We start from the raw sequence: 72,089 nt of genomic DNA, 5'->3' as shown, positions 1-72,089 counted from the left end.
GATTAATTCCCAAGAAACCCTAGCACTATAAATAGTGTAGATCCCTAGGTAAAATGGGGCATTCAATTAATTCCCACCTACCTAAAACTATCTTTGCTCTGCCTTCTTTCTACAAATTACTTCTCTCTCTAGCCTATACTTACTTAGGCATCGGAAGGAATATTCCTACGGGAATATTCTTGTTTTGCAGGTTGCCAGAAGATCGTGCCAACGCATACTTTGAAGGAAATATGTCATTTACCCTAGTTGCATTAAGTCTAATACCAAGGTTCAGATTAATTGCGAACAATTAATTCAGTGAGATCAAGTGATCGGAACAGCTAGCTGGAGCAATGCTTCCGATCACTGAGTTCTAATGAATATTAAGCTCACAACTTACTCTTGACTGAACCTACAAGGTCACACCAATGGCATGTAACAGATCACCGGATTAAATGAATCGGAAATTCATTTAATAGCTTTTCGGGAATTAGTTTTGAATAACGTATTATATGATACGACCTTGCGTCGGAATCGTATATCGTATCGCAAATATTCGTAAGCTGGGCGAAACGAATAATCGTATCGTACGACGGTGATTCGTCGTATACGATACGATAAATAATAGCCGTAAGGTATTAGTCGCGTATACGAGCCGCAACGGAATTTATGGCCCGTCGAGCTAAGCACGCAAGCGCACAAGGCCCAACGAGCCAGCAATTTTGCGCGCAAAAACAAGCCAGCCCGCGGCACCAGTGTGCGCGCAGCTGGGCAGCAGCGCAACAAGCGAACAGCAAGGCCCGCAGCCCACTGCTGTGTTGCTTGGCTGCCGTGCATGGGCATGCGTGAGTGTGGGCATGTGTGTGGCCGGGTAGGGCCTTGTGCCTTGGCCGGTTACACACAAATATAACCTTAGGGTTATATTCCACACTTGACAGTTGTTTTCCAACATCCAAAACCTATTTCTAAATATTACGTTCTTCAGTTTTCTCTCTATGAAAACTGTTCATCCCAAAAAGCAAAAACCTTGTACGTTGTCTAAGCTACAATAATCAAGGCGGATCTGAACCTGTCGGTGAACCAAGTAGAGGAACGACAAGTGGAGTTCTTTGTTCGTATTCGTTGATAGATTACTCGGGAAAACACGCTTCGAATGTAAGTTTTCTTAATCTGTGCTTTATACATGTTTCCTGGCTTTGGGGATTGTTCCGCACATGTTATGTATGTTTAACTGTATTCCCCTACATACGTGATACCTCCGAGGAACGTGTGACACGTCATCACCGTAAAAGATCCCACAACATTTGGCGCCGTCTGTGGGGAGGTATAGTATCATGGCCGAACCGCAATCTGAAGGAGAGTATAATGGTGAATTAGAGGAGCGACGACCCCGGGAAAGGAGTCAACGCCATATAGAGGAAGCAAATCGAGTCGCAAACGCAAAAAAAACGCCGCGCCGAGTTCAGGAGGCCGAGGTAATTGTGGAGGAGGAACCAGACCTGGAAGCACCTCCACCAGGCGGCCATCTAAGCCCCAGTGCCAGGGACGCCGTGCTGGATGAAAACTTGGACCTGCCTGTCTCGGTAGGATCACTGCGTCAAATCCTAGCAGGATTCCAACAACAAATGAATCAACTTTCCAACAGCAGATGAGCACCACGTTGCAGAATGAAATACGAAGGAACATGTTGATCTATAGCACTGAAAGGGCGGCTCCGCAAAGGCCTCTTAGTCTAGGTGTCAATCGGATAAACAGGATGCCACTTAGGTCCAGCGTCTGGAGAGCAGGAGAAAGCTCCCGTCCTCAAGCTAGTCGAGGAGCCAGTCCTGAACGCTCGGAGATTGACCACGGTGATCAAGCCTTTCTGCCTCGGCGAGAGCAGGCCACGCGCCAACCTTCCCGGGTAAACCCACCGGCCATTCTACGACCATCCTCGAGACGTTAGGAACATTATGAAGCTGAATCTGAATTATCAGACACTGGATCTACTCCAGTTATGGAAGATCCTCCATTTTCCCCCTATACTCGAGGACAAACTCAGATGACACCCAACAGAGTGAGCATGCTTCCTCGTATGATCTCAAGCCGCCGTGAACCAACTTATCATGTCCTACAGGGATTGAATAACTTGACGTTGAGACACATGAGCACTCCCTTATGTGAGGACATAATGAACACCCCGAAAGAGCCTGAAGTAAAAACTCCCACCATTGAAGCTTATGACGGTACCACCGACCCAGACATGCACCTAGTTGCATACCGTCACCACATGTATGTTCAAGGAACCAATGAGGCCACATGGTGCGAATATTTCCCAGCTACCCTTAAAGGAGTGGCGTCCAAATGGTTTGAACGACTGCCCCCAGGATCAATTGCTTCCTTTAACGAGCTACAAACCTTGTTCTCCACCAGGTTCATGGCATACAAGGAAGAAAGGAAAACAAGCATGCACTTGGGACACATTCAACAAGGAAAGGACGAGTCTTTGCGAAGCTATGTTAAGCGCTTCAATCTAGAAGCCGGATAGATCCCAAATCTGCCCGATGGCGTCTCCTTTGATAATGTTATCAGAGGATTGAAGAAAGGTGAAGGAAATAATGCCCTTGGTCCAAGTATGCATTCTATGTTAAGTCTAATAAATGCGGTTCAGTATTAAGTAACAAGTTAATAATTCAGTGAGATCAAGTGAGCTGAATGCCTAGCTAGAGGCCGCTTTAGTTCAAGTGGAATTAATGATATTAATCCACAGCTTACTCTTGACTGAACCCGTAGGGTCACACAAATAGTACGTAAACGGATCAAGTATTTAATAGCATTAAATACTCCATCTATGAATATTCGGAACCGACGGATCTTGGTTTCAGTGGGAGCTAAGATCGTCACAGGCAAGGAATGAATACTCCGGAAACGATGATATTGCCGGAAACGGAAATATGGATCGTATCGGAAATATAAATATTATCCAAGTCGTAGATGTTGCCGGAAACGGAAACATGGTACGTGTCGGAAAATATTATCGGAAATGGAAATATTGCCAGAATCGGAAATATTGCCGGAAACGGAAATATTGTCAGAATCGGAAATATTACCGGAATCGGAAAATAATTCCGGAAACGGAAATATTAAATATTTGTTCGAAACGGAAATTAATTCCGGAATCGGAAATATTAAATATTGTTCGTATCGGAAATGAATTCCGGAATCGGAAAATTTAATCGGAAGCGCATCGTACGAATAAGCATCGGACGAGGCCTGCCGGACGAGGCCCAGCACGAAGCCAGGCCATCGCCCAGCAAGCCAAGCGCGCCGCACAAACAGCAAGGCCAGGCCCAGCAGGCTGCGCGCAGCGCGCAGCGCGCACAGCGCGCACAGCACGCGCAGCGCACAGCGCGCACAGCACGCGCAGCGCGCAGCGCGCGCGGGCGCTGAGTGGGCTGCTGCTCGCGCGCACGCATGGGGCCCATCGTGGCTGCCGTGCGTGTGTGTGCAAGTGTTTGTGTTCGTGCACGTTTCCTAAAACATGCAGAGTTCGGTTAATGATTAAATTCCTAATTCTATTTGATAAATTAATTAAATTAGAGTCCTTGTAGGATTCTAGGTTTAATTAATTTGTATCTGAATAGGATTTCGATTCCCTTTCCATACCGCTATAAATATGAGGCTAGGGCTCACAATTTATAACACAAGTTTCAAAGTATTCAAAGTGAGTTTTTGAGAGAAAAATTCAGTCACACATTTGCCTATAAAGTGCCGAAAATAATAGTACCTTAAGGGCGATTCTAGTTGGTCAATCTTAAGGCGGATCCGGACGTGCTGTGGACTATCTACGGAGGGACGACACTTGGAGTCCTAAAGACTTGTTCTTGTTCGGTTCGGGCGCAGCTAGGGAAGGCACGCAACAAAGAGTATGCATCTAATCTATGCTAAATGATTATGTGTAAATAATATGTTTTCCTGGGTTTATGGTTTTTCCGCATGATTTATGAATTGTCATATGTATCATAACCTAACAGTGGTATCACGAGCCCCTTATTATTTTCATAATCTAAATTGCATGAACATGGTTAAATATTACAAATTTGCAAGAATTAAAAGGGGTGATTAATTTTCGTAATTGTTAATTAATTGCAAATTGCGTTTATTTAATTATACGTACGCAGTTTTTCGGCAGTTTCTTCGTTACTCATCCGAATTGAGTGATTTTTGTGTCAATTCCGCATGTAAAAGGCATTCTAAAATTTTGACAAAAATAGTATTTTTCTGCCGAACCCAGAATTCTCAAATTCGAAGCCTAACTATGACTTTTCGAAGGTTTTAGTTTTTCGAATGCAAAATTTCGTAAATTTAAGATGTTAAATTAAATATTTGCGATTCTTGTTGATAAATCTTGAATTTTTGATTGACCTACTGCATATGTTTAACAAGTTTGAATGCCTAGTCTTGTTAATTATGCAATCTAATTATTAATTATGATTAATTTGTTGAAAATTAGAATAATTTAGAATTAATTTGATTTTCATAATTAATTGTAATTTAATTAGAAACCTATGATTAAAAACCACCATAAAAATTGTAAATTTACGATAAATTTTAAATTTTTATGACCTAGACTTGAATCCATAACAATCGGAAATCAATTGGATAATAAATTTTCGATTTTTCGCCCTAAAATTATGAAATTAATATTATTTATTAATTTGTCATTAATTTTAAATATAAATTTTAAATTTTTATGCGATTCGTTCATATAACTTGCACGCACGAAGCAATGGACGCTTCGTGTTACCCTTAAGGGGTGTTGTATAATGCGGACATGCGACGACGAGCAAGGGAGCTCGTCGCCCGTGCGGCACGAATGCAATGAGCAAGGGCGTAGTGCACGAGCACAAGGCAGCAGCCCTGCCTTGTGTCGTGTGCCACGACCAATGGACGAATGGGCATGGGCGTAGGGCGAGCCAAGGCAGTCGCGTGTGGGCAGCAAGCGAGCTGCGCCACAACGCGCGCTGCCTCGCACAAGAGCGCGCAGCCTCGCGCGCAGCGAGCGCAAGCTCGCGTGCCACGAGCGCTGCGCCTAGCATTGCTCGCGCGCACAGCGAGCGATGTCGCCCGCCCAGCGAGCGATGTCGCGCGCCCAGCGAGCGATGGCTCGCGCGCCCAGCGAGCGATGTCGCGCGCCCAGCGAGCGATGGCTCGCGCGCCCAGCGAGCGATGTCGCGCGCCCAGCGAGCGATGTCGCGCGCCCAGCGAGCGATGTCGCGCGCCCAGCGAGCGATGTCGCGCGCGCACTGCAAGCGATAGCCCGCGTGCGATGAGCGCTGGCGCGCGCAGCGAGCACCAATGCGTGCGGAGGCTTGCGATAGGGATGCAGCAGCTATGCGACGAGCGCATGGGCTGCGCGCACATGGCCAGCAATGGCTGTGTGCGTGCGGCCCATGGGCGTGCAACGCGTAGGGTGTTTGCGTTACGATTAGATCGTTTTGAATGTTTAATTTGCAAATTTCAGTTCACGTAATTTTAATTAATTTTAAAATTAATAATTTAAATTATTTTCTTGGATTTTAATTTTGAATATTATAATTATAATAAATGTTATTTATTCTAATTATTTTACTAAAATTAAAATCATGAATTAATTTAAATACGACTGAAATTAAATTAAACTTTTTGGATTCAATTATAAATTTATATGAGCTTTAAATTTTAATTAAATTTGTATGTTTCCGGTTAGACTAGAAATACATTTTTATGTTTAAAATTGGTAAAGCATATGAATTTATTGGTTTAAGTGGGAGCGCTTTTTAGTCATAAACTCTTGATTAGGTCTACAAATCCTTAAGGTTAAAACAACTTGATTAGAATTAATAAGGACTGAATAATTGGTAGATTATTGGTGCCCTTGATTAATTGCTGCAAATGTTTACGTGATGCATAATGTGTTTTACTAACCAGCTATGTGGGCCATTCATGATAATGAATGGGTGAATGGTATATATTGTATATGTACTGTTTTGCAGGTTATGAAGTGACTAGTATGGCCCAAATAGGATAGAAAATATGGTCTGCGTACCATTAATTTGAATGTAATTGGTCTAAAGTACCAAAGTTATTTTTCAATTCAAATATGGTCTGCGAACCATCAAATAGTTGTAATTAGTTATAGCTTATCCTATTTGAAGAAAATGGTGCCTCCCACGGAGATTTTCAAGACGGACTTTGAAGTCAAAGCTTCAAGATGAAGTCGGGCCATACTAGATCACAAATATCTTATGCATGTTTTAAGTTATTTATTGTTTTAAATATGTCTTAAAATGCATGAGATCAAAAGCTTGATTATGTTGCATGATTAAGGATTTTAGTTCACTTAAAATCTAACCAACATAGTAAGAGCCTTAAGTTCCAAACTTAAAAATTGAGTTAAAAGGTGCCATGCCAAAATATACACTTGCTTGGATATCCTTTACATCAATCTAGTAATAGTTTTCGCTCAGCGAGGTGTTACTTATTGGTCCTAAAGGGGCAAGGTACACAAATAATTGTGAGTACATGTTAGTTTTGGTGAAACTCAACGATATAAGTAAGGAGTCCTTTTATGTCGTGGCAAATTCGATAGGTTTACCTAATAAGTTCTTAGACGTACCTATCAACCAAGAATAGTTTCTAGACTATTAGCAAAAGGCTTTTGCTTACCTAAGATATTCTAGGATTAAGTCGACAAACTGTGCTTAGTTCTTCAATGATTTTAGGATCTTGGAATCATTTTATTCACACCTGCCGGAACACATAATTTGAATAAAATGCTTAATAAACATTGAATTATGCATGTATGCTAGAATTTAAGTTTATTAAGAGAAACTGTGAATGGTTATTTATTTGTTTATTCTTTTCAATTGTAGTTTTAATATGGCAAACAACAATCAAAACATCATCATGGGTTCTGAGCTTATGGTCAAGCTGAACCTGACAAATTTTCTTGAATGGGAAGCTAAGCTAGTTGAAATAGTCAAACTCAATGGGCTTGAGTATGTACTGTCACATCCCATGCCAAGCTACTATGCCAGAGACATGACCCCTGAGAGATTTTACGCCTGGGATGCGGATCTCAAAAAGGTTATGAGTCTCATGCTGAACAATATCCCTGATGATTGGGCTAGAAGGTTTGTAGCCTATGAACCTTTTACGCTCATCAAAAATCTGAGGGATATCTGTCGTGGAAGTACGGAGGACAGGGACCTGAACGTCCATGAGTTGATTGAATCAATGTCTGGTCTAAAGGTTAGTTCTCCCAACAGGTGTTATAGGATGGAGGTCCAAGAAACACATGTTCAGCTCCTTCGCACTAAACAAAGGGTAGGCGTCCCACTGAGGTTCCATGTGGATCTTATGTGTTCATATTTTGATCGCCTAAGTCTACTAGGAACACCAATAAGCGAAAGGATGGCAGTCTCTGTCTTGCTCAATTCACTACACAGTGGGTTTGGTCGCTTCAAGCAACTATACCTAAGTGAACCAAGAGAAGAAACAGTTGCAGAATTTATTCACCTTGTCAGAAAGGCTGAAATAGTACTGGACTGTGAAGCCAAAGATTTACTCAAGGCTAGAAAGAGACCATTCAAGAAAGGTGGAAAGTCCAAGGGCAATGCTAAATCAAAGCAGGACAAGTCCACATCAAGCTGTCTTTATTGTGATGGAATAGGCCATTACAAAAGAGAATGTCCAAAGCTAAAGGAAGATCAGAAGAACGGAACAGTCGTTCCATCTTCAGGTATTTTCGTTATAGACTGTATACTTGCTAATTCAACTTCTTGGGTATTAGATACAGGTTGTGGCTCACACTTATGTTCCAATCCACAGGGACTAAGAAGAAGTAGAAAGTTAAGCAAGGGTGAAGTCGACCTACGAGTGGGAAATGGAGCACGGATTGCTGCATTAGCTGTAGGAACTTACTATTTGTCGTTGCCCTCCGGGCTAGTTTTGGAACTGGAAGAATGTTTCCATGTTCCAAGTCTTACTAAAAACATCATTTCAGTTTCTTGCTTAGATGCTAAGGGATTTTCCTTTATAATAAAAGACAATAGTTGTTCGTTTTATTTTAAAGAGATGTTTTATGGATCTGCTAGATTAGTCAATGGACTTTATTTATTAGATCACGACAAACAAGTATATAACATAAATACCAAAAAGGCCAAAAAGGATGATTCAGATCTCACCTATCTGTGGCATTGTCGATTAGGCCATATAAACTTGAAACGCTTAGAAAGACTTCAAAGAGAAGGAATTCTAGAACCATTTGACTTAGAGGATTATGGTAAATGCGAATCATGTTTACTTGGCAAAATGACAAAGCAACCTTTCTCTAAAGTTGGAGAAAGAGCAAATGAACTATTGGGTTTAATCCATACAGATGTATGTGGACCAATGAGTACAAATGCTAGAGGTGGTTTCAGCTACTTTATCACTTTCACTGATGACTTCAGTAGGTATGGTTATGTCTACCTAATGAAGCATAAGTCTGAATCCTTTGACAAATTCAAGGAATTTCAGAGTGAAGTAGAGAATCAATTAGGCAAGAAGATTAAGGCACTGCGGTCTGATAGAGGCGGTGAATATCTGAGCTATGAATTTGATGACCATCTGAAAGAATGTGGAATTCTATCAGAATTGACTCCTCCTGGAACACCACAATGGAACGGTGTGTCAGAACGGAGGAACAGAACCTTGCTAGACATGGTCAGGTCAATGATGGGTCAGGCCGAACTTCCATTAGAATTTTGGGGACATGCACTAAATACAGCTGCACTCACTATAAATAGAGCTCCGTCTAAAGCTGTCGAAAAGACTCCATACGAATTATGGTTTGGAAAGCCTCCAAATGTGTCTTTTCTTAAGATTTGGGGATGTGAAGTATACGTCAAACGATTAATTTCAGACAAACTTCATCCAAAATCTGACAAATGTATCCTTGTGGGCTATCCAAAGGAAACAAAGGGGTATTACTTCTACAATACATCTGAGAACAAAGTGTTTGTTGCTCGAGATGGTGTCTTTTTGGAGAAGGATCACATTTCCAAAATGACAAGTGGGAGAAAAGTAGACCTCGAAGAAATTCGAGTCGAACAACAAACTCTAGAGAATGCTCAAGATGACATTCAGGATGAAACTCAGAGATCTTTAGAAGAATCTGGTGAGAATCATGGTCAATCTAGAAATGTTACCCCGCGTAGATCGCAAAGATATAGATCTCAACCGGAAAGGTACTTAGGTATTTTGACGAACGAGAGCTATGACGTTCTATTACTTGAAAGTGATGAACCTGCGACTTACAAGCAAGCTATGACGAGCCCTAGCTCCAAGCAATGGCAAGAAGCCATGCAATCTGAATTAGACTCCATGTCTGAAAACCAAGTATGGGATTTGGTCGATTTGCCAGATGGCTACCAAGCCATTGGAAGCAAATGGGTTTTCAAACTGAAAAAGGACAAGGATGGGAAACTTGAAGTTTTCAAAGCTAGATTGGTTGCAAAAGGTTACAGGCAAGTCCACGGTGTGGATTACGATGAAACCTTTTCACCAGTTGCAATGCTAAAGTCTATTCGAATAATGTTAGCAATCGCTGCATATTACGATTACGAAATATGGCAGATGGATGTCAAAACTGCTTTCTTAAACGGCGTTTTAACAGAAACTGTGTTTATGACACAGCCTGAAGGTTTTGAGGATCCAAAGAATGCTAAAAAGGTATGCAAGCTAAAGAACTCAATCTACGGATTGAAGCAGGCATCCAGGAGCTGGAATATACGTTTTGATGAAGCAGTCAGTGACTTTGGTTTCATCAAGAACGCGGACGAATCTTGTGTATACAAGAAGGTCAGTGGGAGCAAAATTGCTTTCCTAGTATTATATGTCGACGACATATTGCTTATCGGAAATGACATTCCTATGTTGAACTCTGTCAAGATTTGGCTTGGGAAATGTTTTTCGATGAAGGATCTAGGAGAAGCACAGTACATATTGGGCATCAAGATTTACAGAGATAGATCTAAAAAGATGATTGGACTTAGTCAAAGCACTTATATCAATAAGGTGCTTGATAGGTTCAAGATGGCGGACTCCAAGCGAGGCTACCTACCCATGTCTCATGGAATGACTCTAAGCAAGACTCAGTGCCCAAAAACACTTGATGAGCGTAGACGAATGAATGGGATTCCATATGCATCATTGATTGGTTCAATAATGTATGCTATGATATGTACACGCCCGGATGTTGCGTACGCACTCAGTGCTACGAGCAGATACCAGTCAGACCCAGGAGAGGCGCATTGGACTGCTGCCAAGAATATTCTGAAGTACCTGAAAAGGCGCAAAGATGACTTCCTGGTCTATGGTGGAGATGATGAATTAATTGTTAAAGGCTATACGGACGCAAGTTTCCAAACCGACAAAGATGATTTCAGATCACAGTCTGGGTTTGTCTTCTGCCTCAACGGAGGAGCAGTAAGCTGGAAAAGTGCTAAGCAAAGCACCATTGCGGATTCTACAACTGAAGCGGAGTACATTGCTGCACATGAAGCAGCAAAGGAAGCTATATGGCTAAGGAAGTTCATAGGAGAACTTGGTGTAGTCCCCTCCATTAAAGGACCAATAGCCCTGTATTGTGATAATAACGGAGCTATTGCACAGGCAAAAGAGCCTAGACACCACCAGAGAGTCAAGCATGTACTTCGTAGATTTCACCTTCTACGAGAGTTCGTTGAAAGAAAAGAAGTCGAGATAAGCAAAATTGGAACTGATGACAACATATCAGATCCATTAACTAAACCTCTGCCGCAGGCGAAGCACAACTCGCACACTGCAGCTATGGGAATCAAGCATATTGGAGAATGGCTTTGATGTCTCTGTTTAATGTTTTAAAGTTTTAGAGTTTAAATCTTTTTAAAACATTATCGGTTAATCATTCACAATAAATGAAAAGAATTCATTTTTCCATTTAATTTGTGGTTTATTAAATGATGAGTCCCTTCAATTTGACGATATATTCAAGATAGACTGTCAGGACCAGTCCTGTGACTAAGAAATGTCTATCAAGTGAACTTGAATGTCAAAGGTTGAAAATGGTCCCTAATCGGAGTTTTCTATAAAATTGGACGCATAGAAAACGTTAGACGATTAGAATGCAAGATGACTAGTAGTTCTGTTTCTTGAACTATGTGGACATGGCAATGTCATAATCATTTGCATAGATACTTACTTTGGGAAGACTAGTATCGGACGAGACCTATGAAACTTTACTGTAAGAGATGAAAGTCTGTCATAAGTAAATTTCATTAAATTATTAGACACTAAATCCTCAATACCTGAGTGATTTGAAGATTACTTGTTTGAGAACTGGTTGCTTTGACGTTGACCAACCGTCGCACCGTAAAAGGAGGCTATAAAGGCAACGCTCAGGTATTCACCTATCAAACGAAGTCTAATCTCAAGATCGCAAGATTGGGATTGTCCTCCCATAAATCGGGATGAGATGCTTAAAAGTTGTACAAGGCCACTCGGAGAGCTAGAAACTGTGAAATACAAGGACAAGTGGGAGACTGAAGGAAATAATGCCCTTGGTCCAAGTATGCATTCTGTGTTAAGTCTAATAAATGCGGTTCAGTATTAAGTAACAAGTTAATAATTCAGTGAGATCAAGTGAGCTGAATGCCTAGCTAGAGGCCGCTTTAGTTCAAGTGGAATTAATGATATTAATCCACAGCTTACTCTTGACTGAACCCGTAGGGTCACACAAATAGTACGTAAACGGATCAAGTATTTAATAGCATTAAATAATCCATCTATGAATATTCGGAACCGACGGATCTTGGTTTCAGTGGGAGCTAAGATCGTCACAGGCAAGGAATGAATACTCCGGAAACGATGATATTGCCGGAAACGGAAATATGGATCGTATCGGAAATATAAATATTATCCAAGTCGTAGATGTTGCCGGAAACGGAAACATGGTACGTGTCGGAAAATATTATCGGAAATGGAAATATTGCCAGAATCGGAAATATTGCCGGAAACGGAAATATTGTCAGAATCGGAAATATTACCGGAATCGGAAAATAATTCCGGAAACGGAAATATTAAATATTTGTTCGAAACGGAAATTAATTCCGGAATCGGAAATATTAAATATTGTTCGTATCGGAAATGAATTCCGGAATCGGAAAATTTAATCGGAAGCGCATCGTACGAATAAGCATCGGACGAGGCCTGCCGGACGAGGCCCAGCACGAAGCCAGGCCATCGCCCAGCAAGCCAAGCGCGCCGCACAAACAGCAAGGCCAGGCCCAGCAGGCTGCGCGCAGCGCGCAGCGCGCACAGCGCGCACAGCACGCGCAGCGCACAGCGCGCACAGCACGCGCAGCGCGCAGCGCGCGCGGGCGCTGAGTGGGCTGCTGCTCGCGCGCACGCATGGGGCCCATCGTGGCTGCCGTGCGTGTGTGTGCAAGTGTTTGTGTTCGTGCACGTTTCCTAAAACATGCAGAGTTCGGTTAATGATTAAATTCCTAATTCTATTTGATAAATTAATTAAATTAGAGTTCTTGTAGGATTCTAGGTTTAATTAATTTGTATCTGAATAGGATTTCGATTCCCTTTCCATACCGCTATAAATATGAGGCTAGGGCTCACAATTTATAACACAAGTTTCAAAGTATTCAAAGTGAGTTTTTGAGAGAAAAATTCAGTCACACATTTGCCTATAAAGTGCCGAAAATAATAGTACCTTAAGGGCGATTCTAGTTGGTCAATCTTAAGGCGGATCCGGACGTGCTGTGGACTATCTACGGAGGGACGACACTTGGAGTCCTAAAGACTTGTTCTTGTTCGGTTCGGGCGCAGCTAGGGAAGGCACGCAACAAAGAGTATGCATCTAATCTATGCTAAATGATTATGTGTAAATAATATGTTTTCCTGGGTTTATGGTTTTTCCGCATGATTTATGAATTGTCATATGTATCATAACCTAACAAAAGGGTCATTCAAGTTTGACTTGGTTAAGAAAAGTGTTCGGACGATGGCTGAAGTCCTGGACGAGGCTGAAGCCTTTATTCATGCAACAGATATATGCAGTGCGTCCAAGGATGGAAAGGCTGGTGAAGCGACGGACTCCTTAGGGAAGAAAGAAAAGATAGACAGGAAAGTCCCACGAGTAAATGGTACTTGGGCTCATTCGAAAGAACATGATACTAATTCTCCAGAGAGGACGCCCAAAAGAGAAAGAATATTTCGAATACAATACAGACCTTCTCACAATCCTAGTGGACGTCGGGACCAGGTTCGACCTTGAACGACCCTTTCCTATGAAATCTCCTGCTAAGAGTCAAGATCCTAAGCTGTATTGCCAGTTCCATGAAGATATAGGACATGACACCAAGGATTGTAAGAGCCTAAAAAGAGCCCTGGACGGCCTAGCCTCCAAGGGGCACCTAAAAAACTACTTGCAAAGAAGCACCCACGGCACAGGAAAAAATCATTACAAGAAAAACAAGTCTCCTGTCTCAGCTACAGAAGGAAATCACAGCGAAGGAGGATTTGTAGCCGTCATATCAGGAGGACCAGCCGCTGGGGGGCCCACCATGAGGGGATAGAAAGATTATGCCCGCCATCTAGGACATGTAATGTTATCGGGGAAATCACCAGTGGACGCATTCCCTCGTATAGAAATATGTGAATCGGACAGTGGACGTGTAGCCACCCCGCATGACGACCCTCTCGTGGTCGAGATCAAAATCTCTAACATGAGCGTAAAATGCACCTTGATAGATACAAGAAGTTCATCTGATATGAGCATGGAGTGCCTAAGACGCTTAGCTCACGACCCTAAAACCATAGACAAATCCACTACCCTATCATTGGCTTTGGAGGAAGCATCATACATCCAGTAGGCGTCATCAACTTGCCAGTTCGGATTGGAGGGCGGAAAGATGGACGAAAGATGGGGGTGGACTTCCTAATCGTCAAAGATTTGACTGTGTACAATGTCATTTTGGGACGTCCCACCTTGAACAAGATTAAGGTAGTGGTCATCACCCATCTCATGCTCCTGAAGTATGTGTGTGACGATGGGGCAATAGGGACTATACATGGAGATCAACAGCAAGCAAGAGACTGCTACCTCACAACTCTTAACCCATCAGCATGGAGGAAAGACCCGACCGGGACCAAAGGCAAAAGGAAATATGAAGAAGAACCACCAACTGCCAGCGAGAGTATCCTAGTTAAAATAGAGAAAAGTGGCTGAAGAGTAGAATGTCAATAGACTAGTCGAAATAATTTATGTAATATGAGCCTACAAAACGGCCTAGCAATTGTGTAAGAGACAACAAAACGGCCTGTAATGCGCGCCTACAAAACGGCCAACCTACTTTCGCTGCTTAGCTAAATATTAACTTTGTGATAATATTCCTCCTATCAAAACTCTGATAAACTTATGGCCCAACGAAGCCACTCATCGAATGAAGAACTCGAAATCATATAACAAACGCAAGAAAATGACTCAATCAAAGAAGTCACTCCATATTGACGACCTCCAACTTGGCGGTGTCACAAGTGGCTAAATTGAACGACGGCCTTAGAAGTGGCCTAAATTAATTAGCAATATTAAAGACGTGAAAACGCAAAAAAGACTCAACAAAGCAGTCCTTCAATATGGACGCCCTCTCCTTTGATGGCGTCACAAAAGACTAATCGGTTGACGGCCTGAGGAGTGGCCTAGATTAGCGCCCCAAATTAGGCTGATCACCTAAAACACTGTGGTAACGTCCACAATTGGACAAAAAAGCATGTTCCTGAAAAAGTGAGTATGAAACTGAAATGGAATAAAAAACATAAGTGCACAAAAGGCACAAAACATTCACACATGCGCACAAGGCGCAGCAAACCCAAATAAAATAATGCCCAAAGGCATCAAATGTTATTACAAGCGCCTACGGCGCCACCGAAATCAGCAGTAAAATACATCAGCCTATGGATGAGGGGCCGTCGAGCTTCCTTCCTGGACATCTTGATCTTCAGGAGAGTTTACCTCCTCTTACTCCGCGTCCTCATCCTCCCCTTCACTAAAAAACTCAGGGGGATTGGGTCCAAGGCGTTGAGCGGCCGAGACGACCATCTGGTAAGAAATTCGACGTCTAAACTAGGAAAATTCTTTCCCGTCCATCGACCGGTCCCAAGCCCGGCGAGCACTCTCCAGAATGGCCTCCTCCCCAAGCTTGAAGGAACTGGCGACTTCCCCCCGAATAGTTTCAATCTCATCTTGGGTGGCCTTGAGCTTCTTCTCCGGGGCGTACACTTTGGAACAGAAGTTGGTAACCCGCTCTGAGACGGCCGCATACCCGGTCCTAAGAGCAGTCAACTTCTCCTCATGCTCCAACAACTTCTTCTCATAATCCTGAGAATCTTCCTTAGCCTTTTTCAGGGCAGCCGTCTCCGACCTCACCTGGACATTCGCGTCCTCATTGATCATCCTTGCCATTTTTTCAGCGTACTGCTCATGATTCTCAATCTGGTCCTTGTGGTTCAACATCTCTTGGTGCATGTCAAAGCGATACTGTCTACCCTCTGCACAACGGATGAAGAGCTGCCAAGAACCAAAACAGGTTTAATTCACTCCAAAACATTAGGAGAGGAACTAAAGAGAGTGTGAAGACAAAATTAAGAAAATGCTCACGTCAAGTACGAGGGACTACATGGCTCCAAAGTACCCCTGGTCAATTCCAGGCAGAGAGTTTACATACTCCTTGGGAATAGCATCATAGACGGTAGAAAGGATCCTGTCCTTTTCCTCCGAGCTAAACCCGCCAGATGGGGGAATATGCGCCACCTCGGCCCGCCTCATCCGCTCGAAGATATCACCTGAGCCAACATCTATACATAAAAAAACTAAACCACTGAGTTGTCAAGCCATCCTCAGTATTAAGGAACTTACCAGTTGATGAAGCAGGCGGAGGCATCGACGCGTCCCCAGCCGGAGAAGGGTCTCTGGACTCCCTGCTCTTCCTCTCTCTGGACGAGGAAGAAGCAGCACGGCCAACATCTGCAGCTATACCAGATGCACCAGCCTCACCAGTAGCAGTCCCAGTAGCAGCCGCCTTGGCTGCTGAACCACCCTCATATGCCACCGGGGGAGACGCCTCCTTTGGTACAGGAGGAAGGTCTCCCACTTGTGGAACATAAGCACCCTCTCCCCCAGCTAGAGCGGCTGATGGCTTCATTGCTGACGGCTTTACCGCAGCATCAGTACTGCTCAGCTTCTTGAAAAAGGGCCGCTTAGGCTTAGGGGCTACTGGCGAAGGGGAAGGACGCTTCCCCGTAACCGATGAAGTAAGCCCCTGAAAATGAAAAGGTGAAAAGCTGGTATAGAATTTAAAGACTCTAGAAACGCGTCCAACTGAATAAAACGTACCATGGGAGGGTCACCAGAAGCCGCCTCCTCCGACTTCTTTGAGGATTCTTTCTTCTTGGCCTTCACGGCTTTGAAGACGTCGTCCGTATACACCTAGGACAACCAGGTAGGCATTTCCACTAATCCCTTGTCTTCTGGGGACAAAGGACTCATAGCAGAATCTACACAAGCCAAGGGGATCAGTGAAGAACAAGAAAAACAAGGTTATTAACGAAAAACAAACGCAACACTATCTCTATGTAAATAAGGGCAGAGACCAACGGCCGCAAGAAAGACCATGTTGGTGAACTGTCCCACATGGGGAAGCCAACTATTAGGCACCCACGCGTGACTCTTTGCAGACAACCGATACATTTCAGCCTGAAATAAATGCTTTATGAGCCTCCATTCCTTTGAAAGAAGACGAGGATAGGCGTCAGTTTTAGACAAGAAGCGAGGCTGGTAATTTCAGCGAGAAAGACGCTCTGAGAGGGGAAGGTCCTCCATTCGGATAATAGACCACTTGGTGCTCCACCATACCCAGCTAGAAGACTTACCCACCACCGTCTTATAACCCCGCTGACTATACAGGGTAAACCACCCCTGGGGAGAACGATAAGAAGGAGCGATATCTACAAGTCTAACAAAAGAAGAAAAGGAAGGGGTAACGTCACTTAACGCACATTTGGCAATATAGCCAAAAACATTCGCCCAAGAATTAGGGGTCAGCTGGGCCAGGCCAATGTGAAAACCATCGAAGACGTCCATTACAAAAGGGTGCAAGGGAAACCTAAGGCCCAATCGGAAGGCGACCATATAGACAGCAACCTCTCCCAAAGAAAGACGATCTACAGTACTATGAGGACGAGGACACCTAAAACTAAAACCACGAGGCAAGAGCAAGAAACGCTCAAAGTCACGTCCTTGCTCCTTTAGGTACCTCAACCACTTCCTGCTTGGGAGGATGTCAGAAGAAAACAGGTCCACGTCCTCTTTTTCGTGAACCATGGGAGGGAGATTTTTGGCAAACTCCTCATCCGAAGAACTAGAAGAGTCATCTTTGAAATCCTCACGTGGGATACGAGGACGACAAGCCACACTCTTTCTTCTCCTTAAAGAACGATCCGCCCTGGAGCCCCGTCTCCTGAATGGTGTGAGGAACTAACTCCTCCCTTATTTCCGTGGGCAGGTTTGAAAAAGGAACCCTGATGTCCCTCTCTCGTAGTGCTGCCCATGCACCCACATTGGCCACTTGTTTAATACGTGTCATGTCGCCATGCATAAGGAACAAGACGTCCGACTTAAGAAAAGAGGAAAAATCAAAGAGCGGGTACGCCATCCAGATACAAGAGAAGCGGCGACTGACAGGACGTCTCCCCAAGAAATAGAAGCATCAAAAGAAAAATTTCAAATGCATGCATAACTGAAGGAACGGGAAAGTAACAAAAACGCTTACCAATAAGTGATCAAACTGCTGAAACTATCAAGCAAAATCGTCCAAGCTCCAAGAACAACGAACGAAGAATCAAAGAACACCCAATGCAAACACAAGAAGATCTTCGAAGGGAAATCACTTTCTCTCTCTAAAAATCTATTTGAAATAACAAAAGGAAAATGAGAGAAAATAAACGACTTTTGGAGGTTTTAAAGGAGAAACCAGGCTCTGAAAAGCAACCACACGTGGTACTCCACCATGTCTCCCACATGGGCGAGGGGCACCCTCCTTGAGGGGCAAATGATGTGGCCTAAAGTAAAGAGTGCCACATGGCTTTGCTATGATAGCCCAAAGAGGAGGCCCAAAGGCCCTCCAACATGCATATCTCGAATCCATACAGAGCCAATACCCGCATCTAGGTCCAAGACCGATCACTTAGGCCCATGAGGCCTATTTCCTTGGTAGGATCCCTAATCAATCATGACTAAAAGCCCAAAGCTTGCAGGCAAGCCCAAAATTCAAAAGATCCAACAGGTCTAAACAAACCTCCTACTATCGGACACATGTCCCAATCTCAGAAATCATCCAATCATGTAGCCAGGGTTTAGGGATCGATTCCCAAGAAACCCTAGCACTATAAATAGTGCAGATCCCTAGGTAAAAGGGGGCATTCAATTCATTCCCACCTACCTAAAACTATCTTTGTTCTGCCTTCTTTCTACAAATTACTTCTCTCTCTAGCCTATACTTACTTAGGCATCGGAGGGAATATTCGTACGGGAATATTCTTAATTGTTTTGCAGGTTGCCTGAAGATCGTGCCAACGCATACTTGATACCTCCGAGGAACGTGTGACACATCATCACCGTAAAAGATCCCACAACAACTATGTTATGTAAAATAGTAACTACGGAGTATATGTTTTTAATAGTTACTATGTTATCATATGTTCTTTTTATGTTCTTTTTTTGTACTCTATGTTATTAGTAATAAGAGTGACTATATTATTATGACAATAACTATATGACTATAACAATAACTATATCTACAATTCTGCGAGTATCTTACTTCATTAATTCTAAGAGTTACTATATGATGCATAATAGAAACTATATATTTTACTTAATTACTATGTTATTTTTTCATATTTAAATGTTAAATTATTACCTTAGTTTATATATTATTGATTCAAAAATACAAAGATGATGCATCCATATTTGAATTCGTGCAAAGAATAACTTCTGTAAGGAAAACAAAAGCAAAAGAAAAAGAAGAAGAAGAAGAAGAAGAAGAAGAAGAAGGAAGAAGGAAGAAGGAAGAAGAAGAAGAAAATTATGACAACAATGAAAACCAAGGACGTGGTAGAGGAAGGAGAGGACGCAGATGTGGAAGGAGAGAATGCGGACGTGGAAGGAGATGACGTGTTGGTGGAAGGAAGGGACGTGGACGTGGACGTGGCGATTAGTATTTTTTAATGTGGTTTTTTTAATAAATGCAAATAAGTAGAATATCGTAGCTAAAAACAACTAATCACTTAGTTAATATTTTTCTTAATAACTGTTCAAGAGTTATAATTACTCTTACTTTTGATATATACTTACCCTTTTTTTTATTTCAGTAATTATATAATATATAATAGTAACTATATAATAGAAAAAATTAATATATGACATCTAAAGCATCTATATCATATTGTTTATTTTATAATATAGTAACCGTTCTATAGTTAAAATTACTTTTTTATATGATATAATTAGTCTTTGGATTGAATAGTTATTTTTATCGAAATGGCTATATAATTATTATTAGGAAAATTTTCTATGGTAGCATTATACTTTTGCAAATTCTCGTTGGTGGCAAAATTTTAGCAACTTTCTCTATAATAGCATTAGTAATCCAAATTTTCTCTAATATAACATTATTTCACTAATTTCTACCTAATTAACCTAATTAAAAATTAACCATGGTAACTCATTTAAGTCATTTTCCTCCAAAACATTGATCACCAATTCCACCTCCAAAGGGTCTTATAATTAAAATCATAACATCCCCAAATTTTCCCCCTTTGTCTTCTTCGTTATTTTTTCTCACCCCTTTCATCTGTAATTTGTTTTTGCAAGTGAACAATGGTGGATAAGTGGTACAGTTCTAAGGTATGTAACTACCATTACAAGTAATATGATGTTTGAGTTTCCGATAAAAAAAACAACTTACTTTTGTAATTTTAGGATGATAAATATTTATATATCAGTTATGGAGACTGTTTTCCATTGAAATCGTACACACTTATTACAACAAACTTTAAGATAGAATAAATCCTCACTAATTATTCCATCTTAAATTCCAATCACGAAAGGGAAAAAAAATTAATAACACAGTAATTACAATCAGATTAAACAAACTCCTCAAACATAAACTAACTAAATCACGTACATTAGAAATTTGACCAATCTCAATCTCACATTTAAACATTACAAATTAAGGGAACCTGATAATTAATAAATTAACCATAGCTAGTAGTAGATTGCTTAATTAAGTCAAATTTAGTTAAATAATGTTAGATTAGAGAAAACTTATATTACTAATGCTATATTAGAGAAAGTGGCAAAATTTTTGTTATCAATGAGAATTAGCAAAAGTATGATGCTACCATAGATAATTTCCCATTATTATTTGCATAGTTACTATTCTGAAGATATTACTTTATTGAATATATAGTTTCTATTAATTTACTCTTTTTGTCTGCAAGAATGAATATTTTTGAAGTAGTTACTCTTTTTTATAACATTAACTATATGATATATAATAGTAACTATGGATTAATAGAAATAGTTACTATATGATATAAAAGAATAACTATTTCTATACGGTAGAATTATTTACTATATGATATAAAACAGTCAATATAATAATTAAGTAATTGAATTCTTATCAAAATGGCATCAAAAATTTATTGTATGATTATTAGATCGAGTAATTATATTATATATAAATACAACTATATCAACTTAAGAGTTACTATATGATATTTGAATTAACTATGTCACATATATTAATAATTATATTGTTAAAATTTACTGTATGACTAATAGAGTAACTATATTATGTTGGAAGTTCTTGTTGGGAAATGCAAAAGAAAAGAGTGTAAATATGTGAATAGTGTTTATTGTCCTACATTGAAAGAATTCCTCATTTCCTCTTTGCTTATATATTGGATTGTGGGTGAAACTCTGGTTTGAGAAAGTATGAGAGTGGTATGGGTGGACACATAACTCACAAACGCGTGCCGATCAGTTCGGGCTTGGGCCTTGGTAATTGGGCTCTTGAGAATGCGCGGGCGTGGGGTGGGTTTTGTGGGCCTTACATATTCTTTTTGATACCGGGCCGTTTTGGGTTAAACATTGTTACGGGAATTTGTATTGATTACGTAACCGTTGGTTTAATTAGCCTTAATGGTGGCCGTTACAGTCTTTATTATTCTGCCCATTTTTTGTCTCTTGCTTTTCCTAATGTTTGATTATTTAATCAAACTTTGTACCTTCCCAAAATGCAGACACAATACAATTCCAGAAAATCAATTACATGTTTTCTCTCTCAAATTGCTCTCGGTTTTGGGCATATGTTCTGACTCCATTCGGGTTTGTGAGTGCACACAAATTCAGAGCTGTGTTAATCCTGGAGGGCGACAGCTTTTGTTCTACTGCACCAAGAGGTAATGCGGAATCGTTTATTAGGACATTGGTATCCCACGGCGCATCATTTGTTCATTTTTATGTTCATCCGATTGTTCCCATATTCTAGATAAGTCTATTCTATCTACATTCTTGTAACAACGTTATTATTAATATATTGTGCTAATATGCAACAATCTAAAAGACGATTGATATATGTTTGCGTATTCCGTATGTTTTTAATGTTGTTGCTATAGATGTTGACTCCTTAATTTGAGTGGACACATTAAGAAAGTTGAAAACTTGCTTGTAGATGGTTGTGTTTGAAAAGTGGGTTCAGGCACACATATAGTTGCTGGTAAAGATAAATGGGTAAATGGAGAGACACCAACTTTCTCCTCAAATGTCAGGCTTTCAGAAGCTATGACCTGGAAAGCTCGTGATTTTATGCGCCCTGGTCAGCTTGGTTGGGATGTTTCAAAGGTTTGGAATAGCTTTGAAGCTAAATACGCTAGGAATATTCTTTCAACTGATCTTCCTGACTCACAAGAACTAGATTTTCTTTATTGGCCTCACCAACAAACAGGTAACTTCACTTTTAAGTCGGGCTATGCTTACCTTCAACATATGGATCAGGATGAACAGATGACTTGTCGGATCCATGACATGCATGACATTTACAAAGCATTATGGGCCAACGGTATTCCCTCTAAGTGGAAACTTTTCTCTGGAAACTCTTGGTTGGAGCTATTGCTGTTAAGTCTAACTTAAGCTCTCGGGGGATTCTTATTGATAACACTTGTTGTATGTGCGGTGCGTTAGAAGAGGATAGCCAACATCTATTTCGGTTATGTCCGTTAGCGCAACAAGTTTGGAGGAGTGGTTTGCTTGGCATCCACTCAAATTTTAATGAGAATCTCTCTTTCCAAGAGTGGATTCTCTACTATATCCGGTTGTTTATTAGCCAGGATGGAAAGAAGGGTCAGCGTTTACCATACTTTATAGCCACCTTATGGAGTATTTGGATTACGAGAAATCATGTTGTTTTTCGTAATCAAAGTGGTAATTTGAGTGCAGTCTTTTCTCATATCCAAATTGCAGTTCAAGAGTTTCAAATTATTTTATTGGATAAGGATTCCACAGATTCCCATGGTCTAGGGCTAAATCCAAGTTACCCACCTGGATTTCTGAGAGTTAACATCGGTAGGACGGGAGAAGGTCAAACTGATTTCTGTTTACAAATTGATGGTGCTTGGAAGAAAAAATGCCAAAGAGCTGGTATGGGTTGGGTTCTCTCTTCTGCTTCGGGTCAAGGGGTTTGTACATCTGGTGATGCTGCAGTTGGCATGGCTATGTCAGCGTCTCATGCTGAGGCTCTTGCATGTCTCCACGGGATGGAATGGGCTCTCTCCAGATCGATAACTTCAATTACTATTTTCACGGACTCTACAAACCTAGTTACTAACTTGCAGAAAAGAGGTCTCTCGGATATTACTCACACTTGGATTCTTTCCAGAATTATTCGTCAAGGTAAATCATTTAGCAGGTGCATAATCTACAAGGTCGACAGATCTCAAGTACACCAGGCGCATATGCGTGCAAAATCTGCAGTGGACAACGGTGTTATTCCCACTCTTCACCCGCTCGAGCCTGATTAGATGTTATATCACTTTATTATTTCGGTTATGTTTTTCCTGCTTTTCGTTCTGAATTTTCACCCAATGTCAAAAAAAAAAAATAAATAAATTTAGTGGACATATTTTTTGGTATGGATTATATGAGAATTGTTTATAGTATTTGTATACGTGGCATTTGAGAATCACATGGAATGTAAAATGTCTGGACAATGGCAGTACGTCTATTTCTTGTTCACTAAAATTAGGAATGTTGGATCGAGTAGCCACGTATTATATTTCTATTGAGATCATGTGATCAAATTCATCGTAGCTGTAAGGATAGAATGTATTATCAGGAAGCAATTAGTTACCATGTTGTTGTACAGAAGAGCTTCCTGTTAGTAAGACCATATTTTTGGCTCTGAAATGCTATGATCCATTTCTGGAACGATTTCTCAGTTTTCAGCATCATTGTTAAATCAACCGTTCAGTATACCGTAATTATTTTTAGTTGTTTTGATAACCTTGTCTTTTTGAAGGGTGAAATAGGTCATGTTGAAACGGTAGAAATAAGTAGACCATTAGAAGTTAATGTTGCTTTGTTTAATGGGGCAATTGGTCTTTATTAAAACCACCAATATGCCGTTATGGTCATATATGTTACGCGTAAGTCAATTTTAATATGCATATGATACCAATATGCGCTTTCTGTAGATGCATTTTATGGTATCACCAAGGTGCTGTCATGATCAATTTACCGTCCTTGCCCGGAATAGTATCTTCTAATTGTCCTTAATGGTTGATCTTTCGGTGACATTATTTTTTGTTCATCTTTCAAAGTTTATGGATGATAATTTATTTTGAATGGTCATTTTCTCGTAGCGTTCTTCTTATTTAAAATTGATTTCTTGAGTGGGTTAAATACTATTTGTCGGAATCGACTCATTGATGTTGTTATAATATTAGACGAGTCTTTTCAAATGGTAGAATATTATGTTAAGTCGGCTATAATATTATACTTATATATTGTAACTAAGGAATTTAATCAAGGATGTACGAAGGAGGAAACGACCAGACGTTTGAGTCTACACCATTATAGATGATCGAAGCAGTAGTGTTTGTGATATTATTAATGTCTTTGGCCTATTTAATTTATTTATATACTATCTTGGCAAGTACGTAGCTGCAGGTTCGTCTTGTATGGTTTGATTGGGAGTCCTGGTTAATGCTTAGTTGTTATCTTGCATGGCTACGTGTATTATGGTCTTCGTTAGCAAAGTCATCTATATGACTATTGGTTGCAATGGTACAATAATACAAGTAAGGGGATTGAAAACATGAGTTGACCGAAGGTGATCGATCAAGTTTGTATGTACAACTTTAGCATTTCGACAAATCCGTGCGGTAAAAGTGGAGTTCTTTCTCCATTTTATTATTGACGAACTTTAACTTATTTACACAATTTTATTTATGTGCCCTCTATTACTCTACCGAAAATGCGAGGGTTAAAGTTAGAGATTTGAACACTAACGAGTGAGTAACTTGTGGTACAATGTTGGTCGCTAGTAAGTTGTGCAGGTGTGTTAGGCTCACAATTAATACTTTTTGCGATGTTAGGAATGCTAATGAGGTTGCTCATATACAACTTGGCGAACATGTGCAGTGATGGTAACATACCCATCAGGCACAGTAGTAGGGAAGTCATTGATTTCTTTATAATATATTTGTCAAACTATTATTATTCATATATGATTTATTTGTGCCCCTCTTATGTATAATATTTAGTTTTGGTAAATAGTTATTCATTGTGGGGGGTGAACTAGGTTTGAGACTAACTAATAAGTTAGTTGCAAACTTGGTTATGGTGAGTATGTATATGTTTGTAAAGCTACGAAAGGATCGTTACAAGCACTTAAGTACATAATTTTATATGAGAAGTTTTATTAAATACTACTCTTTTTATTGGCTTGTAGAGTTTGAGATTTATTGCATGTGTGTAGCCTAAACTATTAGTTATGAGTATGCCAATATGGGTTGTAGTAATCACATGTTGTTGGTTCACACACACTTTAGTACTGTTGGTGAGACTAAGGTTTCTAATGCATTAAGCCAAGAAGAAGGTTCAGGTCAATTATATGATACTTGATGACTTCGTAAGGCTAATGAGTTGGTACATGCACTGATGCACATTTAAATCTTATTCTCAGTGCATGGAGAATGTTTGGTAATTTTCAATTACCTAATATACACTTGATGTGGTTATAGCATACTATTATTGATAGTTTTTGAGAAAGTGCCCTCAAAATATTATGCTAATGTGTTTTTAAGTATAATGCGGTGATCACTTACTCTTGATTTATTGTTGGGACGATCATATCATTACTAGTTGTTTGGGCTCCCAATTGAATATCAATTGGGCCGCTAAGTCCAAAGCCCAATGGCTTAAGTCAGCAACATCAAACCTGCCACAACCACTTAGGCTATTCAGCCACCAACACAGGCCCAAGGCCCAATAGCGATAAATGACCTATGGGCATTTATTATGCAAACACTATAAATAGGCCGCCAAGGCTCAAACCTCAAGGTACGTCCAATTTATTGCCTCAAGACTACTCTCTAGAGAACTTCTCTCTCTAGAATCCGAGCATTGTTCTTACTTAGGCATCGGAGGGGCTTTCCTCGGAAACGCCCCCGAGGCTAGTAACATTGTCTTTGTGCAGGTGAATTCGGACAACACTCATTCAAGCTAACAAGATCTTCAACACATTCAAAAGGGCCTTCGTTTGAAGCCCATTGTTCCATCCGCTTCAACACCGGAATAATTTGGCGCCGTCTGTGGGGAAGATCACTTTAAAGCCTCGAAAAACATCCCATTTTTCACGTAAGAAATGGAAATTCCCAACAATGACAACCAGAACGATGTCCTTGTCCAAACGGATTCGGAATCCGATGAAGGGGAACAAATGCACTCAGTGGCGAGATCGCAGCCGACAAGGGCTACCGCCGCAACAACCAGCAGACCCCCACTCCCTTCTCGAGAAGAGCTTGCCGCGGCCATGACCATCATGCAAAACTACCTCTTCAATGAGAAAGAGCAGGCACAGGCAACGGACCCCCGAGAAGCGAGGAGAATCAGGCGACAACTTCTGCTCAATAGGCCACCGCCTAACGAGGACGCTGCGGGACCCGAACGCACTCTCCCTACAATGTCGGGAACACACTTAACGACGAGGTGGAGAGAGAGTACATGGGATACGCAACAGAGGGCAGAACAGCAACCAGAATGGTTTGAAACACCATGCCCAACATCGCAAGCTCTCCTAAGCGGAGCAAGTGACCGCACTCGGATCCGAAGCTCGGTACATAGCAGGTTGCGCCCTTCGGTCCATGATAGGCTGGGCAACCCCAGCAGATCCAGTAGGCAAACCGAAGCCAGTGGCCAGTCAAGAAGGAGAAGGAAGAGTGATCGAACTCCTAGCCCCCTACACGCCCCCGAACAATCCCACAGAGGAAACTCGAGGAGCGAAGGTATCAGGGCGAGGCTAGGAAAGAGGATCATGACCCCAGCATCTTCCCCGTTCTCAAATGATTCAGGTCGCTGCCGAAGGGATCGATCAAAAGCTGGAAGAAGCTGAAGAAGAGGTTCTGCGTATAATTTGTGAGCAATAATCGCCCCGAACGAACTACCGCAGAACTGACCTCCATACAACAGGAACGAGACGAAAGTCTCCGAGACTTCATGGCCAGGTTCATGAAAGAGTCAACTAACATCCCCAATCTACAGCCAGACGTAGCAATCTTCGCCTTGAAGCACGCGCTTCGGGAGGTGAAGTTCCGGGATAAACTGTCAATGAAAAACCCCTCCAAGATAGCTGACGTACTTCAAATGGCGAATGCGTTCATCAGAACGGAAGAATTCAACAAGGCAGCAGCAAGGCTGAGGAACCCCTCGGATACGAGGGATACCAAGATGAATCAGAGTAAGCCCGAGGGCAACTCAAGAAAGGGGAAAGAGAAGGTGGGTGCGAGAGAAGCAAGCCCAAAGAAAGATGGGAAGAAGGGTGAATTTCAACCCAAATACACCAACTACACTCCACTCACCACATCCCGAAGAGAAATCTTAAGCCTCCACAAGGATGATGAAAAATGGAAGCTGCCAGACAAGCTCAGATCAAACCCCCTCCGTAGGAACAAGAACAAGTGGTGTGAGTTCCACGATGACTTCGGCCATACCACCGAGGAATGCAACTCGCTGAAGGACAACATCGAGGATCTCATCCGCCGAGGCTATTTAAAGCAAAACTTGCTCGATCGAAGATCGGAGAGGGAAGAAAAAGAAAAAGCAATGTCTGGAAAACTACAAGAGCAAGCCCGGAGAAGGGTCCACGAGACTGAAGGGCAAAAGAAAAAACCAATTCTCGTGGTGTTTGGAGGCCAAAGATCCGGCCACGCCAGCAAGCAACACTTGAGGGCTCTCTCCCACCGAGTCAACTTCAGCACTATAGGGGAAAACCAGCCTGCCCCCCCCCCCGAACATGACTTTTACTGCTGATGATTGCCTCGGAACCCAGTACAAGCACGATGATCGGTTGGTAATTGAAATGGATCTCAACAACCACAACGTTCACAGGGTACTGTTCGATGGAGGGAGCGCCGTCAACATCATCTTCAGAAACTGCTTCGAGCAGCTCATCCTTGAAGAAGGAGAGGAGTCACTGACTAAGGTCAGCTACCAGCTGATCGGCTTTAACGGATCCGCAGCAATTCCACGAGGAAAGATCACCCTTCCCGTTACCATTGGCCAGGGCCTAGCGGCGAGAAACGTACGAGAGGAATTCTTAGTGATGGATTGCGACTCGGTGTATAATGTCATCATGGGATGAACCATGATTCACAAGATACAGGCAGTCCCATCCACGTACCACCAAATGATGATGTATGTCTCAGACGCAGGTTTCGCCGAACGGATTAAAGGTGACCAGGAGGTGGCAAGGTCAACCTGTCACACTGCCATCCGGAAGCCGAAGCTAGGAGACAGTCCTAAAGATGAGGATGAGAAAAGTAGCCCCCCAAAAGAGGAAAACGATGCAAAGAGGAGAAAGGCGGGCCCGAGCAGTCTGGTAAAACCCGCAGAGGTTGATGCTCGAGCAGAAACCCTTTCCCCCGAACCAGATCAGGAAATGGAGGATATTCCCCTGGAAGATGATTCAGACAGAAGTGTCCGAATAGGTAGAGGCCTGAGCTCGGGACTCCGAATCGACCTGATCCAGTTGCTGAGGGATCACAAAGACATCTTCACATGGTCGGCAGCCGATATGCCAGGGATAGATCCAGAGATGATCTGCCACAAGCTGGATGTCAATGCCGAGGCCCGACCAATCAAACAGAAAAAAAGAAACTACTCCTCGGAGAAAAACAAAGCTATCGCCGAAGAGGTGAAGAAACTGCAAGAAGCAGGCTTCATCGAGCCATGCATGTACCCCAAGTGGCTGGCCAACGTGGTCATGGTCAAAAAAGCTAACGGCTCGTGGCGCATGTGTGTCGACTTCATAGATCTGAACCGAGCCTGCCCGAAAGACTGCTATCCCCTTCCGATGATAGACCAGCTAGTGGACTCCACCAGTGGACACGCATTGCTTAGCTTCATGGACGCCTTTTCAGGGTACCATCAAGTATTCATACTCCCCTCGGATAGAGCAAAAACCGCCTTCACCACAAGCGCGGGAGTGTTCAACTATAGAATGATGCCCTTCGGATTGAAAAATGTCGGGGCCACCTACCAAAGGTTAGTTGATCACATCTTCGCCGATCAAAAAGGAAGGAACGTCGAAGTCTATGTAGACGATTCCATAGTGAAAAGTGTGAAGGAGGAGGACCACATCAAAGATTTGGCTGAAACCTTCGCCAACCTGAGGAAGCACAAAATGAAGCTGAACTCGAAGAAGTGTGTCTTCGGGGTTAGAGCAGGAAAGTTCCTCGGATTCATGGTGAGCGAAAGGGGAATTGATGCAAACCCGGACAAGGTCCAGGCCGCATTAGACCTACCCGAGCCAAAAACGAAGAGAGACGTGCAAAGGCTAACAGGCAGGTTAGCCGCACTTTCAAGATTCATATCAAAAGCTTCGGACAAGGGGGCACCCTTCTTCAAAGCTCTCAAACCAAAAACTCTCCCAGGAGGAGAAGCAGAGCCTGTCAAAAAGAAAGGCGTCCCGAGAAAATTGGACCCCGAGCTAACATGGGAACAAGAGCAGAAAGATGCATTTCAACAGCTCAGGGCTCACCTGGCCCAACTGCCGACACTAGCCAGGCCGAATGAGGGGAAAACCCTATACTTATACGTCGCAGTTAGCCCCTGGACAGTAAGTGCGGTACTCCTGCGGGAAGAAGAGAAAAAGCAACAACCAATCTACTTCACCAGCCGAACCCTAACAGATGCTGAGACTCGGTACCCACTCATTGAAAAAGTAGCATACGCAGTGGTGGTGGCAGCCCGAAATCTTAGACCCTACTTCGATTCTCATCAAGTAGTGGTGCTAACTGACCAACCACTGGAAAAAGTGCTAGACAAAATAGAGAGGTCGGGAAGATTGGCTGCATGGGCTTTCGAGCTATCTGAGTTCGGCATCAAGTATCAGCCGAGGATCGCCATCAAAGCACAAGCGCTCGCTGACTTCTTGGTCGAATGCTCATATCAGGAAATGTTGGATGACACCAAGAGAACATGGGAAGTATACACTGACGGATCTTCCACAGTGAACGGCTCGGGAGCCGGAGTGGTGTTGATACCTCCAGTAGGAAAAAGCATCGAGTATGCCCTGAAGTTCGGTTTCAAAGCAACCAACAATGAGGCCGAATATGAGGCCGCAATCGCAGGGATAGAGCTATGCTTATCTCTGGAGGCCGAACATGTTTGCCTCAAAACTGATTCTCAACTCGTAGCCAACCAAATCCGAGGGGAGTATGAGGCCAAATGGCCAAGTATGACAACCTACCTAGCAAAAATTAAATCCTTAACGTCAAAGTTAAGATCCTTCGAAGTCATCCTCATTCCCCGAGGCCAGAACACACAAGCGGATGCACTGTCCAAACTTGCAAGCTCAACGCTCATCGACCTAAACAGGTCGGTCCATGTGGAAGTACACCAAGAAAGAAGCATTGACATGCCACCCCCCACAATCTGCAACCTACGTCCCGAACCAAGCTGGATGGACGCAGTCATTGCATACAAGGAGAGGGGAGAACTTCCCGAAGACAAGCTGCAAGCAAGAAAGTTGAAGAGATTCAACCAAAGGTTCGTCATTGACGCCAACGGAGAGCTCATGAGAAGGTCGTTCTCAGCCCCACTGCTGAAATGTGTCGGCCCAAATGACGTCGATTACATCCTAAGGGAAATCCACCTCGGCATATGTGGAAACCACATCGGAGGCAGGGCATTGGCACACAAAGCACTAAGGGCCGGGTTCTGGTGGCCCACCATGGTTTCCGAGGCAAAAGCGCTGACAAGAAAATGCGAGAAATGCCAGAAGTTTGCACCGGCAATCCATCAGCCAGCTCAGACCTTACAATCAACACTCTACCCCTTGCCATTTGCACAATGGAGCTTGGACATCATCGGTCCATTCCCCCCGGCTGTGAACCAAAAGAAATGGTTGATTGTAGGAGTCGATCATTTCAGCAAGTGGATAGAAGCCGAAGCAGTTTCGTTAAGTCCGCAAATTCATCTGGCAAAACATCATCACAAGGTTTGGTATACCGAGGCTAATGGTCTTCGACCATGGAAAGCAATTTGACAACACACCACTGCAGACGTGGTGCAAACAGTTCGGTATCCACCTCGCCTACTCAGCGGTATGCCATCCTCAGAGCAATGGCCAAGCCGAAGCCGGGAACAAACTCATACTCAACGCACTCAAGAAAAGAGTCAAGGACGAAAAGAGTAAATGGCTAGAAGAGCTCCCTGGAACACTCTGGTCCCTTCGGACCACCGAGAAAGAAGCAACAGGACAAACGCCCTTCCACTTGGTATACGGTTACGAGGCTGTCATCCCTGTAGAGATCGGAAAAGAGAGCTTAAGGGTCCAAGCATACAACAAGTATGATGGAATCCACGGACTAAGCAACAATCAACTTCTGACCGAAGCCTTAGATCTACTAGATGAAGCTCGGGACGAAGCCAGAACCCTCAATGCAGCTTACCAACAAAGGGTTAGCAAGCACTACAACCGAAGAGTCAATGCACGTCCTCTAAAGGTAGGCGACCTAATGCTAAGAAATGATGCCGCAGTTCAGAAAGGAAGGATCCATGGAAAGCTCTCGGCCACATGGGAAGGACCATACATCATCCACTCCGAAAAGAGAACTGGCACCTTTATGCTTAAACAGTTAGACGGAACAATCTCGAAGAACCATTGGAATGCCGATGTTCTCAAGAAATATTTTGTATGACCCTACCCCCTTTGTAATCCAAGTAAGTTTAACGAGTAAGTTTAATGAGAAGAGGAAAGCAACTGGCACCATGTGTTTCATTAAACATATCTCTAATGTTTTCCGTTCTATTACCGTTTTTTATATATATATATACTCTTGCATGCAACTTCGGATCTGATCAATCCGAAGCTAAAAATAATCCGAGGTAGCCACTCCTTGGAAACTAAACCCAAGGAGTAGTGACTCAACCCAACCCGCAAGGTACCGTCCAGAATCCCCGGATTCGCGATACCCAGGGAAATTCCGTTCGCAACAGGGTCTCTCGAATAGTTATCAAGAGTTCGGCCCAGATCCAAGGATCCCCGAAGCTCATAACTAAGAGTCAGACTTGCGACTTCTTGCCCAGGTTTCCGAACCACAAGAAGTCGGAAGAACAGAAACAGACGTTAAGGAGCTCAAAAGTAGACTCTTGACAGATCCACGGATCTGAAGAGCTCAGAAGCAGACTCCAAACAACGCCTACAAACTTTTAAGAGCTCAAAAGCAAACTCTTAACAGATCCACGGATCTGAAGAGCTCAAAAGAAGACTCTAAAGTTAGATCCTAAAGGTCCCTAAGCCATCAAGCTCTTCAGCAAGGCTTCAAAAAAAAAAAACAGCAAAACGAATCTCTTAGCAGATCCACGGATCTGAAGAACTCGAAAGCTAAAAGAGGCCCACGAAGCCGAAAAACTAAAGAGAAAATGCCTTAGCAAAATCCATGGATTTGGCAACAAAGGAAAGCTAAAGTACTTCAGTAGAGCAAAGAAAAACGAAAGCAGCAGTCATTTTTCATTCAATATTTGGGGGAAACAAGTACAATCATACCAACTACAACTCGGCACAGCGAGCAATCCTCAAAAATTTAAACAAAAATGACCTAAAAGATAAATCGGCAGCCATCAACAGATACATATCGGCCAACCGAAGTACTAAAAGAAAGAAAAAAGAAATTATTGAAGTACGACGCAGCACCGAGGCAAAAGGGGGGAAAGTCAAAGCACAAGTTCGGAGGCCCTCAACTGGAACCAACCGACTCTGAAGAAGACGACTGCCCGAATTCCTAAGGGACTTCACCAACAGGTCCCTGAGGAGATACCTTCGGGGAAGCAGCCGCAGTGGTGTCACCTTCCGAGGCGACCTTCCGAGCTTGCTGCCCCTTATCAGCTTTTTCACGCTCCTTCGCAGAGTCATCCCTATCAGCCTGGCATTCCACCTGGTTGTCCTCAGCCTCGAGCCACTTGGGCACATTCTCGTCCCACTTAAAATTAGGCATGTTCTTGGCAAACATCCTGCGAGCGCCGAGGATCCCCTCCCGGTACATATCCTGGCATTGATCTCCAGTATACATCTGAGCCTTCTTCTCCTCAAGCTCACGAACTTGTTCCTTCAGACGCTTGACGTCATCCTCAAGAATGGGAACTCGATCAGCAAAGGCTTGGAGCTTTATGTTGCTCTCCCGAAGCTCCACAATGGTGGCATCCCTTTTGTGAAGCTTGGCCTCGAGGTCAGCTCTCTCTTCGGCACTCTTCTTCGCTTCGTCAGCATGCTTTAGCGCATCCTCCTCCACTTGGAAAGTCAGAACGCCGACCTCCTTGCCGATTTGAAGCAAGGCATCCCCACCTTCCTTGGTAAATTCAGCAACCTCTCGCCTCGCTTTCGCAAGCTCGGACACGAGAAAGCTGAACTTTCGATCAATATTGGGGACGTCCCGAGCATAGAGCTCTTCAAACTTGCGGAGCCGTTTCTCATCGTGAAGCTGGCATACGGCAGCGAAAGAGCTCCAATATGCAGACTGAGAGAAGGCGAAGTTAGAGGAAACGAAGAAAGGAAAGCGATAAGAAACGAAAATAAACATGCACACATTACCTCATTCAGATGATACTGAGCCATCTTTGTCGGATGGTTCGCCACCTCCCCAGGAATACGGAACTGCGGGATCCCGCGAAGCAAATTCTCGTGGGCAGCTTCGCGACCGACCAAAGAACCCACATGAGCCAAGGGGTCCTCACCCAACACAGCAGGGCGAGCATAACTAGCCATGGTCTCCCGAACTTCCAACGGAATCCTCTTCAAAGGGACATCCGCGCAGGGGTCACCGTGGACCAACCCTTCCAACACAGAAGTGGAAGTCGAGCCCAAGGTCTCATGAACCCTCTTAACTCCACGACCTTTGGAGGGTCCACCTTCAGCGAGCTGGAGAGGCGAAGGCTGCTCAGCACCTTCGGCAGCAGAGGTTTGGTTCTCCGCAGCCTCCGAATCAGAGATCTCCACCACTATCTTAGGTGGAGTCTGAGGATCCTCTCCCGTACCATCAGCAGCAACTTCCTCAGAAGCGGGATCCTCAGCGAGAACCATAGGAACGTCTTCCTCGGCTTGCTCCACCTCGTGAGTAATGTCCTCAACAAACACTTCCGCTGGAGTCAAGGGCTTCAGCGGCGAGGGAATATCAGCCTCCTCGGCCAAAGGTTGGTCCACAGGATCATTAGTCACCAACACAGCGACACTCTTTAACCTTTGGCCAGGAAGAGGAATGAAACGGCGCAAGTTCTGAGGCGGACCCATCTCCTTCTGTTGCCGAGCAAGATACCGCTCTCCTGCCTCAGCAAGACTTGGATCCGAGGCAACAACCTGTTGAATCCTCTCCTTAGTCAAAAAAGGCCGTTGGCTCAAAAACTCGAGAACCTCAGGATGGGGGGTTACGTTAGAGAAGAGCGAAGACTTCTTCTTCTTTTTCTTTGGGGACCTCTCCCCCGAAACCGACTTCCCTTTCCGAGAAGCTTCTTCCTCCGAAGATTTCCGCTTCTTTAACCTCCGCGACTCCTAGGAAAGGTAGGAGTGAGAAAGCAAATAGAAAAGAACGAGGAAGACGAAGGAGAAAGAACAACGCTTACCTCGGGAAGGGCAAAAGAAGGAGGAGATGAGGCAGACGAAACAACTGGAGCAGTAACTGCCACCTCGAGACCCTGCAACAAAGGGAAAAAATGAATCTCCATCCCAACAGTGAACACCTCATATCTGAAAGATGAAACAAGAGGGTTACCGGATCAGAAGTAGTTACCAGCTCAGGTAGAACAGTGTGTCTCGGAACTGCTTCTCTATGACGATCGGCAGACCAAGGATCAGCTCGGACGTCGTCAAGATGAGCCAAGGCGTGATCCGAAAACTTGTAGCTCTCTAGCCTCGGCTGTCGAGGGTTACTCGCCTTAAAATTGTAAGGAGGGCAGCTATCAAGAATCTTCCCACCTTCCAACTTGTACCCCAATTTCTTAGGGTCAATAGCAGCCTCGCCGTACGCTGCAACAAAGAAGAAAGAAAAGTCAAATACAGGCAAAGCCAAGGAGAGGCAAACACCTCAGCTGGAGCACGATCTCAGCACGAGAAATCTCACCCCTATCATAGATTCGATTGAGACCGGCAGCAGCGAGGAGAGCCTCCTGAGTGATATAATGGAAATTAGGAAGCCAATGCAAAGGCTCCCTAGTCGATTTCGCTCGGAACCACTCCAGAAGAGCAACATGATCCGGATTCCCCAGATCGACCAGGCCAACCCTAGACATCTCCGGATCCACCCTGACAAACCACTTCGGTGGCGCATAGTAATGGGGATGCTTCGGATCCACGGGCACCCGCACTAGAAGCCATTGCTTCTTCCAGTTGTGAACCGAAGACACATAAGGAAACGCAGTCAGATACTGCGATTCGCTCTTCCGAAGCCGCTTGTTGGTAATGGTCCACCAGCCATGTTGGGCATTCTGATTCCTCCCGAGCTCATGTATCTCCTTGAAAACCTCGAGAGATGGGGGATAACCCAGAAAATCGCATGTCCAACGATAAGAGATAATGTGACGCATCGACTTCGGCGTCAACTGCGCCAGAGAAATGTTATACTCCTCCAATACTCGGGAAACGAACGGATCCAAAGGAAACCGAAGCCCATAGTCAAAATGATGGAGATACACAGCAATTAAACCTGGGGGCGGCCTCGTCACCCGAGCATGCTTCTGAAGCGGAAGCTCGCACCAGTAGCCCAAGGCATATTGAATGCCATAAAGATCCTCGGCGAGCCGGTGATAACGCCCTCGACGAGCTTCAACTAACCACTCCCCCTCAACGGTCGTGCCGGCAGGACCAGCAATCTCATTCGGATCATCGAAAAGAGCCGCAAGTTTACCCTTAGGATCCGCCTCCTCCCACCGCCTCGGGAAGAAAGGGCGAATAGGAAAACGGCCAGTAGCGCCAGTTCCATGGCTCGGCCCAGCACGAGCCCCACTCCCTGAGCGCTCTTCAGCCTCAGAAGAAGTTTTCGCCGATCTATCCTCGGAACCACTAGACGAGGATACCACACCAGTTTTCTTCTTCCATATTCCCCCAGCCATGGTAAAAACTCCAAAGAAAGTAGAGTGCCGAAATGCGAAGAACTGGAGAGTAAAAAAGAGAAAACAAGAAACAAATTACCTTCCTCGGAGCGGAAATCGCCGATAAATCGAATGGAGCAAAGACCCGAAGTTGATTCTTGACGAATTCCCAAAGATCTGAAGAAAACTCACAAAGAAACCGTCGAAATTCTGGGAAAGCTTAAAAAGGATTTTGGTGAATAAAGTTTCGAATGATGATTTGGGTCGAGTATTTATAGGCCTTGCTCCAAAAAACTGCCTAACTTCCACTTCATTTCGAGTCGTACGATGAGTGCCACACCCGGAATATCTCCTTGACACCTGTCCCACTCACGCATGGAAATCAACGTCCCTTTTGAAAAAAGAGAGGGAAAACTCTCCAACTTCCCACAGCTGGAAACCCACCCATTTAACTCTAAATGGACTGGGTCTGGGGGGCATGTTGTTTGGGCTCCCAATTGAATATCAATTGGGCCGCTAAGTCCAAAGCCCAATGGCTTAAGTCAGCAACATCAAACCTGCCACAACCACTTAGGCTATTCAGCCACCAACACAGGCCCAAGGCCCAATAGCGATAAATGACCTATGGGCCTTTATTATGCAAACACTATAAATAGGCCGCCAAGGCTCAAACCTCAAGGTACGTCTAATTTATTGCCTCAAGACTACTCTCTAGAGAACTTCTCTCTCTAGAATCCGAGCATTGTTCTTACTTAGGCATCGGAGGGGCTTTCCTCGGAAACACCCCCAAGGCTAGTAACATTGTCTTTGTGCAGGTGAATTCGGACAACACTCATTCAAGCTAACAAGATCTTCAACACATTCAAAAGGGCCTTCATTCCAAGCCCATTGTTCCATCCGCTTCAACACCGGAACACTAGTAATTTTGGTTTTCACTAGGTGTAATGTTATGAGAAGATGCAAAGAATAAGTATATCGCACTTTATACTATGAAGCTGAGCTCATAGGACTGAATCTAAGATGTCAAGAGAACAAGGTCTGTAAGTTGGTTAAGTCGTACATTTGAAGGACTTAAGCAAGCCCCTGAATGACGGCATTACAAGTTTGACAAGACTATGTCTGGTAATGTTTTTCATGTCATTGAAGGAGACTCTTGTGTTTATTCTAAGAATGATTCTCTTGAATGTATGATCGTTTTTCTTTATGTGGATGATATGATATGTTTGACACTAACTTGGATCGAATAAATGAGATAAAAAGAATTTCTAAATTTAGAATTTTGAAATGATAAACGACATGGATGAGGCAAGTGTGATTTTGGGAGTAATTCATAAGGACTCCGAATGAAATCTGTCTTAGTCATCTCACTAAGCTGAAAATTTGCTTAAAACGTTTTTTTCATTTAATGTCAATCAAGTTAGGACTACTTTTGATCCAAACATCCACTGAAAGATAAAAGTGATCTAGTTTGTCAATCTGAATATATTACGATTGTTTGTAGTGTTATGTTTTTTATGAACTACACTACGCTTGACATTAATTATTTTGTGAGTGGATAGAGCAGGTAAAATCATAGCCCAAGTAATGATTATTGGGATGATATAAGGTGATTGTTTCAGGTGCCATATGGGTACCACGGATTGGAGTTTGTACTACTCCAAATTTCCAGGAGTGTTGGAGGGATTATGTGATGTCTATTTGGTATCTATATACTTTAAAGTTCACTCCAGCAGTGGTTATGTCTTCACCCTAGGGGGTGGAGCTGTATCTTGGAAATCTTGCAATCAATCTTGTATTGACTGCTATGACTAATATAGATCATGAATTTATTGCTATTGAGTTGGCAGGTTTTAAGGTAAAATGGTTGAGAAATATTCTTGCAGATATTCCACTGTGGGGGAAGGCAGCTCCTTCAGTTGCAATCATTGTTGAAATCGACCATGCCTAAAATGGAATGAGAGACATGTTCGTTTGAGGCATAAGGCTGTCAAAGAATTATTGTCAAATGGAGAGATATCACTAGACTATGAAAGGTCTGAAATGAATGAAAGCGGATCCGTAAACGAAAGTCCTATAATGAAAACTAGTTTTGGAAACATTGGAAGGGATGGGTTTGAGGCCTATTGGATGAATTGTAAAGTAATGAACTCCTACTCTCTGAGTTCAAAGGACGACATTATGATATAATTCAGAAGCACAAGTTTTTTCTTTTTTAAATTTTGTCCATCCCCTAGATGTTATCACGTGCTTGCTACAATCGGAAAGAGGTTGAGCATACGGCTCTTAATGAACTCATATCCATATTTTTGGTGGTGTGAAGGTACTAGCTCACATTTGATGGGATTCAACTACGTAGGTGTGGAAGTGTGGCCGCTTCCTATGAGAATTGCGATATGTGCTATTCTATAGAGCACCTATGAGCATATCCAGGTCGGACGTATGGCCAGTATAAGGCGTCACTTTATTCGCGGAGTCAGAATATCATACATATTCAGTTGCGTGCTTTAAGTGACGAGTTTCTTACTCCCTATCAAGTTCAATACGCAAGTCACTTGGTAGCAAAGGGATCATAACTTAAATGTCACTAAGTGTTAATTCAAGTCGAAAGATAATGACACCTATTCAATTGTTTTGTTTTGCCCAAAACCAATATCCTTCTCTTCTTTCTTTATTTTTCACATCTTCGAACATGTGGGGGATTGTTGGAAGTTCTTATTGGGAAATGCAAAAGAAAAGAGTGTAAATATGTGAACAGTGTTTATTGTCCCACATTGAAAGAATTCCTCATTTCCTCTTTGCTTATATATTGGGTTGTGGGTGAAACTCTTGTTTGAGAAAGTATGAGAGTGGTATGGGTGGACACATAACTCACAAACGCGCGCCGATCAGGTCGGGCTTGGGCCTTGATAATTGGGCTCTTGAGAATGCGCGGGCGTGGGGTGGGTTTCGCGGGCCTTACATATTCTTTTTGGTACCGGGCCGTTTTGGTTAAAACATTGTTACGGGAGTCTGTATTGATTACGTAACTTTGTTGGTATAATTAGCCTTAATGGTGGTCGTTACAGTGTTTATTATTCTGCACGTTTTGTGTCTCTTACTTTTCCTAAAGTTTGATTATTTAATCCAACTTTGTACCTTACCAAAATGCAGACACAATACACAAATTCCAGAAAATCAATTACATGTTTTCTCTCTCAAATTGCTCGCGATTTTGGGCATATATGTTCTGACTCCATTCGGGTACGTTTGTGAGTGCACACAAATTCGGAGCTGTTTTAATCTTGGAGGGTGACCGATTTTGTTCTACTGCACCAGGAGGTAATGCGGAATCGTGAACATTGCTGGTTCATGACATATTTAAATGCTGTAAAATACCTAAAATATCATGGTCCACACTAATAATAGCGTGGACCCGTTCCATGCAAGTGAGATTGTTTTTTAGATATATTTAGGAGAAATGATGGGTTATTGATATAGATTAGGGTAATTTAATAAAGATATGTAGTAAAAGTTTTCAAAAATAGAAAGATTGCAACTAAAAAGAAACGGCCCAAAAACAAAACATTATTCTAAAAGTGAATATAGAAAATATAAAAATTCCACATAACAGCAACACTACATTACGTAGTTATTATTATGAGTTAGTGAGATTTCGTGGTAAGAGTATTTATATTGTAACCCAAAATTTACAATGGAGCATCACTAAATTAAGGAATTAAGGGAGGGGGATACCCCTCAAAAATTAAAGGGAACTTTTTTTTATTGGTAACCTTATTTTTTGCACATTTCATTTGGTAATTAAAAAAATCATGATTATCATTTGCAGCCATGAGTAGGGATGGCAGCGGGTCCAGGACCCTACTCGGACCCTGTCAGACTCTACCCTAAAATTAGGGTATGGATCTTTATTTTCTAGACCCTATAGGGTAAGGGTAGGGTATGGGCATATGCTGTTTTTTTTAGGGTAGGGTAAGGGTCTTAATTTTTCAGACCCGTACCCTACCCATACCCTACCCGCGGACCCTTAAGACCCATACCCTACCCATACCCTATATTTAGACCCACTTAAATTTTGTTATTTTTATACTTCACTTTTTTTGTAGGATCTTGATGATGAAGTAGTAGATGATATATATGAACGATAACTACTACTAAAGTACTGAATGGATGCCTATTTATTAACATTAATGTTGTGTAGTTAAGAATGTGGGATTTTGTAATTTATGAGCTTCGTACTTTAAAATGTATTGTGTTTAAGGAAAGACAAGGATAATTTTTGAAGACTAGCTATTTATTTGTTTTAAAATGCCTTATTTATCGTTGTTCTTGTATTATTTTTGCATATTACATATAATTGCATACAAAAAAGGAAATAAAAGTTATAGTTTTACGCGGACCCGCATAAGACCCTAGACCCTACCCATACCCTGTCGGACCCTTAGGGTCCGGGTAAGGGTCTTATAATTTTAGACCCTATAGGGTAAGGGTAGGGTATGGGTATATGTCAAAAAGTTAGGGTCCGGGTATGGGTATTACTAGACCCTACCCAGACCCTACCCATTGCCATCCCTAGCCATGAGTTATTACTCCGTACATTTACCAACCGTGACATAGATAAGAATTAATTAGTTTAGATAGTTTAAGTTACACAAACACCCCCTACATAACCCCATTTTCTTCCTCCATTATTACACCTTGCCCAGACTTGTCACCGTACTCTTAATTACTTGCGAGTTGCGAACTTTGAGTAGTACAAGTCCCATGCAAAACCAATGCCCCAAACCCTTAACTGATAAACACATTTGCGTGCATTTTTTCTCCTTGTTCAATATCCGCCACACACCAAAAAATATTAATCAGCCCTGGTCCTGACATTTTGGCGAAATAAGGGATCTGGACCCCTTCCGAAATGATACTCCTTAACTGAAATAATATCGTAACTTTTTTTTGTTAAATAAATTATATTGTTGAATCCAAATCAATAAAAATTTATTATATCTCCTTCGCATGATCCTATAATTTCAAAATCCTACTCTACTGGATCTCTTGGAATATTTCAATAAAATAAATACTTACTTAATTACAAGATAATTAATGTGCATAAAGAATTTTTTATGTTTTTAAAAATAAAGGTTCATTTTGAGCATATAAAAATATCAATTAATTTTGTCTTCATTAAATATCTATTTTAAAACTTATAGACCCATAGTCCATCAAATAAACATTATTTTTTTCCCACATATAGTTACATCAATTAGAACTGAGTAATAAAAGTCAAATGCTACGTACATAAACTTAACGTAAAACTTAATTATCTTGTTAAGGGATTAAAGGATATAGCTAATACAAATAAGAAGTTTAAATAATTTTTGTCAGAAAGGACCTTTTAAAATCAAAAAATTGTGACAAAGGACCTTTTAAAAAAAAAGTTGTGAGGTAGGACCTAAATCAGAATTTTTGTTGTGAATAGGGACCAAGACCCCTTTTCCGGTAGTCAAACCACATTCTCCGGCGTTGACCAGCGCGTGCGTCGCACGTGCGCCCATAAAAACGACTTATTAATTATTTTCCCCCTAATTACCTATACAAAACCTTAAAAAAAACTCTCTTCTCTCTCCTCGTTGCTTCTTCTTCCTCGACATTACCTGCACTTTGCTTCTGGAAAAAGAAAATTCGGTACTTCCTAAACAAAATTCAAAAAACTCCATTCCCATACTTCAACTCCCATACTCAACTAAAAAATCCGACCACCTTGCACTAATGCCTAAAGCCATCTGCAACCCTGCTAGACCGTGTAACTCAAACAAACGCAACCACCAACACCACCGGCCTGAAGAGGATTAACACTCGAGTTGCCGTCGTTGCCGCCTCCGAAGGGCCCAACAACCCTCTAGTATGGTCTAAAACCAACCAATTACGGTCTGAAAATAAATTTAGCTTATAAACCCTAATTTTGAAAGTTACGAAATTGGAGAAATTGGACCAAAAAAATTAGGGATTTTACTCTTACCCGGTACGAATTGCAACGAAAATCAAGGGGAAGCAATGAATTTTATTTTCCATAAGCAATATGCAATGGATTGATGAAGAAGATGAAGAAGCTATGAGAAGGTAATGTGGAGGAACAGAGCAACGAAGGAGAGAGAAAAGGGGATTTTTAATTTTAGATTTTCGGTAGGCATGCAAGGGGGAATTGGAGGGGAAAATTTTAGATTTTTAATTTTAAAAAAATCGTTTTTATGGGGCACGTGCCACGCACGTGCTGGTCAACGCCGGAGAATATGGTTTGACTACCGGAAAATGGTTCTTGGTCCCTATTCACAACAAAAATTCTGATTTAGGTCCTACCTCACAACTTTTTTTTAAAAGGTCCTTTGTCACAATTTTTTGATTATAAAAGGTCCTTTCTGACAAAAATTCCTATTATAAATGAGAAAATTAGTTGCTAAAAAATAAATCTAAATAAAAAAAATTACAGTAGAAGCTAAGAAACATAAAAATAAAAATATTGACAAAGTTAAAAAAAGAAAAAAGAAAAAAGAAAAAAGAAAAAAAAGTGAACGAATAAAGGAAGATGGAAGTCAACAAGAAAAACAAAATAATAATGACAGTGAGGGGAGTCAAACTCTAGACTTGTGGTAGATAACATGTGTATTTAATGCATTGTTTATCCCTAATACTAATTTACTGAACAGACTATTTTTTTGGGATCCTTTCTGCCTTGGGACCTAGGCGGTCGCACCCCTCGCCTACCCCCTAACGTCGGGTCTGATATTAATTGACAAGTTTAAGGGTATACGTCTCAGCTAGCCAGAGATGGGCACCTGCCGAGCCGTGTAGGGGGCTCTTGTGTCTTAATGGGTCATGTCTAGAACAAGACAAAGAAAAATTGTGATGTGTTAGACTCGCGCTTCTCTTTCATAAATGAGGCTTAAATGATGTCTTGCATTGTCCATATATCATAATCCATCGCCGTGTCTCTCATGCTTATTGAATTTGCAACGATTTCATAATATGCCAAATTAATTCAAAAGGTATTGAACGCACAAAGAGTATCATAAATTTATTTTATAGTTCCCGACTTAAGCCGTTTAATTTGTGTGTTTGCCCGTCTCATGTCCAGCTCTAGTAGCAGCCAATACGCCATGAATGAGGGCACGAGTAGGAAAGTGTGTTTGCACGCTTACCGAATGAATGTCTAATAATTGAAACCTTGAAATTGTACATGTATATTTTGCATGGGCTTATAAAATCTAGGATACCTAATCATTTTAATATTTAGACCCCACTCACATGCACAATATATGTTGCGGTGATATTATCTAACTGTTTTCTTTGACCTGGTTATTTTATTTTTCATTTTAATTTGTCTGACAATTTTGATCGACGTGCTCATCCTTTAACCATAACCATTACTCCTATTGTTTTGATAATATCCTAATTAAGTAATCCTACTAATTATAAAACAAATTAGAAATTCTCTTAATCAAGAATATCCTTATTGGACAATGTGTACATTTCACAAGAAATCAAAGCTCAGATTCTATTAGATCATGGCTTTGGACTACCGGCCACCTACCCAGATCATGATTCATCATGATCATGGATATTCATGATCATGGATCATGATCCTCTTATAATTTTCTCTTAACAAAAGAAAAAAAAAACAACTAAAAACAAGGAACAACTTTTGGGTTTAAATGCATGTGAAGGAAATATATGCATAAAAAATATCACAAGAAACTCTTTACACCATGAAAACAAGAGATACTTAGGTGGCTTACCAAATACCCAATTCAATTATTAGATTTTCCACTAATCTTCATGGAAGTATACATATAATCAAATCCACCCCCATTAACTTGTTTTCATATATCCTACCAAATACTCTAAATCATTGTGCAAATACAAAGCTTAATTAAGAACTTGAATCAAGTTCAACGTTCAAGCTAGGAGCACATATAACATATTTGTTGATCACTCCATGATTTCAATGTAAGTATGCTTTTTCAACTCCTATCTTCTTAATTACGGATTACTTTGCTTAATTTTCATTGAGTTTGTTTTATGTATACTTCAATTTTCACATTGTATATGAATTGCTTGAGCTAAGTAACTTCGATTTGTATATACTAGGTCGAGTATTTGTTATTTATGTACACTAAGCTAAAATGTTTCGCCTTTGTCTAATTAGGATTTTACATTGGTGTTTTCGATTAATTAAAACAATCACTCCCTCTATTTTTTTTTTGGAGGTTTGAAATGAATATTTTAGAATATTACGGATCGAGTATGTAGGTGGGTTAAGTGGTTAAATTTTACTATAAGAAATTGATTTTATTTTTATTTTTGAGGAGTACTATAAGAAATTGATTCCATGTAAATGTCTTAAACTCTACTATCAACTAACACCCATTAAATTAATAAGTCAATTCAAATATCTTAAACAAACCAGTGCGAGTATTAAGGCACGGAGGGAGTATAATTATCTTCAAAACAAAATCAAAATGAGTGTTATTTGACCCGTCAGTCAAAATGATGCCCGGGTACGGGTAGGCATTGGCCATTGGGCCAGTATTATTGTTGGTTAAGTCATTAAAGAAAAAAGTAGGCCATAATAGTGGGCCTACACCATGGGCTAATACAATGTTTTTATCCCCTTTCCCATGGGCTCATGGCACCATACAAGGGGAATTTAAAAACAACTAAATACAGTACTTCTAGACGTTCTAGTCTTATACAATACATTAAATGATATGTCAAAAATAAAATAAAATACTTCTTATTATATAGTCTATACTATGTTTACGTTAACCTATTCGGGTTAACTTCATCAAGGTACTATGTTACAATTCCTTCAATATTGTCGCTATTTTTTAAGGCAGGTAAGATAAAGGGTTTTATTTGGATCTTTTACCAAACTGGCTACTTTTAAAATTTTATTTACCAAAATGGCTACTTTTAAATTCTATTTCCCAAACTAGCTATTTCGTATTATTTATTTACCAAAATGACTATTTTGACTTTGAGACAAAAAAAAAAACCATTAAACCGGTTTGGTTTTTATTTTTTAATATATATGTAAACCAGTTTTATATTTTTTTTATTTTAGACAAAAAAAAATTAATAAACACTAAAACCTTTAAACTTAAATTTAAAAACTTTGTAAACTTAAATATGATAACTCCATAACTAACCATTGTCCCTAATATTCGTCCAAAGCAACATGTATTCCCAGTAGAACTCGATACTCAGGAAAAAAAAATGACATAAATAGGGTAATGAACGAAAGAAGGTACAAATTCAAATATGCTCAAGTAAACAATTGAGGCTATTTAAAACCCAAATCAGTTTAATATTTTGTTTTTTAAATACTCAAACCAAACTGGTTCACTATTTAAAAAAAATCAAACCGGTTCACTATTTTTTTTTAAAAATATCAAACCGGTTCACTATTAAAAAAAAATATGTATCAAACCGGTTCACTATTAAAAAGAAAATCAAAGCGGTTCACTATTTTAAAAAAGCTCAAACCGGTTCAGTATAAAAATAAAAACTTAGACCGATTCATTGCTTTTACTTTAAAATCAAAATTAAAATATAGCTAGTTTAAAATCTAAATAATAGCTAGTTTGGGAAATAAAATTAAAAGATAGTCATTTTGGTAAATAAAATTGTAAAATTAGCCACTTTGGTAAAAGATCCGTTTTATTTAGCCTGAACTTCTTCAATGAATCCGATATAAATTAGAGTGCAATCTGAGATAGGTGTTGTTCACCTAAAAAAAACTACTACAGAAAGGTAAAAAAGGAAAAGATAAATAACAAAACAGTAAAAACAAAAACAAAATTGCACCTCCGAGGAATCAAACCCTTAGCCTATAAATCAAGTGGTAACTCTTATGACAAACCCAATAACCACTAGAAAACATCATCAACTTTACTATACTTAATCGCGGGCAATTTTTATTTTCTATGGAGTACCTTATGCCATGCGATGTGCTTGTTTCTTTTCAAATAACAATTCTTTCTTTGTTATGTCACAAACTCACAACACAACATGTCCTTTCAAAATTCCATTATCAAGTATAATCAACTTTTGAGATGTTTGGTGCCTTTGCAAAACACCAACATTATACTTACCTTTATGTACTCTTTAAAATGATTATCATAATCTTTTTGTTGTTTATATAAATTTAAAACACATCATGTACATATTAATCTAGTAATTATATAACAAAGTCATATTTTGTTTTGGATGTTAACTAGTCTAGTAAGGTGTTAGAAGCTGACCCGACTTCGAAAAACCATATGTTTTGAACTCTAACCGAATTGGTTTGACCCGTAAAGTTTAGGATCGAAACCCGATCTGTAACCGATTTGACTTTACTCGACACCCGTTTCACCCGATCTGAACTCCACCTGTTACCAGTTTGATCCGACCCGAACTCCACCTGTCACCGGTTAGATTCCACCCAAATTCCACCCGACACCGATTTGACCCGACCTGACCTTCACCGGACACCGATTTGACCCGGTAAATATCTGATTTGACCCAATTTGGTTTGACCCGAACTGTTGTCTAACCAACACCAATTTGACCCGACCTAAACCCCACCCGAACTGTTATTATTTAGTAAGTTAAATTTTGTGTCAACTTAAAGAGTTATTTCGTATATTAATTTCTTATAGATTTATATATAATGTGTATCTACTGTTTACATATATTCTCGTTATATAATCATTAATCATCTTATATAACTTAAAACAAACTATAATTGATATAACGATGTTGTAGTTTAGTAAATTTAAAATACTCGTAAATACGTAGATTAATAACTTGTTTAATTAGAAATAGAATGAAAACATTAATCGATAATGACTTGAAAAGATCTAGAATGAAATCGATCCAACCCGAGACCTAACTGAGATGACCCTAACCGAAATCGAACTGGTGCTGAATTGACCCGAACTGAAATGACCCGAGTCAAAGTCTACCCGACCCGGGTTTGACCCGAAAAAACCCGTTTAAAACCCGACACGGGATCACCGGGTCCGTTTTTGACCCGAACTGAATAGACCCTGACTCAAACCCGATCTGATCCCGTTAACTTTTGACCCGAACTTGACCCAAACCGAATAGACCCGGACTGTCATGGGTCAACCCACAACCCATCCGATGACCTGATTTGACACCTCTAGTCTAGTTGGTAAAAGTCTTGAGGAAGTAGTACACAAAACCTAAGATTGAATGTCGTCTACATCTTTTGTTGTCTTACCCTCTGTCGCTCACTCTACACATACACACAAAAAAAAAGAAAAAAAGAAAAACCAAAGTCATATTTTTTCCCCTAGCTTAAATACTAACGCTGGAGGGTATGGTTTAGTTTGACTACCATTTTCCTACAATATTTTCCCTAAAACTTGCCAATTTAGACAACCACGCACAACTACTAGCAGCCACATGAAAAAAAGTCAACACGATAAATACATTGAAATACCCAACTCGATATAAGTCTCAAAATTAATGATCAGGACAAATGTACGCCAAGCTGTTCAAATTTGGACATGCACAATTAATGGAGGTCCAACTCATTTTGATGTACTGGGTATAAAGAATTTTATTGGTATGAAGATAAATGAAAGATATTATAACCATGATTAAGATTTTTTATTTGTTTGGTGATATTGGTATGGAGATAAATGAAGGGTATTATAACCATGGATAGAGATTAGTAGACTGGGTTTTACCAAAGTGGTAAATCATAAACTCAATCTTAAATAAAGTCGGTATATAATAAATATTGTGCGGCATACGTATAGTTACCCTAAAAATAATAAAATGCCATCCCAATGTAAAATACTCCGTAAAAGTTATCCATTTTTACCGACAATGTTGTTTTTTTTGAGACAAAATCGCCCCTTATAAATTATAAGTGGGAATGTTTTTTTTTTTTTGTGCGAATGAGCCACAAAGGCGATATAAATTACAAATGGGGGCGGAGATTCGAACCTGAGACTTATTGTACACAGGCCCTCAGTCTTAACCACTATGCCAAAACATCATTGGTATTATAAGTGGGAATGTAATTACAGGTACTATAATATTTATCTTTTGAAAATATTACCCTTAAAATTAACTTTCTAACACACAATTTCCTTCGTTTTTCTTTATTACTACTCTATAGTAGTTAATTTGTATGGTAAATAGAGATTTTATCTACAATTGGTTGCTCGTAATCTCGTATGCGTGCCATTTCTCAATAGTAGCAATGACACGTTAGCTAGTAAGAAGTTAATCGTAACAATTTTTGTTAAAAAACAAACTATGTATGATATATCCAATTGGGATTTGGGAAGTGAAGCCATGTTTGATTTTGTACAGTTCCTTGATTCGAACATATTCCTTTTTATTGATCAATAATTAGAGTTATAAACTTCAATTCACAACTTCTTATTTAAAGGTGATGTACAAATATTGTACTCTGTATATTAGAGTAAAATTTACCCCGATATATGTAAATTTATCTATATTTTAGTGATAATATATATTTTTTATTTTAATAAAAAATATTTTTCAAAATCACTAATACCCTTTAAAATGTTTATCCATCAACTTTGTTAATTAATAATATAAATATTAATTAAACATATTAAAAGTTATAAAAAACGAGGTAAAAGTTATCTCGATATACAATAAATTTATTATACACCTTGTGGGTATAAAATCTTTAGTACAAACTTCCGGATTACATTGATATATAATCCTAATTATATTAGGAGGCTAACAAGATATGATAGGATACTTAAGAGAATATACAAGTTATTGTCCGAGTACATTAAAAAAAAAAAGAAGGTTATTGTCCGAAGAGTAAAAATGGGATGAGATGTACTAATCCAATTAATTTTAATATCCTGTTAAAAAAATGATGTTTTTTTAATAAGTTACGTGTATGTTTAAAGCCAATGGGTTGGAATATTTGTACTAAAAACAAACGATGATTTTTACTCTCTATTGCAATGGGTGGACCGCGGAATCACTAATCATTTAATTGAATGGTCTATTTTCTTTCATTAATTTGGTTCGGTTTCAGAATAAATGATAAAGTATTTGATACCCAACAAATTATGTCAGTAGTCCCCTCAAAATTAAAATAAATAAATTAATTAATTATGTCAGTATTAGGATCCCAGAAAAATTTACATGATTATAAAGTTTGCTACACCCCTATTTCCTTGAACGGATATTTTGATTTTTTTGAACAAACCGAAAATAGAAATTAGAAATTAGATACGAAATGTTTAATTGCTCACCGACATCACCCGAGTGCACCATATTACCATATACCTTGAGCATAAAAATCTTAGAATGCGAGAGACACTATAAATGAGCATAAACATATATTTGGACACACAATGTACTGATATTTTTACTATTAGGTAAGAAGAAAGACTTTATTGAACAACACCTATCACATGTTATTCAACCTAATTACGCAAGTTTACAATTAGTCACTCCCAAGTACTTTTTTCAGCTGATGGGGTTTGACCATTGACCTCCAAATTACAGGGCGAGTTCCCCTAATCCACCAACTCGTGTTGGTTAAATGCTTGTTGCACCGACATGACATAAGATTTTCATTTAGTAATACAAAATGCTCGTAAAATATGCACTCTTGAAATCCATCCTGACAGTTCAGTAGGAACACTTGACAAGAGGGGGGTGAATTGTTTCTTGGGAACTTGAGTAAGTTTCTTGCGGAATTTAAACAATAAAGAGACTGAGAACAATGAGCGAAGAAAGATATATAACGGAGGAACCTTCTTGAACCTAATCAAGAAGAACCTCACTACTCTTTTGTATTAATGCAATAACTCTATTACAAATACACTCTTTAACTCGAGTTCCTCTCGAACACGAGTTCCCCACAGCAATCCCCTTCGATTACTGTGCTACTCTTTCTCTCTCTGACTTAATTCTAAGTCGCTCCTTTTCTCTTTGACTTAACTCTAAGTCACTGTTTCTCTCTTTGACTAAACTCTTAGTCGCTCTTTCTCTCTTTGACTTAACTCTAAGTCACTCAAGGATCACTCAATCCTTAAACCCAAAATACAATATGATAGATAGATTCTAGTACGTAATAAAGCTTATAATAATAAGGAACTCAAGGAACACTCTATTTCGCCAACTGATTCTTTTAAAACGTTTAAGCTCTTTAAGATAGATTTTGTAGAAATCAGTTGTGTTTTGAAAAGCCAAAACTCTTCTCCTTTTATAGGAGAGTTTTTTACCTAAGGTTGGGTACCCATGTTCTCCTCAACTACCCACTAACATTTACTGCTCAGTAACATGGGCATAGTTGGACAGAAACAGGGAGACCAAATCAAAACACTAAATGCACGTTTAAACAGAAATACGTGGGAGAGTTTTAAGGATCATGAAAAATCTTTTGCTTGAGAAACAAGGAGAATGAAAACAGAATCCTATGTTAACATTTATTAATTAAATTCATTTTATTTATTAACAAAGATTTTCCAACTTAAAACTCTTTTATAATTACAGTTAATATATTTCAATTTAAAACGTACCAAAATACTTAGGTTCCTTTCGTTCCAAATTACGTATAAACAATATTAAATACTTACATAAATCCTAAACATAAACTCATATGTTGTAGTCTTCATGTTGCACCTTTAGAAGCTTCACTCGAAGACTTCCCAATTTGTTCCTTCTCTGGAACATCGAGGATCCACATAATATATGAGGATCTCGCCTTAGGAACTCGCCTAAGGATCTCGCCTTTGTAAACTTGCTTAATGATTATATCTTCAATGTAGTGTCTGACATGGATCAATTACTTGCTTATATTCCACGTTGCTTAGTTTATCCAACTCAGGATCTCCTTAACTTAGCATTATCCCTCTAAAGATCTCGGAACCTATTATGCAACATAACTTAACCAATTGTCAGGAGTTTGCTTTGTCATCATCAAAACTTTAGGGTCAACACATCCGTTATTGGAGACAATTCTAATGTGCCGTCGAAAAAGTGCACCTTGTTAAATTGAAAAGTAAAATTGTATCTATGATTTCCATGGGTAGCAATAGATGGTTGGAAATTATTAGGTGCACCCGAGTGCACCATGCACTCAAGGGTATTTTTATGTTTATTGATGATTTGTATCACATTAAAGGAGAAAACGTGAGAGGTGTACTGTGCATTCGGGTGAACGTAACAGTGGCTCTAGATGGTTGTCTAAAATTGTTTTGTTAATGAGTCTATATTTTGATGTGTGTTTGATTTGTTTTTGACAAAATACCAATAATAGAAATAGAAGATTAGAAGTTTCCAAGTATGGACCGTGTACCAAACCAACTATGTATGCAATGAATTTGACTTAAATCGAATTTGGTTTTTGGGAAAAGGTCAGACTACGACTTTGCTGTTTGGTTTGAGGCTCATGTCACAAACAATGAGCTTATCCCTCATACTCTATCATATTAGGTTTTTACTAATTTTTATCAATTTTTTTCCTAGGTACTAATTACTACCTAGATTTTTAGTGAATTTGCAAACTACTACGTAGTTTGTTAAAAGTTGTATATTATTGTTGTGAATTGCAATCTTAGCCTACATTCAAACCAATTAGTCACTAATTATATCATAATCAACCGTTAATCATACTTTAGTTATTTTAATTAATTAAAATAATTAAAATTAAAATTAATTTTTTTTCTGAAACTAATTAAATCGGAAAATCTGAAAATACGCTTTTTGGGTTTTTTTGGATTTTCTGATGTAATTAGTTTTGGAATTAAAAAAAATTAAAATTTATTAAATAATTTATTAAATAATTAAAGTATGATTAACGATTAATTATGATATGATTAGTGACAAATTGACCGGAATATGGGCTAAGGTAGCAATGGAAAACAATAACTAAACATCTAGCTAGTACTTCGTAGTAACTAACAACTTTTAACAAGTTAGGTAGTAATTCGCAAAGTCACTAAAGACTAAGGTAGTAAGAGACCAATTTTCTTTATTCAAATTCACACATGATTCTCTTTATTTTACACATTAATTCCAAACTCACCTAAACTCCTAAGAAAGATAACTGAGTAAGATAAAATGTGATAATGTGGCATGATTTGATTCGCTTGGAGAAAGAAAAATTGAAGTCTTGAATTTTCAAACCCACCTTCAGACTTGATGTATTTTACCATATTATTCCAAGAGTCTGACTCCAAACTCCATTCTACACTCTCCTCTGAACTAGGTTCTAGCGTGAACTATTTTTTTTGGAGGGAACTCTTAGCATGACTATTAATTACAGCCAATGTCTAACTATTTCGAGTTTGCTAGCCCTTCTATAAATATATGAGGTGTTCATTCTTCAATAGTTCTTGCCCATATCAATGTGCAATAGGTTTATTGTATATCGGGGTAACTTTACTTAATTTTTGGCAACTTTTTAACTGTTTTGGTTTACTCTTTATATTTTAAAGTAGGAGCAATTTTTATGGATAGTTTTTTTTAAAGGGTTTCATAATTACCTTTATACATTACTAGTTGCTATGCATTACTAGTTTCTTTGTACAAGATGCTTCATTTTTAAAATTGCACAATAATGATTAAATTATTATTTGGTGAATAATTTTTAAATTAATTCAATTCCCTTCTATGTTGTTTTTTGTGTTTAAATTGTTTTTACTTTCCTAATCTAAACAAAGGGTAAACTAGATAATTACTTTTTGACGCCGCCTCGTGTGTTCTCTTATCTCATAGAGATGAGTGATTTAAAAGAATATTTTTTACCAATTAAAATGAAAACTTTACATTATATAGATAACTTTACATCAATAATACATTATTTATTATACACCAGCTGCAATTAAAAGTTAGTGTTCACTCCTTTTTTCCAATATTGATAGGTCCATGCAAAAGTGAAAAAAAAATAAAAGTTCCCATTTTGGTAAGAAACTATCAAAAGAAAAAAAAAATTGAAGCCATCACAAATAAAAAATATAATTGATGTCAACTAGCTTAGTTGAAGAAGTCAATAGTGGTGGTAAGTATGAAGTATCCAAAATCTATGATCAAATCCCTCCTATATCATTTGCTTTATATGGTTTTCTATGCGGAAAAACCAATTAAAATACGTAATCTACTCTGTATGATGATTAAATGAGTATCTTCAATATTTATTAATCATGCGGTAATTTAGTGGGAGAACTATTTCAGTCAAATATTACATAATATTAACAAATTGGTCAAATAATTTTGAAATATCCGTGCATACACGAGATCTAATCGAGTTGAACTCTCCTTCCTACTCCGTCCGTAATTAATATGAGAAAACAAACACTAAAGGAGGAACAAATATTTTTTTTGGGTGTTAGCACCCGATTCACCCTTAGGGTTAATTAGACCTGATCAAACAGCGGGCCGGGCCGAGTTCGGGTCGGGCCCGTGCATAAAAAATCAGCTCGGTATGTCGGGCCAGGCCAAGATTCGGGCCAAATATTTGTGCCCAACCCCGCTATTTCCGGGCCTAAATTACCGGGTTTTTCGGGCCATTTTCGGACCGGGCCTAAACCCGCTATCCACCCAAAAGTGTATTTTTGTGTGCTCCCAAACCCGCCCCAAACAATTAAACTTTCGGGCCGGGCCGAAATCGGGCCTGGAAATTCTGCCCAAACCCGCAAAAATTTCTTCGAGCGAGTTTTGGGTGGATAGTTCCAGTCTCCTAAATACTCCCTCCGTCCCTTAATACTCGCACCGCTTTCCTTTACGGGTCGTCCCTTAATACTTGCACCGCTTCTACAAATGGAAATCTTTGTCAATATTATATTATTTCTCTCACTTACCTACTACCCCATCTACACCCCCTACTCCCTACAAAAAATCATTTAAAAATCCACACTCCCCACTCACCACTTCCTACCCTTACACATTTTAGTATTTTACACTAACTATATTAAAAAAATACCCCACTATCAACTAACAACTATTAAATAATAAGTCAATTCAAATGTCTTAAACTCCGCACCGATCAAACCGGTACGAGTATTAAGGGACGAAGGGAGTAAATATTTTAGTGGGTTTTAAAGAATTAAATTAAACAAGTTCGTACACGGTTGTAGTATGTAATGTTATATACAACTGTACATCCCCCCTATATACATTCTCCATGATCATACAATCGATCACCCTTTCCTTCCTCCGCCATTTTCTCTTTCCTATCTTCAACACCTTCAATACCCACTACTCCTTAGTGCCTCAATACAAAGGACTACTTCGTTCCAAGCATTTTGGTATTATTATTATTTTTAATTGAAATTATGTTGGTATTTGACTCTTGCATTTTCAGCAGAATGCCTCAATCATAGGAGGGTCGGTGGTATTTTTTAATGTTTTTATAATTATTTTTGAGAATTCCGAGGTAAAACCCACCATAATCATGTTTGTTTAGTAGTAAGTTTGCTTATATTGGGATCTTACATTGTACTAGTATTACATAATCCATGTTTTTATGTTGTTAATTACTCGTCAGTTGTTGCTAAACCTCGGCCTAAACAAACCCATTTGCTCTTTAAAAACACTTGTTAGTTAGTTACTCTGTCCCTTGATTTTAGTGTTATAGATTATAGGCTTAGAGTTTGGGATTTGCTGGTTAAAGTTGTAAGTAAATTAAAGTTGGTTCTTGAGATTTAAAAAACATTATTGGGATTTTGATGTTATATAGTATATATTTATACATAGGTAAGTCATGGCAATGCAAGACAAGGTGAAATGTGTTGGGACAGAAGATGTGTTCTTTGATACTGTGGATCACATGTCAGCTGAACATGATTCTTTTGTTAATGAGGTATTTGGGTATGAATTCTGGAGGATTAATGAACCAACAAGGAGTATTAAAGAAAGGCGCCACACTTTCTTACGCGAAATGGGTTTTATTCAGCCATGCTCTTTATCTGAAACCGAAGCTGCTGCTGCTGATGATAATTATGAGGAAACCAGTGAGACTGTTTCGAGTTCATGTTCTTCCTCGACTATTGATTGTGAAGAAGATAATGAATCTGATGATGATCATCCAATTAGGCCAAGCCTGTCTGTTTATGAAGATGAAGAGGTATCAACCTCCAAGAGTAACAAATCCATAAACAAGAAAATCAGGCATTGGTGGAAGGATAATGTGATGAAGAAGAAGAAAAGAGGAAGTAGTATTGAGAAGCCTGGAAAATTAGAGACGAGTAGAACAAAAGTACAAGTGAATAAAAAGAAGTTTAAGGAACTCAGCGCGTTGTTTGAAGCACAGGAAATTCAAGCTCATAAAGGCATTATTTGGACTATGAAATTCAGTCCTGATGGTCAGTATCTTGCAACTGGTGGAGAAGATGGAGTTGTTCGTGTTTGGCTCGTTAACACTGTCGATTCATTCCTTGAGAGGTTTCCAGAGGAAATACCAGTTGTTATTCCTGATGAAATGTTTAAAATCCAAGAGTTGCCGGTACAAGAATTTCATGGTCATACAGCGGATGTCTTAGACCTTTCTTGGTCCAATTCTAATGTAAGTCTTCCTCGCATCCCCTCGTGGAATTAGCATAACATGTATACCTTAAATTTGTTTTAATTAGTGGACATTTTATGTGTTTCAGTATCTTCTTTCATCATCTATGGATAAAACAGTTCGCTTGTGGCAACTCGGATCTGATACATGTCTCACTACTTTCCATCATACTGATTATGGTGAGTATGTAATCTATAATTTAGTAGAATTTCATGTCATAGAATCAAAATGGTGATGATTCCTGATTCAAGTTGTTGTTCTGTTTTGTATCAGTAACATGTGTTCAGTTCAATCCAATAGACAATCGTTACTTCATAAGTGGTTCAATCGATGGGAAAGTTCGTATATGGGGAGTATCAAAGGAGCGAGTTCTCGACTGGGTCGATATCAGAGAAGCAGTCACAGCTGTATGTTACCAGCCTGATGGACAAGTATGTTTCAACTACCATGCTTAATGTTTGCTCAAAACTCCTCTAAGGTCACCATCTATCTTACTGAGTACTAATCTTAATCTTATCATTTGTACAAACAGGCTTTCGTCGTAGGATCTCTTAGTGGCAACTGTCGGTTCTATGAGACAAAAGGTACATATTCCTCCCACCTATATGACTGACTGGAATAAGTTGCTTTCATGCTTAAAGTTTTGCTTTATTCTAAATCATCCATTTCTGAGATTCTGTTTGCTGATGATGATATAGGGAAGTTATTCGAGCTCAGTGCACATATTTCACTTCATAGCAGCAAAAGATCATCCACTAATAGGATTACAGGAATACAGGTTGGGCCCTTAAAATGTTTTTTCTTATTAATTCCTATGTAACTTTAGTGATTCTCTTCTGTCAAAGCTGTTCTAAAAGTACGTTTTGCTGTTATTCCTGTTTGCAGTTCTCCTCAAAGGACTCTCAGAGAGTTATCGTCTCATCAGAAGATTCAAAAACCCGTATACTAGACAAGATGGATGTTGTCTGTAAATTCCGAGGTAGGGTTCTGAGTCATCTAACATCTATTTGTGTACTATAAGTTAGTAATAAGCAGTTCAAATCAGTAAAGAAACGGTTCTTCTTGGATTATTGGTATGGTAATAGAGCTAGTTGACTCGTTCAAGCAAATAGAAAAACAACTTACCAACCAAATTGGCCTAAATGTAAATGCTTTAAAACTCCAACACTTTTTGTTCAAAACTAAACTTAAACTTATGCCTTGTTCTCTTCACCTGACCTAGTCTGATTTTTCTAGTTTCTGGTCTGGTCTGAATGTTTTTTGTGAATGGTTTTGCTAATTTATCTCTTTCTCATCTCAGGTTTACCAAAGTCAGGAAGTCAAATGTCAGCTTCAATTACATCAAATGAGAAACACATAATATCAATTGGACAAGATTCACGCGTATATGTGTGGAATAATGAGAAGCCAGTTGAATCATTATCGAGCCATACAAAGTCTATTCGATCTTGTGAGCATTTTCATTCAGAAGGTGCGTCTGTAGCAGTACCTTGGTGTGGTACTACAACACTGCCAAAGGTTTCAAGTATCAACCATGAAGCAGCTGGGTGTATAGCTCAGTCTCCCCCTAAAATGTCCCTTATTAGTAACATGTTCTCGTCTAAGAGCTCTGCAATATGGCCAGAAGACATGCTTCCTGTCTTCACTGAACCAGAGGACCCTTCTCAAGGGCGTTACAACTTGGATCATTTTCCGACATGGGGGCTTGTGGTTGTCACAGCTAATTCTAATGGAACGATCAGGACGTTCCACAACTACGGTCTCCCAACTAGAGTTTAGAGATTTAATAGCTAGGTGGCTAGGCAACCATCCAAAATCATACCAAGTAGTTTATTATGTGTATCCTTGTGTATAGAGTGTACATTTTATTATTTTGCAAATATGGTATAGTGGTTCACTGGTTTAGGAGTGACCATATCTCTTGGTTCTTCATTAGTTCTTCAGAATGGAGGGGTTGTATATTTGGTTTCTCTGCTGTTTGTTTATGTAATTATTCATTTGCATTGGTTCCCTGCACATCCTCAAATCTTCTACATAAAACTAATGTAACTTTGTAAATTTAATTTTCCTTGAACCAATTTTTTTTTACGGGAAAGAACAATATAATAAATAATCTAGTCATACGACATCTACATAAAATCGATATGTATAGTATACCACGAATTTAGAGAAAATATAAAGTTTTAATAATCAAAAAAATAATTATTCTGCCACCGCTTCTAGTTTGACGCGAACACTTTCGATGCTTTCGCATTTTTGCTCTACGTAATCTGCGCACGGATTGTTCCGATCGGCGAGTTGATGAATTATCCTAAACCTGTACAAATACAGATCAACTTTTCAATTATTGTTTCAATTATTGAAACACTAAACATTAAATTCGCATCCATACATGAGAATCAATAACCTAACCAAAATTAAGAATAAATTGGAAACAACCCCGAAAATTGGAAACCAACTAACGGAAAAAACAAAAAAAAACAAAAAAAACAAAGGAAAAGTAGGAAAAAGGTCCGAAATAGTATAATTTTGAAGAAAAAAACAGACTATTTTCGTGCAAAACGGCCAAGAATGAAATCCCAAAAGACGTGGGAGAAAAGAGAAAAAGAAAGGAGCAGAAAAGAGTACTTGATGTCCTTAAACCACACAATCATAGATTCATAGTAGAAGGGCAAAGGGGAGAGAAAGCGGGTGAAGGTGAGCTCTATTTTCCCCTCAAATCTCTTTAATTTTGGAAGGATGATATTTATTAAATAGAGAGAGAAGATGAATCTTTTTCTCTCCCTCCCTTTCCTTCCCCAATCTTGCAAACAAGAGAGTTTGTTCTCCTCCTTTTTATATAGCCTTCTCTAAGTGAAACATTATGCTTGTGAACCAACTTATATTTAAACTTTGAATAAAAGTAAAACTGTGAAAATCTAAAAGAAAATTAAATATCAATAAATTTGTCAAAATCTTTGAATTTCACTTTTTGGTTATATTATTATGGAAAACCATGGCAAATGGAGGATAATCGGAATAAGGATGGAAAACCATGGGAAATGGAGGATAATCGGAATAAGGATGGAAAACCATGGGAAATGGAGGATAATAGTAATAAGGATGGAAAAGGAAGGGACTTTTATTAAATAAATTATGTTAGGAATTAAACACAACTTAGTTAAGTCGACAAGAATAATAAACGGACTTGGAGTCAAATATAAGTCTTGTTTGGTTTATAAGTTGTTTCCTAGTTTAATTAGAATTGTAATTAGAAAAATATATATATATTGGTATGTAACAATATCTAGGATTATTTAGATTTGGGGAGCAAATATAATTCTAATAGATGTGTGTTTCTAGTTTAGCCCTATAAATGAGGTTTAGGCCTAACTAGAAAATAAGAGGGAAAATATATTGGTGAGAGGAATTGGTGAGAGGAATCATCAATTGAGGGGTTATTGTATTATTTTGCAGGAACTTAAAAATACGATAATATTTGAAGGGAGGAAATCTAAATTTCCTCACAAACACTTGTGTCTTTTATTATTGTTTTTGCTATTTGTTCTATATTGTATTTGTGGATTTGTTCCTCATTGTTCGTGGCACGCGTTTGGTTATAACAAACTGGTATCAAGAGTTGGGTTTTAGCCATGGATGATTTCGGGAACAAGTACAAGGTAGAACCTTTTAATGGGAAGACGAATTTCTCATTGTGGCAAAGTACAATTAAGGATATTCTTATATATCAAGGTTTTCGCAAGACTTTGGAACATAAGAAACTTGATTCGGTGGACAATGACAAGTGGGGGGATATGCAACTACGGGCTACTAGTACGACCAGATTGGCTCTTACACCGGAGATCAAGTACAACGCCTTAGAGGAAAATAATCCAAAAGAGTTGTTGGACAAATTGATTAAGATGTTCGCATCTAAGTCATTGGCCAACAAGTTGTTCTTGAAGAAGGACCTTTATTCACTCAAGATGGAGGAAGACAGTGCACTACAAGGTCATCTAAATAAGTTTAATGGCTTTATCACCCAGTTAGCAAGTTTAGATGTGAAAATCGATGAGGAGGACAAATCAATTTTATTGTTGACATCTCTCCCTTAAAGTTATAACTCTGTGGTAACTAGTTTACTTGTAGGGAAGACAACAATTGCTTTGGATGATATTGTGGTGGCGTTATTCGAGGCGGAGAGGTTCATAAAGCAAGGGGGATCGTCATCAATCCATGGAGGAGCAGGATTGGTAGCGGAGGGCAGCAACAATAACTGGAAAGGCAAGAAGAAGGCGAGCAATACAAACCCTAGCTAACATCAAGTGGTGGTACTGTGACGAGGTAGGACATATACAATCCAAGTGTCCTAGGTACAAGGAAGATTTGATGGTGCTGAGGAACGGTAGGGTTAGAGGTGTTGCAACTATTGCTATAGATGAGGATATGGCTCTAATGGTGGAGGAGAGTCAAGATCCAAAAAAGGGTTGGATTTTGATTCGGGATGCTCACAACATATTTGTTGTGGGAAGGAATGGTTTAATTCTTTCCCTTATTGAATACCCAATAAAATCGACCCTTATTGAATACCTTAATAAAATCGAGTGACTGATCCCTTATTGAATACCTTAATAAAATCGACCATCATAAAAACACATAAGACTCTAACTAGATAATAAAGATATTTCCACAAATTTCCTCATATTTTCTTTTCTACGGTTTTCTATTTTAATAACCAATTAACAGGCCAAATTATGAAATCCTCATGTTTACACAATTTTACTCACATTTTCTCGTTAAAATCCTTTTACCAAACACATTGAAGCAGTTCAATAATGCTTATTTTGTGCGAAAATATGCACCTTATAATGGAAAAATCGTAAATAAATAGCATTTCAAGATATACATTTAACTTCAAATTTTATTCATTTAAGCTCACATTTTATTCTGTTAACTTCAAATTATAATCTGTTAAACTCATATTTCATTCATTTAATTCACTTTTTTCGTTTTAAAAAAAAAATTATTTCCACCTTTGTTTTAGCTTTCCCACCAATTTATTTGCGAAAATGTCATGTTATTTTCATTATTTACAAATAAGAGTTATTGATATATACTTTTCCACTTATAATTTCTTTTATGTGAAAAGATGCACCTTATTTAAGAATTTTCAATATTTTTTTTTAATTTGTGATAGTGTTTTACGGCTTTCTATGCCATGTTCGGCAAAATTAGTGGTAGCGGATAACTTTTAGCGGTTGAGTAGCGGATAATAATTAGTTGTCAAAGTAATGGGTAACTCGTACATAATATGAGTGTTCGATAAAAGAAGCTGCTTGAGATTATAAAATACATGAAAAATATGCTATATAATTGGATATCTATAATATATAATACATTGTTACTCCGTATAGTTATATTAAACGCTACATGTTACATAGAAACTACTATGTTAATGTTTGCGAAAGGTATCAAATCGCTACGTATACGCTTATGGCTACCTAAATCACTACCTTATCAAACACTTACAAATTTCACAAAGTCAAAACACTACTCCATAACTTGAACGCTATGGTCAAACTAACCCTATATAGAAGAAGGCTTCATTTGGTTCAATATTAGTAAAGGAAGTGAAGGGATGAGAAAGGAAGGGAAAAGAAAGAAAAGAAATAAAATATATTTTCCCATATTTGGTATGGTGAAATGAAATGATAGGAATCCTATGTTTGATCACTATTAAAGGAAGGGAAGAGAAGGAAAGGGAAAACGTGGGTTTATAATTAATATTTTGTTTGACAGATTTTAATTTTCTATTTTCTTCAAAATTCCTCCAATTTTTGAAGGAAGGAAAATAAAACTTTTATAAAAGAAGTTTTCCTTTAAATTCCTTTGAGCAATTTCCTTCAATAATGCTTCAAGATTCGTAAATTCCCTAAATACGCTACTTTTTCACTTATTTTCCACTATATCGTCCACGTCAGCAAGAAAGCCGCTCTATTTTTTTTTATAAAATCTACAATAAACCGCTATCTGAAACAACAGTTTAAAGGGGTAAACTACTATCTGAAACAACGGCTTACGTATTTAATGAACCGCCATTTCAGGTAGCGGTTAACCCCTTATAAAACCACGCGGTTTTATATAATAAAACCGCGCGGTTTCGTTTTAAAGCAAACTGGTATCTCAGATAACGGTTTATACCATTGAACCGGAAAAAGAAAAAAATTACTTTTCTTTCTCACTTGCTGACGTGAAGGTATGGTGAAAATTAAGTTAGAAAATAACTTATTTTGAGAATTATTAAATCTTTATGCAATATTGAAGAAAATCGCTCCAATTCCTTTCCCTTCCTTACATTTCTCATGTAATTTTTGTAACAAACACCAAAAAAAAAAAACAAAGTTCTATTTTTTTTTTCTTTTTTTTTCTTTTCCTTCCAATTCATCTCAACCAGATAAAGCCGAAAGGAAAAATATAAGTGTAAACTCTTTCACAGTAGTACACTACTCATTTTTCTCACTTCTTACTAGTTTACTACAGTACTTCTTTCACGCCGCTATCCCCTCACAACCCCGCCGCTGCACCTCCGCCTCTCCACCTCACCGGAGACGGAATCTTCCCTGTTCGTCAGAATCTGGCAATTACTTGTTTAATTCCAGCAGACCATCATTTTTCAGGTTCTTTACTTATTAATTTTACCTTCATTTGAAGTATAATTGTTGCACAAAATTGATAATTCATATTCTGCATGTCTGCTTATACAGATAGATTTCCCCCTAATTCAATGCTCCGAATTTGTTAATTTAGTAGACATTTCGGCCGTAAAAAAAGATAAAATTGATTGTAGTTTTGTTGGTTGATGGTTATTTGGGGTTAATTTCTAATGTATGCTTCTAATTTTGAATTGCTGGGCAATAATTCTTTTCTCTAAAATTTGCCTATAGCATCTTAGCGCTTCTTTCTATTCCACTTATTTTGTCTAAACTTATAGTAATGAACTTATATTTTCTAAATTTATCTGAATTTAATTTAACTTATTTATCTGAATTTAGTTTAACTTACTTAAATTTAATTTATCTGAATTTATAAACTTATTTTGTCCAAAATAAAGTGTGAAAATGTACGAAAAATACATATTTTTTCTGAACTTATCTTAATAAGTTATTTGAATTTAACTAAACTTATAACTTATTTTATTTGAAATAAGTGAAACAGATCAAAACATTAGTGAATAACACGATTGTTTATGCTTAATACTGTTTTAAATATGTTATGGCTTAATTGACTCAGGATTATAATGTCTGCTAGGGCTTCAGTTTCATGTAAATGTAATGTACCCCCTTACGGAAGTTTGTTACTCAGGGTGAGAAAACATCCGGGGGTGGGGGAATGTTAGGGTAGTAAGGAAGCAAGAAATAGTTATGTATGAACTATAAGATTAACATGTGTGCCTCTCATGCATTTCATTTTCTCATGTACTCAATTTTGGTGCCTGAACTTTGGGCCATTAGTTCGTTGTTGTTCTTCCCAGTAAAAATGATGTAGTCATCAGAAGGCTGTGCAAGATTATAACTTTATGAGTTTCTGGACTTTGCTTTTAATTTATTTTTGAATTCTAGGTAGATAGGATGAGGTTTGAAGTCAGAACCAATGTTCATACGTTGTTACTCTTTTTCATGTTACCTTGAAAGTACAACTGAACCATTAAAATGGTATGTCAATTTTATTTCAGGCAATTGCTACTGAGTGCGTGAGGCGTCCTGTAATGAGCAACGCCTACTTGTCAAGATTCTGCAGCCTCCCACACACTGCTGCTACTTCACTACCCTCGAGCAGAAATATTGCTCTTGAACTTTTTAGAAGCTTTTCTTCATGCAGTCCATTGGTTGTTGGTGTTGCAGCCTCTAATCCTTTCATCACCAGTCACTCCTCACTTGCGTTTACAGCTCAAGTCTCTCCATCTGATACAACACAACGTTCTGCAGAGTGGTTTGCGCTCCGCAAGGACAGGCTTACTACAAGCACCTTCAGCACTGCTTTGGGGTTCTGGAAGGGGACCCGCCGACCCGAGCTCTGGAGTGAGAAGGTTTTTGCTTCTGATGCCAAAAATGTGGCAGCTTCTGCAAAGCAGGCCATGGAGTGGGGTGTTCTCAATGAAGCACCCGCTATTGAGAGGTATAAAAGCATTACAGGACATGATGTTGGTTTAATGGGGTTTGCAGTTCACGCTGAGCAAAGATTTGATTGGATGGGTGCTTCTCCAGATGGTCTTCTCAGTTGCACTCCTGAGGCGGGTATCCTTGAAGTGAAATGTCCTTATAATAAAGGGAAGCCTGAATTGGCGTTGCCCTGGTCAACAATGCCATTCTACTACATGCCTCAGATACAGGGTCAAATGGAGATAATGGACCGAGAATGGGTGGATCTGTATTGTTGGACTCCTAATGGGAGTACAATATTCAGAGTATGCAGAGAACGAGGATATTGGGAACTTTTACATGGAATATTGCGTGAGTTTTGGTGGGAAAATGTAATACCTGCTAGAGAAGCTTTATTAGTTGGTGGAGAAGAAGCAGCTAACTATTATAAACCAGCACCCGTTCACAAACAAACTGGTCTGGTGATAAGCAAGAGCATTAGGTTAGCAGCTGAGGCCAAATTGTTATGCAAGGAGATTACAGGTCATGTTGAATTCTTTGCATAATAGACCTCCAGGTAAGAAAATGAATTTGATAATTTATCATGGGCTGTATTTTCCAATTTACATGCTTTCTGTGGAAATTTGTATTGTCTTCTATTTAGAGTATACAAATCATGTTTCGCCTGCATGGTGGATATGGTAACCGAATCAGATGACTACCACATGAGTTCGACATATCCACCCCTGCAAGCCTAACATGATTTGTTAGGTTGAATATGACAAAAACTGAATTCGATCTGAACAGCTCGTTTTTCACCTCTACTATATAAGTAGGTTAGATACTTCTATCAGAAGAAAATATGGTATGGAAGAGAATATGGTATGGAAGAGTTTGGGTCGAACTCTTAAAATAGCTATCCTCTTTTGAAAACAGTAACAGTTGCATGAATTGTCACTGACTTTGTATGACTGTGAGAATCATGGAGTACAAGTCTTAGCTGAAAAAGGACATGTAACCTCAATTGCCATTTGACCAAATTTAGTTCTTGATGATTGTTGATATGTTTCTATGCAACTGTGAATGGTTTCAAAAGGACAGTTCAAATGACATTTAGTTCTTTCTGAATCTAATAATAATAAGGGAAGATTTTGCACAGAAAGAGAAAAGAGATGAGAGGAAGTGGATTCCAGACCTTCATGGGCTGTTTAATAGGACAACAACCCAGACTCGGCAGCATAGTTGAAGGAGGATGATAAGAAGCAAGGTAGTAAAAATCTGAAAGGAAGAAACTGCAAGAGAAATATCCTGAAAATATTGGCAAGAAATCTCAGAAGTAGCCCATCATGTGATTCATGTCCCACTGTATTATTAATTCCCCTGGAGAATTATCTTGATGATCCCCTCGAAAAGAACAAAAGAAGAAGAAAAATTGATGATATTTTGGGCGGTTATTATTGCATAATACTTATAAGTCAATGTTTTGTACATTGATCCTGATAGTAATTTGATTTTTCTTTGTACTCAATATATTCCTTATGAATCTGAACGGAACTGAATGAAATTGAAATTAAGTCTCGAACAGGGCCTTAAAGTTATTACTTCCTCCATTTTTTTATTATTGCATCATCTACATTGGGCACAAGAATTAAGAAAGGTGGTAAAAGGTGAGAGATTGACAAAAATACCCATGTGATTAAGTACAAGTTGTAGGTAAAGAACAAGTGGGGTTTGGTCCCCACCACCCATACAAGGATAAAAATGTCATTTCATGTAAGTAAACTTACTAAAAAAGGAAATGGTGCAATTAATATGCAACTTCCGGAAAAAAAAATGGTGCAATAATAAAAAAAATGGAGGAAGTATGTTCCTACAAATTTCCACTTTCTGCATACTATTGATGCCAAAGTAAGGTTAGTAAGATTCTAACCCAAGTCTTGATGGAAAAAAGTTGCATTTGGTTTCCCGATCATATGAGCACTCTTAAACGGACGAGTTAGTTGAAGAAACTACTGTTGGAGCCAAAAGAATGCAATTTTCAAAGAAGTTGCAGGATGCATGTAAAATGCAATTCTGGATGGTACCCACATAAGTTTTCTCAGGGACTCAAGTCTTAGAACGGCCGTAGGACACATCAAGAAGTGAAATCTGAATACAAATCATACACTAGAGTCATGCGCCCTAAATTGCAAGAAGCATAACAACACTATAATGAGCCGCTAACGAGTAGTTGTTCAACGCGCGGATGGTGCAGGGGCCTGCACGTAGATCTACGTGTACCTGCACCAAAACGAAAAAACATTAAAAGAAAACGCAAAAAATAAAAAAATACAAAAAAGAACATAAGAAACTAAACAGAAAGAACATAATAGAGTAACGAAAACAACATTAACCAAAAGCTGAAAAGAACACGGATGTTAAAAACTAAAGAAAATGTACAAAATTGAAAATAACATATTCTCTCTCCTGATACACTATAAAAAGAACAACTATTTTACAAAAAGAACATCATGTGAAAAATACAACAGAAAAACAAAAAAAAAACATAGTATCGATAATATTATAAAAAATTAAAAAACAGTAAAAAAGTTAAAAAGAACACAAAATAATTTATTTTTTTAAAAAGAACAACAACTTTTTTAGAAAACACAAAGAACAAAATCAAAAGAAAAATAAAATAACAAAAACTCAAAAGTTTTTTTAAAAAAAGACAACAAAAAAAGAACAAGAAAACAAAACACATGAAAAAGAACAACATTTTCTTTTTCCTTATCAAACAAAAAAACATAATGAAAGGGACGAAAAGAACAACAAATCTATGTTCTTTTTATTAAGTGTTATTTGTTTTATTCAAACGATTTATGTTCTAATTAAAAAAAGACGAAACGACGATATTTTGATGCACTTAAAACTAAATCTATATTTTTTTTTAAAGTATTTTTGTTCTTTTACCACGAATCAGACTATGTTCTTTTTTAATTGTTATGTGTTCTTTTCAAACCATTATATGTTCTTTTTTTAACAATCTATGTACGTTGATATAAAGGAACAAACTATGTTGATTTAAAAGAACAAACTATGTTGATGCCACAGTAAAAGTATGTTGTGAAAAGAACATTACAATTTGAAAAGAACATTAGAGGAAAGAACAAGGAAACGTACCTTAAACACTTGATCAACATTTATCAGGAGCATCAATATTTTTTAATAAATCTTCAAAAACTGATCTCAATCCTCGGAAAATATCACGCTCTCTATATATTCTCTTGCTTCGGAAACTAGTCAAATTGAACTAGTGTTTTTCTTAATTCACTCATTTTCAACAAAGGAGAAACATTCAGAAGGAATTTTAGAGAGCGAATAAGGAGAAAATATATTTTTTGCTCTTTCACTCACCATCTCACTCTTTCTCTCTCAAAAAATCTCTCTTATTTTGAGAGAATATAAATCCTCTCCTCTTTCTCTCTCTAAAATGTATTTCTAAAATGACTAATGGTTATGATTCATAAATACAATTAATATATATATAGTTGCTGAAAAATGGAAAATGAAAAAATAGGAAGTAGAATAAAAAAATAACAGAGAAGGAGAAAGGAAAAATTCTTAAAGAGTGCATAATGAGAACTATGCACGTGTTTTTATTTTGTTCTTTTAACAGAATATTATAAAAAGAACAAATGAAAAGACTAAAAGAACAAATAGAGAGACTAAAAGAACAAATAGAGAGACTAAAAGAACAAGTCAAGTACCTTGTCCAACAATAATATATGATTCAGAATGATCATTTTCATCATATGAATTATCAAGCACATTATTCATAATGTTTGAAAAAATAATAGGTTAACATGTATAAAACCAAGAAAAAGAACGCAATCAAAAGAACAAATGATAAATAAAAGGTAAGAAGAAAAATAACACAATAAAATAAAAAGAACAAGTTATGAAACACAAATGAAATTGAAAATAATAAAAAAGAAGAACACAATAGAATGAAAGAACAAATTATGAAACGCTAATGGTCTATTTTTCTACTATAATGAAACTGTTCTTTTAATACGAGCATAAAGAAACCGTTCTTTTAATACGAGCATATGTTCTTTTAATACGTAAAACTGTTCTTTTCTGGAAAAAAAAAATCGTAATTGCATAATCAAAATCTTAAAAATCAACGATTTCAACGAAATCAGCGTGTTGTTACATAATTTGATTCATTAAAATCATCAAAACCATCAAAACTCGATTATTACAAAAACAAAATAATCAAAATCATCAAACACACGATTATTACAAAATCAAAATCATCAAAACATAGAATTTATTATTTCAAAATTGAAAAATTACCTCCCAAAATCTGATTATCAGCTGCAGAACTCAGATTTGAAGAAGAAGAAGAATCAATTTAATTTGATGTTGAAGCAGAAAAATCAACGAATTTTTGGAAATTTTCACTACTTTCTCTCTCTAAGAACCATTTTAGAAAACCTAGTTCATACTTCCTCTCTCCTCTTCACAATTTGAGTTCAAAACATAAAATCTAGCTAGAAGAATATATATCGCAAGAAGAAAGCAAATCGAATAAAAAACGCGAAAAACAGAGCTTAAAAGAACAGAGCCTTTAATGTTCTTTTGTTCAAGGGTATTGTTCTTTTGTTCAAAGAAAATGTTCTTTTATTCCCGGGACTTAATGAAACACGCGCGTTTTATGTGTTTTTTATGTCGTTTTATTTTCGGTGCACCTAGAGCACGATGCACACGCCTGCACCATCAAATTTGCGGTAGTTGCTGGTTTGGTTATAACTTATAAACAACACACTCCTTATTCCTATAAATAGAAAAGAGAAAGATTTCGTCGCATGATATTTACGGGCCTTGTAATTAGGACGGTGATCAATCCAAGAATAATTTTCACTTCTTTCAAGAAAATTCACATTTTTCAAGGAAAATATTGAGGAATTAGGATCACGACAAATGGTGTATGCATTCTATTTAACTGATATTTACTTATTTAAATTTATCTGAACTTATTTTATTTTTTATAATCAAACTAATTTATTGATAAAAAGTCACACGACATCTATATAAAGATTTAAATCTAACAAATATGTTACAATTGAATAAAAAAATACTTTCTTTCACCATAGATATGATTGTTGCATACAGTGGCGGATCCAGGATTTCACAGATTGTGTCACTACAAAAAATTGTACCATTAACGACGGGAAATCCCGTTGTTAAAGGCCAATAATTGTTGATTACTGACGTGATTTCCTGTCGCGAACTCGTCATAAAAGGGGGCCGTGGTTAATGGAAAATCCCGTCGTTAACCCGTCGTAAATGACATTTACGACGGTTGTTCCCCGTCTTTTTTTATTGTTAGCCCCGTCGCAAAAAGCTTTTGCGACGAGATTTTTGACCCGTCGTAATTATGTTGTGGCTAAAGATACAAATTTTTGTAGTGTGTGTCACCGTCATCCACAAACGTCATACCAAACTAATTCAATATTCGTACCAAAAAAAAAAACCAATGCAATATAATACTAAGTACTTCACAGAGAGTTTCATAAATATGGCGGAGTAAATATCCACATTGCAACTAAATACTTATGAAAAAATCTAAAAATTTTGAGTAGTTAAACCTTTCTAATAGTTGTACATAAATATTAATCACCTAGTACGCACCATATTTTCGTCAAATAACTTTCAAAAAAAAAATATCGTAGTTAATTTTTATTTTTTTAAATACGTAGTACGGAGTATATTTAGTCAAAATTAAATGAACCTTTTTTAGGGAGTCACATGATAAAGTTAGTCACATAAACATTTTTTACGGACCAATTCTCGAAGAGATTAAACAAAGTTTCTTTGATAGGGACCCACTTAAAGCCCCAGGATCAGATGGTTTCGGTCCAAATTTTTTCAGACTTATTGGAAAGTGTTTGGCCAAGAGATTACTTCAGCCATTCGTGGTTTTTCCACCATGGGAGTATTCCTCCTGCCTTGAATCATACTATCATTTCCCTCATCCCGAAGGTTGATAAACAAGAAAACTCAAACCACTTCAGGCCAATCAGTCTATGCAACACCATATATTAAGCCATTGCCAAACTTTTAGTCTCTCGACTAAGGCCGATCCTGTAAACTCACATTAGCCCCTTCCAAAATGTTTTTACCCCAGAACGCTCCATTCACGATAACCTCCTAATAGTTTAGGAAGTCATGAATGGCTTTAAAAACTCAAAATCAAAGATTGGGTGGTGCACCCTGAAACTGGATGCGGAGAAAGCCTATGATAAATTTGAATGAGATTTCCTCTGGGTTGTTCTCTCTAAGTTTGGTTTTCCTCCTACCTGAATAAAGTGGGGTAAATCATGGGTAACTACAGTCTCGTACTCGGTTAAAGTCAATGGGGAAACTACATACCACTTTAGGCCATCTAGAGGCCTTCGCCAAGGAGATCCCTTGTCTCCTTACGTCTTTATTATCTTTATGGAAGTCTTTATGTAAAAGCTTGCCAAAGAGAGCTTAGACGACTCTTCTGGGATAGGTTTTAAGATCACTCCTGCTACTAATAAAATTCCAGGACTTATGTTTGCTGACGATAGTCTCCTCTTCTGCAAAGCCACTATAGCTTCTTGTCATAAGTTAAAACATATTATTGATGAACTCTGCACACTATCTGGTCAATTAGTGAATTTCCACAAAACAACGTAGTATTGTTTCTCCAAGATAATTCTGAATGCCAGAAAAGATGCCTTGGCAGGTGTCTTCAAGATGACTAAGTCAATCTCTCTTGGTAGATACCTGGGACGCGCTTCTCAGGCTATGTACCTAACAAATAGGACTATAACCAAATCATGCAAAAAAATGAACAACATATTTCACTTTAGCAAGCAAATTTCCTGTCAAAGCCAGGAAGATCAGTTCTTATCCAAAGCAACCTGAAGGCACTCCCAGCATATATATGCTCTTCCTTCCTTTTACCTAAAAACATTGCGAAGAAACTTGGTACCGCCCACCCCAAGTTCTTCTGGAACTCAAAACCGGATCATTGAGCCATCCCATTAATTGCTTGGAATAAAATATGCAAGTCGAAGTCTATGGGGGGGTCTTGGCTTGCGCAGAACAGAACCAATGAACAAAGATTTTATAGCCAAATTAGGATAGAAAATTCTGACCAAATAACGACAATTTATGGGTCAAGTTAATGAGAAAAAATACCTTAGGAATACAAATTTCTTTTCTTGTAAACCTAAAGCAACTGACTCTATCATCTGGAGATACATTTTGAACCAAAGAGATATTCTTCGTAAAGGAATCCGATGAAAATTAGGGAATGGGCACATATCAACTTCTGGAATGAAAAATGGGCGATGCATACCAGTTTCAAGGATAGACGGGATATTTTCGATTCCGGAATTTATTTTCGATTCGAACAATATTTACGTTTCCGAAGATATTTCCGATTCCGACAATATTTTGCGTTCTCAACAATATTTCCGATTCTGGTAATATTTCTATTTCCGTTAATATTTTCCGAAACAAACCATATTTTCGTTTTCGGTAATATCTTCGACTTCGATAATATTTATATTTCCGTCATGAACCATATTTTCATTTCCGACAATATCTTCATTTCCGGCAAATATTCTTTCTTTGTCGTTTGATGATTTTAACTCCCACTAGGACCAACATCCATTATTTCCGAATGTCCATAATTAGAGTATTTACTGAATATTATATTCAGCTAAATACTTGATCCGTTCACGTACTATTTGTGTGACTCTACGGGTTCAGTCAAGAGTAAGTTGTGGCATTAATATTAATAATTCACCTGAACTGAAACGACCTCTATCTTTGCATTCAGATCACTTGATCTCACTGAAACGGTCCACTTATTTACTTATTAAAATATCTATCCAACCCCACTTGCTTGATTATTTTATTGGATTCAATTCTTTTTCTCAATATCCGTGCCCGACCAAGTATATCCCTTAAATAAATCTAATATATATATATATATATATATATATATATATATATATATATATATATATATATATATATATATATATATATATATAAAGGAGGCATATTTGCTGAAATATTAGAGCGCCACCTAGGATTACTAATAGTTTCGGCCAATGAAAAATAAGATTTCTAATTTATTTTTGAATTAAAAAAATCGATTCTCACGTAGATAATTAATTAGGTGCCACGTAGATATTCTACTTAATTAATTAATTAATTACTAATATATGTAACTCCATCCAAAATCAAACACTCTAAAAATTAAAAAATAAATCTAAAATTAATTTCATCCAAAATCAAACACTAATCTAAAATAAAATAATGAAGTTCAATTTAAAATCAAACATTAATCCAATATTAGAGCGCCACGTATGAAATCTAATGGTTTTGGCCAACGAAAAATAAGATTTCAAAATTAATT

The 72,089-nt window shown here is 38.7% G+C and overlaps 2 protein-coding genes across 4 annotated transcripts; both read left to right on the top strand.

The window, feature by feature from the left end:
• The first annotated feature begins 43,763 nt into the window (after positions 1-43,763).
• On the top strand, positions 43,764-57,539 carry LOC110794172 (uncharacterized WD repeat-containing protein C3H5.08c). Of its 3 annotated transcripts, none has more exons than XM_056840704.1 (8): positions 43,764-43,945; positions 54,716-55,523; positions 55,612-55,702; positions 55,797-55,954; positions 56,056-56,107; positions 56,222-56,301; positions 56,409-56,502; positions 56,824-57,539. In XM_056840704.1, exons 2-8 carry the CDS (start codon positions 54,723-54,725, stop codon positions 57,300-57,302), a joined length of 1,755 nt encoding a protein of 584 aa, XP_056696682.1. In that variant the 5' UTR covers positions 43,764-43,945; positions 54,716-54,722; the 3' UTR covers positions 57,303-57,539. The 3 variants fall into 3 exon arrangements, with proteins under 3 accessions (XP_056696682.1, XP_021854810.1, XP_056696681.1); XM_021999118.2 differs by lacking the exon at positions 43,764-43,945 and adding an exon at positions 54,114-54,267; XM_056840703.1 differs by lacking the exon at positions 43,764-43,945 and adding an exon at positions 54,115-54,395.
• Positions 57,540-61,989: 4,450 nt separating this feature from the next.
• LOC110794173 (uncharacterized) lies at positions 61,990-64,217 on the top strand. Its single transcript, XM_021999119.2, has 2 exons — positions 61,990-62,179; positions 63,235-64,217. The coding sequence occupies exon 2, from the start codon at positions 63,268-63,270 to the stop codon at positions 64,204-64,206; it is 939 nt and encodes a 312-aa protein (XP_021854811.1). The 5' UTR covers positions 61,990-62,179; positions 63,235-63,267; the 3' UTR covers positions 64,207-64,217.
• Positions 64,218-72,089: the final 7,872 nt, after the last annotated feature.

Source organism: Spinacia oleracea, chromosome 3, assembly GCF_020520425.1.
Source record: "Spinacia oleracea cultivar Varoflay chromosome 3, BTI_SOV_V1, whole genome shotgun sequence".
Classification (NCBI taxonomy): domain Eukaryota; kingdom Viridiplantae; phylum Streptophyta; class Magnoliopsida; order Caryophyllales; family Amaranthaceae; genus Spinacia; species Spinacia oleracea.
This window is presented reverse-complemented; position numbering and strand designations above follow the sequence as displayed.

What these genes read in the sequence shown, in the direction of transcription:
- LOC110794172 (XM_056840704.1), top strand. Translation starts at nt 54,723, where the DNA reads ATGGCAATGCAAGACAAGGTGAAATGTGTTGGGACAGAAGATGTGTTC. An exon ending in TTTCCATCATACTGATTATG is followed by an intron (nt 55,703 to 55,796) that starts GTGAGTATGTAA and finishes GTTTTGTATCAG; the next exon opens with TAACATGTGTTCAGTTCAAT. An exon ending in GTTACCAGCCTGATGGACAA is followed by an intron (nt 55,955 to 56,055) that starts GTATGTTTCAAC and finishes TTGTACAAACAG; the next exon opens with GCTTTCGTCGTAGGATCTCT.
- LOC110794173 (XM_021999119.2), top strand. Translation starts at nt 63,268, where the DNA reads ATGAGCAACGCCTACTTGTCAAGATTCTGCAGCCTCCCACACACTGCT.